The 72,089-nt window shown below is 43.4% G+C and overlaps 3 protein-coding genes across 3 annotated transcripts; all 3 read left to right on the plus strand.

The window, feature by feature from the left end:
* Positions 1–11,921: 11,921 nt before the first annotated feature.
* LOC140355733 (uncharacterized) lies at positions 11,922–43,747 on the plus strand. The gene is given in 14 exon segments (XM_072440392.1): positions 11,922–11,933; positions 13,078–13,267; positions 16,627–18,394; positions 18,709–18,876; positions 19,086–19,223; positions 19,290–19,451; positions 34,885–34,941; positions 37,217–37,271; positions 37,376–37,565; positions 40,812–42,609; positions 42,611–42,661; positions 42,919–43,086; positions 43,153–43,318; positions 43,706–43,747. Coding segments are annotated over 14 exon segments (4,965 nt in total).
* On the plus strand, positions 25,557–26,473 carry LOC140355948 (stonustoxin subunit beta-like). Its single transcript, XM_072440611.1, has one exon. The coding sequence runs from the start codon at positions 25,600–25,602 to the stop codon at positions 26,206–26,208; it is 609 nt and encodes a 202-aa protein (XP_072296712.1). The 5' UTR covers positions 25,557–25,599; the 3' UTR covers positions 26,209–26,473.
* An 8,907-nt stretch (positions 43,748–52,654) lies between the features above and the next one.
* Positions 52,655–53,857, plus strand: LOC140355946 (stonustoxin subunit beta-like). Its single transcript, XM_072440608.1, has one exon. It carries the CDS (start codon positions 52,834–52,836, stop codon positions 53,440–53,442), a length of 609 nt encoding a protein of 202 aa, XP_072296709.1. The 5' UTR covers positions 52,655–52,833; the 3' UTR covers positions 53,443–53,857.
* Positions 53,858–72,089: the final 18,232 nt, after the last annotated feature.

Consider the following 72,089-nt stretch of genomic DNA (forward strand, 5'->3'; position numbering starts at 1 on the left):
AAAATTGTGTTAAAAGTTTGAGTTTGTCTGAATTCTTCAGTCGAATTTGACAGTTACAAAATGGCGGCTGAAACAGAACGTCTGTTACTCACATTGATGAGACTTCAGCAGTGGCGGCTGGTGCTGCTAAATATAGGGGGCGCTATTTGACATGAGCGTGTTTTGGTTTTTTTAAATGTCCAAAAATGAATATTTAACATTTACTTCTTTAAATACATATTTTAAATCCACATTTACATCTGAATTATTTAAATAAACTCACTTTATTTCCACTTTTGGTGATGATACAGTTTTTTACGATTGAATAAACTCTAAAATCTAAAGTTTTGCCCAAATATCAAAACCTTAAACTCAAGGAGCAAAACTGGGCCTCAGATCTGCTCCACTGTAACACAATAAGTCAGTTCACACTTTGTGCTAAACAACACACACAGTGACTTACAACACTCAACACACTTGTGCATTTACACACAGAAGTACATCAAGATGTCACTTCTGCAATTCTAAAGCACTGACTGTCAAATGACCACACCCTTGTGCCAAATGACCACACCCATGTGCCAAATGACCACACCCATGTGCCAAATGACCACACCCATGTGCCAAATGACCACACCCATGTGCCAAATGACCACACCCACGTGCCAAATGACCACACCCATGTGCCAAATGACCACACCCATGTGCCAAATGACCACACCCACGTGTCAAATGACCACACCCACGTGCCAAATGACCACACCCTTGTGCCAAATGACCACACCCATGTGCCAAATGACCACACCCATGTGCCAAATGACCACACCCATGTGCCAAATGACCACACCCACGTGCCAAATGACCACACCCTTGTGCCAAATGACCACACCCATGTGCCAAATGACCACACCCATGTGCCAAATGACCACACCCATGTGCCAAATGACCACACCCACGTGTCAAATGACCACACCCACGTGCCAAATGACCACACCCATGTGCCAAATGACCACACCCACGTGTCAAATGACCACACCCATGTGCCAAATGACCACACCCACGTGTCAAATGACCACACCCACGTGCCAAATGACCACACCCATGTGCCAGCTCATTGAACACTGTCATCAGGCGCGTAAACACAAGATCGCTTAATTGTAGACGCACCAATCAGGTTTAAGCACTATAAAAATGCAGCAGGTGAGTTCATCAAAAGGAAGAGGAAGATGAGGAGGAGGAGGAGGAGGAGGAGGAGGAGGAGGAGGAGGAGGAGGAGGTTCTTTTTTGTACTGGATAAAATGTAATGTTCATGAAAAGTGGTAAATGTTTTTATTCCGTCATGTTGACTTGAGTTTATGGAACAAAATAAATGACGTTGTCAACAGCATGAGTCTTGTGTCCTGTGTGGTGTCTACAGTGATGCACACAAGTGTGTGTAGTGTTCACTGTGTGTGTTGTTGTGCACAAAGTGTGAGCAGACATTGTGTTTACAGTTGTGCAAATCCGAGCCATGTTCACTGTGTTCTTCACCCACACGACTCTGTGCACTTAGAAACTGTAACTGTGTGTAACTGTGTGTAACTGTGTGTAACTGTGTGTAACTGGTGTGTAACTGTGTGTAACTGGTGTGTATCTGGTGTGTAACTGTGTGTAACTGTGTGTAACTGGTGTGTAACTGTGTGTAACTGTGTGTAACTGTGTGTAACTGTGTGTAACTGGTGTAACTGTGTGTAACTGTGTGTAACTGTGTGTAACTGGTGTAACTGTGTGTAACTGTGTGTAACTGTGTGTAACTGTGTGTAACTGGTGTAACTGGTGTGTAACTGTGTGTAACTGGTGTGTAACTGTGTGTAACTGGTGTGTAACTGGTGTGTAACTGGTGTGTAACTGGTGTTTAACTGTGTGTAACTGTGTGTAACTGGTGTGTAACTGTGTGTAACTGTGTGTAACTGGTGTGTAACTGTGTGTAACTGTGTGTAACTGGTGTGTAACTGTGTGTAACTGGTGTGTAACTGGTGTGTAACTGTGTATAACTGTGTGTAACTGTGTGTAACTGGTGTGTAACTGGTGTGTAACTGTGTGTAACTGTGTGTAACTGTGTGTAACTGGTGTGTAACTGGTGTGTAACTGTGTGTAACTGTGTGTAACTGGTGTGTAACTGTGTGTAACTGGTGTGTAACTGTGTGTAACTGTGTGTAACTGGTGTGTAACTGTGTGTAACTGTGTGTAACTGGTGTGTAACTGGTGTAACTGTGTGTAACTGGTGTGTAACTGTGTGTAACTGGTGTGTAACTGGTGTGTAACTGGTGTGTAACTGGTGAGTAACTGGTGTGTAACTGGTGTGTAACTGGTGTGTAACTGGTGTGTAACTGGTGTGTAACTGTGTGTAACTGTGTGTAACTGTGTGTAACTGGTGTGTAACTGTGTGTAACTGGTGTGTAACTGGTGTGTAACTGTGTGTAACTGGTGTGTAACTGTGTGTAACTGGTGTTTAACTGTGTGTAACTGGTGTGTAACTGTGTGTAACTGGTGTGTAACTGGTGAGTAACTGGTGTGTAACTAGTGTGTAACTGGTGTGTAACTGTGTGTAACTGGTGTGTAACTGGTGTGTAACTGGTAAGTAACTGGTGTGTAACTAGTGTGTAACTGGTGTGTAACTGGTGTGTAACTGTGTGTAACTGGTGTGTAACTGTGTGTAACTGGTGTGTAACTGGTGAGTAACTGGTGTGTAACTAGTGTGTAACTGGTGTGTAACTGGTGTGTAACTGTGTGTAACTGGTGTGTAACTGGTGAGTAACTGGTGTGTAACTAGTGTGTAACTGGTGTGTAACTGTGTGTAACTAGTGTGTAACTGGTGTGTAACTGTGTGTAACTGGTGTGTAACTGTGTGTAACTGGTGTGTAACTGGTGTGTAACTGTGTGTAACTGTGTGTAACTGGTGTGTAACTGGTGTGTAACTGGTGTGTAACTGTGTATAACTGTGTGTAACTGGTGTGTAACTGGTGTGTAACTGGTGTGTAACTGTGTGTAACTGGTGTGTAACTGGTGTGTAACTGGTGTGTAACTGTGTGTAACTGTGTGTAACTGGTGTGTAACTGGTGTGTAACTGGTGTGTAACTGGTGCAAACATTATTAAGTCAAATACAACGTGTTTGTTTCATATGGTCAAAAAATATGGTTTTGATAAATTAGTGTAGAGTTTTTACAAGAGTGTTTCATTTTGCAAAGCAGCTCAGGTGTTTTATAATTGTGTTTGTGTTTGTGATAATTGTGTGAAGGATTTTACTAAATAAAACAAAACCATCAAAATTGTGTTTATTCAATCGTAAAAAACTGTAAACCAGGACTATTCAACTTTATTTTACCAAAGGCCAGTTTTTTCAGGGGCCAAGGCCTCTGGGCCCCTGGGCCACTGGGCCTCTGGGCCTCTGGCTCTGGGCCTCTGGGCCTCTGGCTCTCGGCCTCTGGCTCTCGGCCTCTGGCTCTGGGCCCCTGGGCCTCTGGGCCTCTGGGCCACTGGGCCTCTGGGCCACTGCTGTAACACAAGTTTGGGTCACACAAAATATTTCCAACATGTTTTCAATAAATTGAGAGAATACAATAAAATAAAAACTGATATATTAGATTTTTGTGAAAAAATAACATACAAAATGCTTTAGGAACATTGTTTTTTAAAATTGCTCCTCCAGAACTGAACCAGAATTAAACTGAGACGAGACAAGTACAAACAGCTCTGACCATGAATCAAAACAGGTCTAAAGCAGAATTAAACAAGGACTAAACTAAGAACAAACCAGGTCTAAACTAGTGCTCACCAGAAATAAACCAGTCAGATTATTTGTATGTTTGGACGATGGGTTGTCGGCCGCATTATTTCACTTGGAGGAAACAAAAGCTAAAATAAGTCGCACAGAAAAGTAAAATCGATGGACAGAGGCAATAGATTAACTCGATCATTTATTTAGAGCTTCAATAGTCGTTTAAAATGATGTGGCTTCAGTTCCACATGAGTTCAAAGTCTCATTCAGCCCTGTTCAAAACTTGGGCTTTCGATTCACATTAGAGTAAAAAAACAAACAAAGAATGAGTCCCAAAGCGTTGATTCACTCACGCTCCAATTATGTCAATGTGTGATGATCCCTCATATTATAGACTTTTTGACATAAGACACTCATTTTGCAGCAGTGATGAATGAGTCAAGTTCTGATACAGACTTTAAACTAAAGCTCCATCAGGATGATCTGAAGCAGCGTCTGGAGGAGGAGAACAAGCACAAATGAACTGTCTCATAATCCGTGTCAGTGTCTGGCTCTGAGAAAGATCAGAGAGTTGAAATAGATAAATACTAATATGAACCTGAAGATTCCAGAAGTCTGTGTGTCTGACCAGAGCTGCATCCGCCCTGGGACCAGGGGAACATGAGGTCGAGACCTGATCAGGACTTATCGTTGAACCATGTGACACAAGCTGTTGTTATGGAATAAATATGCATCATTGAGTAGATTTTTTATTTTTTTGTGTATTGATGTTATTTTCTCAATAAAATTGGTTATTATTTGGTTTGTGAAAAGAAAACACACTCGTAGCTTCTTTGTTCCAGTTTATTTCCATCAGGTGCAGAGCTCAACAGCAATCAATTTATATCCCGCCAAGACACCAGGAAGTGGTCACAACCGGAAGTGATCAAATATAACAACAAAATAATACATGAACATAAAGTGCACGTAAATAACAATATGTATGAGAAAACAATTCTAACAGTGACGCTTGTACTATCTTACATGCATTACATTTATTTGACCACAAGATGGCGCAGTGGAGCAAGTGAAACACTTTGTGAGGCATCGACTCATGTATCGATACAATTGGCTGAAGCCTCAAATGGTTCATGGGGCTTCATTTGGCGTCACTATTTCTCACAACTTCAACCATTTTGTCTGACTGCGGCCGAGCGCTGCACGGCGGATGTGACGTCAGAGAGGGGCGCGGTCAGGTAAGGGAAAGCGGAGCCGTTTTATAGTACGGCCCCTGCGTGTGTGGCCCCTGCGTGTGGCCCCTGCGTGTGGCTCCTGCGTGTGGTATGGGACACATAATAAAGTAGAAACGCTCCGAGCTAAAGCGAGTGGAGGCCCAAGCCCCGCCCACTTCCGCTAACCTACCTGCGACATAAACTTGAACACCTGACGCAGTTTCTGCTCCGCGTTTATTTCACACTTTAGAGACATTTATAGAATTTTAAAGAGCAGAAAAACCTCCTCAGACTGAGAAGTGAGACCAAGAAGCGACACAACGTGAGTGACTTTAATTCAAAGCCTCTTTTATATCTCTTTTATATCTTTTAATCCGGTTTTAGTCGTGTGCGTGTTTTTGGAGGAAAGTGAAAGTAAGAGAAATGTGAGTCACAAACTGACACTCGACAGATCTCGTGTTCTAAAACACAAATGTAAGAGCTTTAAAGAGCTTTAAAGAGCTTTAAAGAGCTTTAAAGAGTTTTAAAGAGCTTTTGTAACGTGGAAGTTTAACAGAGACAAACTGAGCTTTATCCTGGACTAATGCCACAGTCTGGGTTATTCTTATGGACGTCTCTTGTTCAGTTTGATCATTTTTCTAAAAGCCTCTCCAAATATATTAGAGCGTTTAAATCCATTGAGACGGAATGATCCTCATCAGAGTCAATTTATTCTAGATTTGATGATTATTGATGAGGTCAAACAAGTCATTTATTCACAAATGACTCACTGTGACTCTAGAGAGCAGCTTTATCACATCAAACTTTCTGACTCATAAAGTACATTTAATGTGACACAAACAGCCAGATTAAAGGCACTTTACGTTGTATTTAAATGACTTATTTCTATATGTGACCACTGTGTTTCCCATGAATAAAGGAAACTTTAGTGTGAGTAAAGTGAGCTCAGTCTCAGTCACTGTTTCCTGTGCTTTTCCTCAGGTCCATGATGAGTGACTCTGTGAAGGAGCCGCCTCCAGGGGGCAGCACTGATCCACCGTGAGTCTGACTCTTCACACTTTAGACAGTTACAGTTCAGTGAAGCAGCAGCAGCTTTAACAACAGCTGTGACTGTGTTTTACAGGTCCAGACCCAGGAATCTGTCCTTAAAGAGTGACCGCTCTAAAGATCCACCTCCAGAGTTTAAAGAACCAGGACCAGATTCAGAGTAAGACCCCAGAACCTTCTCATGTGCAGTTCAGAGTTCCTATAACCATAAGAGAGAGTGACACTTTTACTAAAAATGAATGTAATTTATGTCAAACTCTCATTATTGCTGTGTATTTAAGGTCAAAGGAATAAAGGAGGATTTTTCGCATGTGCACTCATCCCCTGCGGAGGCACATCAAAGCCTCGTTGCAACACGTGCGTTTGTTTATTAGCGCGACGGATCACATCGCGTCTCTCGTCTCCGTAGATTTCCGTCTCTTCTGAGCTCAAACTGTCTTTCTCTGTCTTAATGTTGTCCTGTACACAGAGGGAACTATATTATGATAGATCCATGCGCTTAGACACAGCGAAACGTGCTGCTGTCCTGGAGACGAGCCAGAAAGAGGCTGCAGGTGAGCAGTAGGTGCGTTTTATGATTGATACGTGGCAGGACTAATCGGCCGTCCACGCCACGAGGAAATGAGACTCAGATTTGGGCCAAAAAATCGTCCATTACGCCTTTAATTGAGGCATTTATAGTAAAAGTGCATGTGTTTTATTTGATGAGTTTATATTTCTGGAGGCTGTGGGGGGCGTGAACAAGATAAGATAAGATATAACTTTATTGTCCACACATGGGGAAATGTTGGTGTTACAACGCAGTAGATACAGGGGGAAAGGACAGATAACTTATAGGAAGTTTAAAAAACACTCTTAATAGAAGAACTCTTATGTACAAAAACAAAAACTCTTATTAACAAAACTCCTCTCATATCTTAATAGGGAATGGAGAGAAGAAAATAAAGATAAAATATAATAATAATAATACAAATAAAAATAGCTGGCATAAGACAAATAATACTAATAATAATGGTAAAGTAAACACTCTTATTTACATCAGTTATATGCACATGAATGACATTAATTACGTGTGAGTGTGACAGTAATTGCACATGAATATGACGGTATTGCACATGGTTAAGTCAGTATTGCACGTGTTCAGGGCTAGCACGTCTCCTTCACACAGCGAGGGTGGATCAGGCACTGAAGCTTCTCTCCAGAGTGGACAGAGTGTCCTGCTCATGGTCCAGCATAGATGTGAGTTTAGCCAGGACCCTTCTGTCCCCCACCTCCTGCACCGAGTCCAGAGCACAGCCCAGGACGGAGCTGGACTTCTTGATGACTTTGTCCAGCTTCTTCCTCTCCCTCTCTGTGATGCTGCTGCTCCAGCAGGCCACACCTACAGGAGCTGATGCCACCACAGAGTCGTAGAAGGTCTTCAGGAGCGGCCCTGTCACTCCAAAAGACCTGAGTCTCCTCAGGAGGTAGAGCCTGTAATATACTTGTATAGTATGTTTTAAGTTTAGCCGAGCCAGATACGAGGCGAGAGTGTCTTCAGACTTGTTTTATTAACACGTGCGGGAACTCCGGAAGTACCGGTACGGATTGCAGTAGGGACATAATATGCGGTTGCGCAATACATTACATCCCCCTTTCTCAGAATAAAATAAACAGTTTAAAAGAACAGTCATCCGTGTAACATTTTACATAGGACATTGAAATAAACTTTTCTTTCAATATATATACATATATATCAAATTGTTCTTTTCTTTCCATATACACATATTAACAGCAAAAATATAGCATTTCACAAATTCCTTTTTTTTTTTTTTTTTAGATCAATACTAACAATAATAACAATAATACAAACTAACTAGGAAGGAGAGGTTGCCAGCACATCACTTCCACTTTGGCGTTTGTGTACGCCCTGATTATAAGTTCAGTTTATCCGGCGGTTTCACCACTCTGCCCCGTCTGGTTCCATATTGTTCACCTGTTTCAGTTTGTGAGCACTGGGGGCTACACACGGAGGGTGTAGAAGGTAGTTCTGGAAGCGAAGCACACTGCTGCTCCTTCGCTGCTGGTGTTCTCTCCAGTGGTTCACACCAGGGCTCTTCATCAGGTGTGATGTGACGTGACCGGTTTGCAGTTGCGGTGCTGGTACGGAGATGTTGGCTGGTACGACGAAACAACTTGCCTCCACGGTCTACGATGTAGGAGCGTGGAGCACTGTGTGGCTGAACGACGACTGCCGGGGACCATTTCTGGCTGCCAGGATGTGGAGCCATCCTGACCTCATCTCCAGGTCGTAGATCTGGACGGGGACGTGCTGCTCTCCTGTCGTGGTAGAGTTTCTGGCTGCACTTTGTCTTGTCCAGTAGATGTTTTGTTTTGCAGGAATCATAGTTCATGGGTTTCAGTAGTGCACGCATGGTTGGTAATTTGTTGCGAGGTCTCCTGCCCATGAGCAGCTGAGCGGGTGACAGTCCAACTGATTCGAGCGGAGTTGTTCTGTAGTCTAACAGAGCAAGATGTTTATCTGGCGCTTTGCTCCACAGCCTCTTTACTGTTTGAACTGCTCGCTCTGCCTCACCATTGGAGTGCGGTGTGTATGGTGAAGATGTCTTGTGCTGAATACCATAACTTTCACAGAACTCCTTGAACTCCTCTGATGCGTACTGTGGGCCATTGTCCGTTCTCAAAATGGTAGGAATGCCATGCCTGCTGAACTGAGCTTTCAGCGCTTCGATGGTCGTGCGGCTGCGCTGATCTTTCAGCTGGTCAGCTTCAATATATTTTGAATAATAGTCCACTAGTACCACGTACTGCTTTTCCTCAAACTCAAACAAATCCGAAGCTACAACTTCAAATGGTAACTCGGGCGTTTCAGTTTGCATTAGCGGTTGCTTTGGGAGTTTGTTTTGAACTTCAGCACATTTGGAGCAGTTTCTGATCATGCTCTCAATCTCTGCACTCATTCCTGGCCAATATAGCACTTCACGTGCACGCTGTTTGCATTTCACCATCCCCAAATGGGACTGATGTATCAGGCCTAACATGTGTTTCTGCATGGTGGGGGGAACAACAATACACATACCTTTGTACACGATGCTATCTGTAACAGCCAGTTGACTTCTTGAGTCCCAGTAGGGCTGCACAGGGATGGGCACATCTCTTCTGTTGTCCGGCCAGCCTTGTTGAATGATCTGTTGGAGAAGACTCAATTCATTTTTAGTAAGTGTTTGCAGCTCAGCATATTTCTCGTTGCTCACAGACAGAAAGCTGATCATGGAGACACACTCTAAGGAGCCTGCCTCTGGCGTTTTGTCGGACAGTTGTGCTCGTGACAGCGTGTCTGGTAGCTCCATGTCTGGTAGCTCCATGTCTTTGCCTCTCCTGTATTTAACTGTGATGTCATACCACTGGAGCCGCAATCTCATTCTTTGTAAGCGCATTGGGGTCGACAGCAGCGTTTTTTTATAAATGTCCTCAAGTGGTTTGTGGTCGTTGAATACTGTGACATGTTTCCCAAAGATGTAGTGGTGGAACTTAGTGCAGGCATGAACCATGGAGAGCATTTCCTTCTCAATCTGCGCGTAGCGCGTCTCTGCATCAGTCATTGATCTTGATGAGAAGGCCACCGGCTGGTCGTCCTGAACCAGCACAGCTCCCAGTCCAGTGCTGCTTGCGTCACAGTAAATCTCCACAGGTTTTGACACATCATAGAACTTAAGTACAGGGTGATGTGTACAAACATCCTTGAGCTTATCAAACGCTTGCTGTTGCGCTGGCTGCCATGCAAACTCCACATCACTCTTCGTGAGTTGCCTCAGTGGCGCGTCGATTTCGCTGAGGTTTGGAATAAACTTTGACAGATATGTCACAAATCCCAGGAAACGTCGGACACCTTCCTTGTCTGTAGGAGGCGGCATGCACCTAACAGCCTTAGTTTTAGCTGGGTCAGGTTTCAGTCCATCAGCTGTTATCAAATGTCCCACATAAGGCACAGCTGACTTTCGAATGTGGCACTTATTAAAGTTCAGTCTCAAATTGTAGCTTGTGGCTCTCTCCACAACCTTCTTCAGTGACTGTCATGTTCTTTCAGTGTTGATGCTGCGACAAGGATGTCATCCATTATTCCAGTAGCACCATCAATTCCCTCCAGCATCTGGTCCATGATGCGTTGGAATATCTCGGGCGCACATTTGATGCCAAACGGGAGCCTCAGCCATCTGTATCTTCCTATTGGAGTGTTGAACGTTGTCAGGAACGATGACGCCTCGTCCAACTCAATCTGCAGGAAGCCTGACTTTGCATCGAGAACAGAAAACACTTTTGCATTGGGCATTGTGGACACAACTTCTTCTATTGTGCGCATTGGGTAGTGCTCTCGTTTCATTGCTTTATTCAAGTCATTAGGATCTATACAGATTCTGAGTTTGTCTTTGTTTGTGACAACAACCATGGAACTAACCCATTCTGTTGGTTGGTCAACTTTTGCAATGTGGCTGTCTTGCACCATCTCATTTAGTTTTTTGACTATTTTTGGTTTGACTGCTACTGGTTGTCTACGCACAGGATGTACAACAGGTTTTGCATCTGGGTCAATTTTGATTGTGTATTTACCTGGAAGTGTTCCTGTAGTGCGCGTCAGCTCTGGAAAGTTCTCAAGACCAGCAGGTGTGCTTGAAGTTGAGACAGTGTTATTAATTAAGTCCACTTTGTTCACAACACTACTGTCTTGTAAAGAGCCAATTCTCAATATAAGGTCTAGTGCCTCAGCTGTTGTGCCACTTAACACATTCTCTTGTGCAATGTCCACTATTTCAAACTCTGCTTTTGTCTTGCGGTCTTTGTATTTTAATGGGAGGTCCACTGCTGCAACAGGCTTTATTTTGTGGTTTGAGTACATTCTGAGCACTCTTTTGGAAGGTTTCAGCTCGCCTTTGTGCTCCAGGAATTGGTAACAGTTCAGAGTCAGCGTGTTACATTTTGCACCTGTGTCTATTCTAAACTGTACTTCCTGAGCCAAAATGTCAATGTACACCAACCACTTGTCATTTGCCAATGTTGCTACTGGAACTAAATCTGTTGTCAAGTTAATGTCCAGTATTTCTTCTTCATACACGTCATTTGTTGACTCAACATTTACTGCACTCACTGAGCGACTGCGACAGACTGAAGCCCAGTGGTTTAATTTGTGAAGCATGAGCACGTGGAGCCTTTTGCTGGGCATTTACCTTGGTTCCATTTGTGTGTAGGGTCTTTTCCACATTTCGGACAATTCTTTGTTTTGCTTTGCACATTTTGTCTTGGTTGCGTGTGTTTTTTCTGAACGTGACTATATGCTTTTCTGTTCTGTGCATTAAACTTTGGTTTGCTTGACACTGCAGAGACGTGTGTATCCTCCTCTCTCACAATTCTCATTTGCGTTTGTGACATTTCGAACTGTTGGGGGATTTCTATGGCTTTAGCAAGTGTCAGCTCCTCACCTTTGTCAAGCAGCCGCTCTTGGACACGTTTTTCTTTCACGCCAGCGATAATAGCGTCAATTAACATGTCGTCTGAGTCAGCATATTCACAGTCCAATAATAACAGTCTTAAATCCTTCACAAAATGGTCAAATGTTTCGGTTGCACCTTGTTTCCTCTGTTTGAAACGATGCCTGGCGATCCGCTTGTTTTTTCGAGGTCTGATATATCCGGAAAACTTGTCGAGGACTTTGACGGGGTCATCTTTTTCGCCGTCAGCCCACTCGAGCGTTTTGTAGACTTCTCTCCCTTGTTCGCCAATCCACGTACCGATCCAGCCTGCCTTCTGCTTTGCTTCCAGCGCAGACAGAGGACCGTCGAACACGAAGCTAACGTGGCTCCGAAACCTCTGGAACTCTTGATATAAATCCGCTGCGTCCCAGTCTATTTTCGGATGGTCAAACTGCATCGTCATGGCTACGCAGGTACTTTCTGTACTTGACAGTTTTCTGACACCATGTAATATACTTGTATAGTATGTTTTAAGTTTAGCCGAGCCAGATACGAGGCGAGAGTGTCTTCAGACTTGTTTTATTAACACGTGCGGGAACTCCGGAAGTACCGGTACGGATTGCAGTAGGGACATATTACGCGGTTGCGCAATACATTACAGAGCCGACTCTGGCTCTTCCTGTAAAGTGCGTCTGTGTTATGAGTCCAGTCCAGTTTGTGGTTCAGATGAACACCAGGTACTTGTATGAGTCACTCTCTCAATGTCCCGTCCCTGGATGTTCACTGGTGAGGGGGCAGTGGCGTGGCGTCTGCGGAAGTCCACCACCATCTCCTTGGTCTTCCCCGCGTTGATGAGGAGGTGGTTCCGCTGACACCAGTCCACAAAGTCCTGCTCCAGTCCTCTGTACTCCGCATCATCATCGTCCATGATGAGTCCGATGATGGCAGAGTGGTCAGAGAACTTCTGCAGGACACAGCTGTCCATGTCATGTCTGAAGTCTGCAGTGTAGAAGGTGAAGAGAAAGGGCGCGAGGACAGTGCCCTGGGGCGCCCCCACACTGCAGGTCCGAGTGTCAGACACACAGTCCCGGGCTCTCACTAACAATCCCCTAAAGGGATCGCAGCAGAAACAGTTTGAGAAGCTCTGGTGTATGGACTGGATGGTTAGAACCTTCTGCAGTTTATTCTGTGACTGAGCTGATGTTTCCAGGTCCAGACAGAGCCACCTGTCCTTAAAGAGTGACCGCTCCATACATCATCCTCCAGAGTTTAAAGAACCAGGACCAGATTCAGAGTAAGTCCCAGAAGAACCTTCTCCAAATCCTGTTTCTTTAAAGACGTTTTTCTCAACACCTGTCGCTCCCGTCGCTCCTGTCGCTCCTGTCGGGGGTTTGTTGGCTCTGATGTTCTGCAGTGGACAGAGTGTAATGTTGTATCATTGGTTTGTTTGTCCCACAGAGAGGAGAGCGCAGAGGGCCCCAGAGGAGACTGTGACCTGGACTCTGTTTTCAAGGTTTGTACCAAAAGCGTCACATGGTCAGAAACATTTAGAGGAGATTCCACCTGCAGAGTGGATCCCAGGGCCTGACCTGCTCCTCTGTGTTCTCTGTGTTTCAGCGTCTGGAGGAGCAGGTCCTGGATTATGTCAAACAGCAGCTGCAGAGGCTCCACAGGCTCCTGGCCTCAGATTACCCAGAATGCTCTGAGAGTGAGGAGGAGGAGTCGAGCAGAGAGGCGGTTCTGAACATCACCCTGGACTTCCTGAGGAGGATGGACCAGGAGCAGCTGCTCCAGCGTCTGCAGAACAGTAAAGCCACGTTTACACTGATGCTAACTTATATGTGGCGCCTTAGCAACACAAAGCTAGCAAAGCACGTTAGCAACACAAAGCTAGCAAAGCACGTTAGCAACACAAAGCTAGCAAAGCACGTTAGCAACACAAAGGTAGCAAAGCACGTTAGCAACACAAATCTAGGAAAGCAACAGCTGTTTTCTGTTTGTCGCAGCACGGCACTCTGCGTAGAGGCTTTGCACTGAAGTCAAACATTTTGGGGGCTGAGTACCCAAGTACTGAGAGTGGCTTTTGCACTTGGTTTTCAGCTCATTTGTTATTTCGAGCCCTTTTAACATCTTGTCAAAGGTATAATTCAGGTTTTATATTAGATTTTGTATTTCTTATATTTGTGTAACGTCTGCTGCTCAGCGCCCTGAGCATGGAGCAAACCGTTCCAAAGAACTCTAAACCGGTCTGAGGGGCCGGGGCCAGTCCAAACGTGCCTTAAGAACTCTGTGAAGGTGTGAGGGTCTTGGGTCCAGCTACAACAGAGTGTGGCAGCCCCTCACAGTTAAAGCTCCTTTAAAGTGGAGCTAACCTAAATCAAACACTGTTCTAGTCCCTGTGGTGTTTGAAGTGTCTATAATCCCTCAGAGCATGGACTTTACTCACCTGAAAGCAGCACGTGTCGTGAGACAAACTAGCTTTAGATATTAGGTTTTGTCACGGCGGAGCAGCCGAACAGTCCTCCAGAGGCTTCAGGACCCTCTGTGTGATGGACAGTCAGGTGACCAGAGGGGCGGAGCTCCAAATGCACCATTCTTCTGTTATAATACGAATATGAAAACTATTTACCTTTGGTTTCATCAAAACAATTAGAAATATACACGATCTACATGTCACACTCAACATTTCATAATGTATCTAGGGATGTGTACCGCTACGACGGACCGGATCTGGACTTGTAAAAACGTTTCGGTTCAGGTTAAAAAAAACGAAACCCCGGTGATTCGGTTCTGGACTCATAAAAAAATATAGCACTCACATACTATATCCTTTTTGTTCTAGAATCTAAACCATCTTAAACCTTCCATTGATCGCGAAATTTGCGCTGGACGTAAACACTGCCATGCGCCGCCGTCAATAGCGCACACGGACCCTAATTAGTGACGCACGCGTCTTCCGGGCAGAAGTTAAAGCCGGTGAAATAAGTTTAAAGATGCGAGAGACGGGAGCGCCTGGTACGTGTCGAGCTGCAGAACCGTGTGTCCACATGTGAACATTGAAGTGAAGCCGGTGAGATCGCTGGCTTTATCTGAACTGTTTAAGCTGTGGCCGCCGCGTGCGATGTTGTGATGGTTAAAGGGGCGGGGTCAGCTTGGTCTTGTCTGGGTTGTGCTTTGGGCTTTGTGTAAATATGAATGAAATAACTTAAGTGTTATGTTGTGGTGAGATGTATTTGGCATTAAGTAAATACAAAGGAAAGTCAAAGTAATATTGCTTAATTGCTGCATTCATTAATTGGAGTTTATATTTTGTATTTGTATTCTACAGTTGTTAAATCTGGTCTGGTGTTTAATGCTGCTAATATGATGTATTATTTTGATGGGTTGTGTAAAATATTTTCATATTCTACTTTTGATACTGCTAAGTTGATGCTTTATAGTGATTCTAGTTGACTTTTATACTAGTTTTTATAACTCTGTTATTTTACACTGTTATTTAATTATTTACACTGGTGTTTTGTCTGTTTGAAGGTTTTTACCTGACTTTTGATGCCAATGGATCTGTAACATTAAAGATGGAAATGTGTCTAAAGGCAAAACATTGTATCAGATGAAACAGCTGCTTTGACCCTTGACCCAGACTGACTCTGTCAACAATACTCAACATGCTCTTGTTCCTCAAGTAAAACACATGAATGTGTGTTAACTGTTAGTTAAGCTATAGTTTAGCAGCTAGCTCGTAGCTAGTAGCTTGTGATTTGTAAGTTGTAACTTCTGTTAAAAACTGTGAATAAACCAGACAAGTTGAGTTTATTTCAATCTGCAGTTAAGCCTTGTGTTTGATAGTCGTCCTTGTTCAAGTGTCTTCAACATAATTTAGCCAAGTAGCTTGTGTTATGCTGTTATAACATTATGCAAATATGGCATGGTTTAGGTCCGGACCTAATGAGTCCGGACCTAAACCTAAACCTCTGGATTCGAATCCGGACTTGAACCTGAACGTGGGTTTAGGTCTGCATCACTACTGATAGTCCATTAAAGGACTGATTGTAAACAAAGAGGCTAGTTTGATAGAAAACAAAGAGGTTTAGTTTCTGTTGAAACCAATAACACCTTTTCATTGGAAGGTCCCGCCCAGTGGGCAGGGCCTACCCAGAGTAGGATAAATATCTCTTTGGAACGATTGGACATAAAGTCTCTGACCCATTTGATAATGCCTCCATTAACACCGAGGTCCATGAGCCTGTTCAGTCAAATATGTACACGCATAGAACTGAAAGCTGATGTAAAGTCCACAAAGAGGATTCTAGCATAATGGTCAGGGGCCTGAAGGTGCTTTGCTAAGGTGTTATATAGAGTGATAGCTGCATCTTCTGTACTTCTGACTTTCATATGCAAACTGTTAGATGTCCAAACAGTTGGATATAGACGACATGATGTTTTTACTCACAGTTTGCTCCACACTCTTACATAAAGTGAAGGTAAGTGTTATTGGGTGAAAATCATTCAGTTCAGATGCTCATGGTTTTTTAGGTACAGGCACATTTCATGTGATGAGCTACAGCTGGTACTGGCTGAAAAGGACTGATCAGAAAGGATTATCTGGATTCAAATGTTTCTGATGTTTCAAAGTGTGCGTGTTATAACTGCGAGGGTAAAAGAAGTAATAAAACCAAGATGTTCAATGGTGAAATAAAGTTTGTTCAATAAACAGGAACACAAAGGTAAATGAACAAACACAGACACGACTAAGAAAACAAGTTAAGCGTCTCCAAAAGGTACTAGTCACAGGACAAACAAAACAAAGGCCCATGAACAGAATCAAAGTGACAACTTAAAAGGAGACAAATAACAAACGAACAAACTACAAATGTCTCAAAACACAAAGTCAGTCGCTACCACCACAGCCCTGATGAACGAGAAGACGAATGGCCTTGTGCAGCTGCAACAGGTCCTTAAATACTGGAAGTGGCTGCAGGTGAAGACTGTGGATTGGCCCATCAACCAGAGGAAACAGGAACAGGGAACATTAGAGTCAAACACACAACAGGGAGGACGGGGGCCGGAATAGTGGGTTGAATTTCATAAAATCTCCAGAGCTCTCTCTGCTCTAACTGAACCCAGTGTGTCCAGTTACACGTCTGATGCAGATTTCTCTTTTTACAGGTCTGTGTTCTAAGGTTCAGGGAGAAGTGAAGACATGTCTGGTACAGAAGTTCAGCCGTGTGTGTGAGGGCATCGCTAAAGAAGGAAACTCCTCTGAACTGAAGCAGATCTTCACAGAGCTGTACATCACAGAGGGAGAGGCCACAGAGCAACATGAGGTCAGACACATCGAGACCAGGAAACCGGCCTCTGCAGAGACCGCCATCAAGTGTGAAGACATGTTTAAACTCCCAATCGGAGAAGAACCAATGAGAGCACAGACAAAGGGACCAATCAGAGTCGTGCTGACGAAGGGCGTGGCCGGTGTGGGGAAAACAGTGCTGACTCAGAAGTTCAGTCTGGACTGGGCTGAAGGTAGGACCAACCAGGAGCTCCAGCTGCTGTTCCCGTTCACTTTCAGAGAGCTCAATGTGCTCAGAGACACACAGTTCAGCCTGGTGGAGCTGCTGCACCACTTCTTCAGTCCATCCAACGCTCTCTGCAGCTTCCAACAGCTCCAGGTGCTCTTCATCTTTGACGGTCTGGACGAGTGCAGACTTCCTCTGGACTTCAGCCAAACCCGGGTCCTGAGCGACCCCACAGAGTCCGTCTCAGTGGACGTGCTGCTGGTAAACCTCATCAGGGGGAGCCTGCTTCCCTCCGCTCTTCTCTGGATAACCACGCGCCCCGCAGCGGCCAATCAGATCCCTGAGTGGTGCGTCTCCATGGTGACAGAGGTGCGAGGGTTCGCCGACCCGCAGAAGGAGGAGTACTTCAGGAAGAGGTTCAGAGACGAGCGGCAGGTCAAACTTGTTCTCTCCCACATCAAGAGCATCCGCAGCCTCCACATCATGTGTCACATCCCGGTCTTCTGCTGGATCCTCTCCACAGTTATACAGAAGCTTCTGGAACAAACAGAGGAACCAGAGCTGCCCCGGACTCTCACACAGATGTACGTCCACTTCCTGGTGGTGCAGGCCAAAGTAAAGAACATCAAGTATCACCAAGGATCAGGGACAGACCTTCACTGGACTCCAGAGACCAGGGAGATGGTGCAGTCTCTGGGAAAAGTGGCCTTTGAGCAGCTGCAGAAAGGAAACCTGATCTTCTACCAGTGTGACCTGAGCGAGTGTGGGCTGGACGCTGCAGCGGCCTCAGTGTACTCCGGAGTGTTCACACAGGTCTTTAGAGAGGAGCCAGGGCTGTACCAGGATAAGGTCTACTGCTTCATCCATCTGAGTGTGCAGGAGTTTCTGGCTGCTCTTCACGTCCATCAGACCTTCTTCAGCTCTGGAGAGAACCTGCTGTCCTCATCAAACTCTTCTGAAGAAGCCTTCTTTAGCTCTGCTGTGGACCAGGCCTTAAAGAGTCCAAACGGACACCTGGACCTGTTCCTGCGCTTCCTCCTGGGCCTGTCTCTGCCGACCAATCAGAGGCTGCTGCAGGGTCTGCTGACTCACACAGGAAGTGGCTCTCAGACCAATCAAGAGACAGTAAAATACCTTAAACAGAAGCTCAATGATGAGTGTCTGTCTACAGAGAAAAGCCTGAACCTGTTCCACTGTCTGAACGAGCTGAACGACCGCAGTCTGGTGCAGGATATCCAAAACACCCTGAGAGAAGGACGCCTGAAGGCAGATGAACTTTCTCCTGCTCAGTGTTCAGCCTTGGCCTTTCTCTTACTATCCACAGAATCAGACCTGGAGGAGTTTGACCTGAGGAAATACTGTCCCTCAGAGAAGGCTCTGCTGAATCTGCTGCCGGTTATCAAGGCCTCCACCAAAGCCATGTGAGTACAAACTACACTGTGGCAGAGTGGTTCGCACTCTCAACTCAAAGTCTACCCTAAATCCAAATGGCAGAACATTCCAGGGTAATGTGTCCAACAAAAGCAGCTAAAATGTGAAAACACTGGTACATAAACATGTCCTCGAGGCCATATAATCCTAAAGTTCAACTACACACAGACTTTCATAAGGTCCACTTCCTCCAGCAGCATCACTGAAGCACAAATCAGACTGACATCGGCCAAACGGACCTCATAGTTGACACTTTGTTCACGATCAGGTGTGAGTGCGCTCTAATCTCCCTCTCCGTCCTCAGTCTGTCCGGCTGTAACCTGACAAACAGCATCTGTGGTCCTCTGGCCTCAGTCCTCAGCTCCTCCAGTCTCACACACCTCGACCTGAGTCAAAATGACCTCCAGGACTCAGGAGTGGAGCTGCTGTGTGATGGACTGAAGAGCGCCCCCTGCAGACTGGAGACTCTCAGGTTGGATCAACTACATTTTGCTCTTCCAGTGTTTGTTTGTCTATTAGTCTATTGACATTTCTATTCTATTCATCATAATAACTTGCATTTAAAGTTATTTTTAAGTTTGTGTACTGCTTCAATACTATTACTGCAATGACTATTTCGGGGCATAATAAATAAAAATGTATTGTCCCCAGATTGAGTACTTGTGGCCTGTCCTCTCTCAGCTGTGGTCCTCTGGCCTCAGTCCTCAGCTCCTCCAGTCTCACACACTTCGACCTGAGTCAAAATGACCTCCAGGACTCAGGAGTGGAGCTGCTGTGTGATGGACTGAAGAGCGCCCCCTGCAGACTGGAGACTCTCAGGTGAGACACTCCCATCATGCACTCTGCCCCTTGTTTCCACATGAGTGTAATGCTGTGTGTCTTTAGGCTGTCTGGATGTCTGGTCTCAGAAAGGGGCGGGGCCTATCTGGCCTCAGCTCTAAGCTCCACCCACTGCCATCTAAGAGAGTTAGACCTGAGCTACAACCATCCAGGACCCTCAGCAGAGAGACTGACCGCTCTACGGGACGATCCACACTGCCCCCTGCAGTCTGTCAGGTGAGACAACATTGCCCCCTGCAGTCTGTCAGGTGAGACCACACTGCCCCCTGCAGTCTGTCAGGTGAGACCACACTGCCCCCTACAGTCTGTCAGGTGAGACCACACTGCCCCCTGCAGTCTGTCAGGTGAGACCACACTGCCCCCTACAGTTTGTCAGGTGAGACCACACTGCCCCCTACAGACTGTCAGGTGAGACCACACCGCCCCCTACAGTCTGTCAGGTGAGACCACACTGCCCCCTGCAGTCTGTCAGGTGAGACTACACTGCCCCCTGTGTCTGTCAGGTGAGACCACACTGCCCCCTGCAGTCTGTCAGGTGAGACCACACTGCCCCCTACAGTTTGTCAGGTGAGACCACACTGCCCCCTACAGACTGTCAGGTGAGACCACACTGCCCCCTACAGACTGTCAGGTGAGACCACACTGCCCCCTACAGTCTGTCAGGTGAGACCACACCGCCCCCTACAGTCTGTCAGGTGAGACCACACTGCCCCCTGCAGTCTGTCAGGTGAGACCACACTGCCCCCTGCAGTCTGTCAGGTGAGACCACACTGCCCCCTACAGTCTGTCAGGTGAGACCACACTGCCCCCTACAGTCTGTCAGGTGAGACCACACTGCCCCCTACAGTCTGTCAGGTGAGACCACACTGCCCCCTGCAGTCTGTCAGGTGAGACCACACTGCCCCCTACAGTCTGTCAGGTGAGACCACACTGCCCCCTACAGTCTGTCAGGTGAGACCGCACTGCCCCCTACAGTCTGTCAGGTGAGACCACACTGCCCCCTACAGTCTGTCAGGTGAGACCACACTGCCCCCTACAGTCTGTCAGGTGAGACCACACTGCCCCCTACAGTCTGTCAGGTGAGACCACACTGCCCCCTACAGTCTGTCAGGTGAGACCACACTGCCCCCTACAGTCTGTCAGGTGAGACTACACCGCCCCCTACAGTCTGTCAGGTGAGACCACACCGCCCCCTACAGTCTGTCAGGTGAGACCACACTGCCCCCTACAGTCTGTCAGGTGAGACCACACTGCCCCCTACAGTCTGTCAGGTGAGACCACACTGCCCCCTACAGTCTGTCAGGTGAGACCACACTGCCCCCTACAGTCTGTCAGGTGAGAACACACTGCCCCCTACAGTCTGTCAGGTGTGGGCTCTGGTTCAGGGGTTGGTCCAGGTTCTGGTCTAAACTAGACTTGTGTTTTCCAGGTTGGATCCTTCTGGAAAGCGCTGGATGGTTCCAGGTCTTAGAAAATGTGAGTAGTATTTTATTTGGTACAACTTCACATGTAGAAGACTCACAGCTGTAGATCTGATGTTTTTATTTGAACTTATCGACACATTTAGAGGTTTGACAAGCAGCAACTTCCACAAACATCAGACTGAAACTGTTTCACTGGAGGAACTGTCCAACTTTACATTTGAACTAGGGCGATCTTTACATTCATCTTTATTCTCCTAATCTTACAGGTAAATATGAAAATACCTTATTATTATAAGACAGATTTATGATGGCGTCTTCTTTATCCTGAGCTTTCGCTCTCGTACTCGTCTGTCGTCATGAATTGGACTTGGAAACATATTGTCCTGCTCCGACGCCTCGGCCGCCGCTCACACTTTGCCCGTCTGTTTGTGCTGCAGTTTGTGGCATCTGTAGTCAAGGGGTAAATGCAAAAGAAGAAGTCAGAATCAGAATTAGAATCAGAAAAGGTTTATTGTCACTGAACATAATTCACAAAATAGGAACTTGCTTTGGTGATTCGGTGCAACATCAAACGATGAACAATGATAAAACAACATATATAAGATGAAAAAGCCCCTGAAGGCTTGGGCCCTGGACACGGCAGACGGGACAAACAATGTCTTAAAAGGTCGTGTTCTTGGTGGCAGTGAGAGGAGGCTGTTGCTGCGGTTACTCCTGAGCCCACATTGTTGAGTTACTCCTGATGCCCTGGTCCTCCTCCACCACAGCTCCCACAGACTCCACCCTTTCCCCCGTCACACAGACACATGTATGTTTGAGTATGGGATCAGAACCTGTGACTAGATGGGCTCCATACAAGTGCATATGGTCCTCACGTGGTCCACACGCAGCGGTCACTGCTAATGTTAAGGCTGAAGTCCAGAGCAGCAGAAACACTGAGGAGCTGTGAGTACAATGTGCCTGGGCACCATCGGCTCAGCTCTGCAGACGTCACATGATCTATGCTCTTTTTCTCTTCAAAACTACACGTTTATTACTGTTTATTGTGTTTTTAGGCCAATTAAAGCTGAAAATAAAGAAGAAATAAATAAGTAGGAGTCACTTTTGAATAAGGCTGATTTCACCACTAGATGGCGCACTCAGAGGACATGTCATGTATTAATGTAAGAAATGTCTTTGACTTGTTTTTGTTCATCCTTTCTACAAATAATAATGGATTCATATCACAAAGAGATATTGACGTGTCTCAATCATTATTTAATATGACACAGTCACGTTTGGACCTTTGACTTTTTTAATTGAATGTAAGACACAAAGACATATTGTATCAGACACAAATAAACACTGATATGTTTATGTCTGAGACACAATTAGGCTGCGTTTTACATATTAACTGTTACTCAAGATGTATTAATATATCATTTAATATGAATTAAAGCGCTCCGTGAGGACTCGGGAAATGCGTGTGCCTTGGCGCTTCAGTCTAAAACAAGTCTTAAAAACTAAAGTAAAAAGGGCCTAAAGAGTCTTTTAGTTGGAGCAAAATCTGATCCTAAATCAATAAAGTTGTGTATTTTCCAATCCAACCCAATCCACTTTATTTATACAGCACGATTTACACAACCAGAGGGTTCCAAAGTGCTTCACAGCAGGTAAAAGACTACAGAGGCATAAATAGGATAAAAGTAATGAAATAAGATATAAAAACAAAATCAAATAGAAAATTAAATCAAACAAACACACTAAAATCAATGGAATAAAAATAAACAAAAATATAGCCGCAAGCGGCAATGATCGGCCCTCGCCACGCCGCCGCCACACCGCCGCCACGCCGCAAGAGGAGGGGGCGCTAACGCGCCCCAATTGTCCTTTTATCACGCCTACTGCTGTTCTCCCCTTTGTTTTACCATCAAAAAGCAATTTTATTTTGAATTCTTGGCAAAATGTGCGGCTTTGCCGCACAGACACCGTGACTCTTTGAATGAAAATGTGGATAACTTTTGATGGTCCTGAAGATGAGTCTCACCAAATTTCAGGTTAATAGGGCTGACGCCCTGGGAGGAGTTTGTGAAAGTCTAAAGTGTAAACATGTTCTGGCCCCATTGGAATAACATGGGAGGTTTCGGTCATCGTTACGGCAACGCCATAACAATTATGACATGGGTCTCATTGACTTTTTTGATGGGGATGCTAAAATTGAGTTGTGTGTCAAATTTCATATAATTTCGCAAAACTAAACATTTAACCCCCATATAAAATCTGTAGGGGGCGCTGTGGCGCCAAATGAATTTATTTCACTTCAAGTAGGTTTAGGGCAAAGAGTTTAACAACTGATTCTAATTTGACGCAATTCGGACTTTATCTGCGCAAACGGCAGAAATTTTAAATATGGGAGATTTCTGAAATTTTAGTTACAGTTTGCGGCTTCGCCGCACAGAGACCGTGAGAGGTATCAATGTAATTTGGATAACTTTTGATGTCCCACTCCTCAGTAGCATTTTCACCAAATTTCAGCTTTTTAGGGCCAACGCCCTGGGAGGAGTTTGTAAAAGTACGACGTTTGGAAAAACTCCGAAGTCATGTTTAGCCATTTTTGAAGTAATATGGCCGACATTTGGTTCGGGGGACGGCGTTGCCGTAATAATATTTTTTACTTCTCTTGTCACCATCTACCTCTGCGCCAAATTTCATGATTCTACGATCAGATTTTTTTTGGGTCATTTCCCATCTCTCAATGCATTTTTGGTACATTTGGTGGCGCTGACGCGCCAATTTTTTTTATTTTAGAAAAGGGAAATAGCCAGAATGTAGAGAGGCACGATTTTTAGAGGTGTGCAAATTTTTGTGACTTTTCGTCAATGTTCACTGGGTGAAAAATAGGGGGGTTGGTCCCGAGAAGAAGAAGAAGAAGAAGAAAGAAAGAAAGAAAGAAAGAATAATATTCCGATGCGAAAACAATGTTTCCCATTTTTCAAATATCATAAACTATACATTTTCGGAAAGCGCTCGCGCTTTCCTACCTCATGGTGTGGGTCCCTGGTCACTGACGGGTACTTTCGATAATTTTGAGTGGGCTCCGCCCACTTTGTGTTTTTGGCCCTCTATACAGTAATAATGTTCAATTTTTGCATTACATGCTTATATGCACGGAACATGCAAGAGATGGGGAACGTATTCGTGAGCTACTTAGCGCAAATGAGTGCTTTATATGGGGATGACGACCGCTTCGCGGTCGTCATCCCAATGTAAAGTGCTCGTTTAGTGCGCACTTTTGCACGGGCTTCGCCCGTTTACAACGGTAATGTTCCATTTTCCTACAACTAATTAGTATGCACGGGGCGTGCATGAGTGGAGGAGTGCGTTAGTGAGTGTTTGGAAGTGGGCGAGCGCTTCGCGCTCGATTTCGTGCGCACTGCGTGCGCACTTTCGCAGCCGTGCTTCGCACGGCCTTACGAGATTAATAGGCCTCTCGCAGCTTGTGGCGCTCGGGCCTAATAAAATAGATAAAAAGGTGCTGCCCTCCCAACACATATAAAACATACAATCAACACACTACATGGAGTTAAAAGCCAGAGAAAACAGATGTTTTTAGAAGCGATTTCAAAAGAGGCTTTTCTTATGGGGAGTGGCACTTTGTTCCACTGGAGCTGCCACTGCAAAGGCTCGTTCACCTCTGACCTTTAGCCCGTGGCACTGCCAGGAGCTGGTCAGCTGACCTGAGGGAACGGCTGGGAGTGTAGGGGTGTAGCAGCTCGGAGAGGTCAGGAGGGGCAGGACCATTTAATGCTTTAAAAGTAAATAAAAGAGTTTTAAAATGAATCCTAAAATGGACGGGCAGCCAGTGGAGTGAAGCTAAAATAGGAGAAATGTGCTCATATTTTCTTGTTCCAGTTAAAAATGTTGCTTGTTCTTCTACAATCCATGTGTGTGAGAGACTTAAGAGGCAGTAGACGAGTCAAAGGAGTCAAAAGTCACTTATTGGTGAAAGAAGAAGGCTAAAGTTCAACAATCTGGTGTCTCCACAACATAGTAAATGTGCTGTACTTTGACTTGATAGAATCTTGTGTTTTTACAGCCGTGTGTCACGACCGGCTCGTCTCGCTCCGTGAGGACTCGGGAAATGCGTGTGCCTTGGCGCTCCGGTCTAAAACAAGTCTAAAAACTAAAGTAAAAAGGGCCTAAAGAGTCTTTTAGTTGGAGCAAATATCCACACTGTGTCCACGGACATCTCCCCTGAACACCACGCCCACTTTTAAACTGTCAATCATGTCATCTCAACGTTCATGTTTATAAATGAGAATTGATGAGAACAAATCTGTCTTTGAATAAATGTGGATTTTGAGAGGCTCCAAAGCAGAATGTGGAACGTCTGAAAAACATCCACATTCACAGGTGAAGAAAGCACAGTTTAGGTCGTCCACCAATGATTTATTCACAAATATATAAATGCACATCTCATTTGACCTGCATCAATCCATCAATGTGTCTGTCACAGTGAGTGTGATGCTCTGAAGCTGTGGACCACTTTAAAACACTATTCTGTAATATTCATATTGAAACTGTCGTCATGGAATTAAACTGGAGCCAAATTCAGCTTTGTGTTCTTCATGTTTTATAAAGGCTCAAGATCAGACTAAACTAAGGGTCAAAAACATGAAACATAAGAAGATCAGATCGGTATCAGATCGGTATCGGATCAGTATCGTAAAGAACAAACATTAAAGATCAGTATTGGATCTGGAGCCGCACAAACTGAACGTCCCAGTTCAAAACACTGATGAGGTTTTGAGCCAAACTAAACATGCTGAAGCTGATCACACATGAGCTGAGCCTCCAACCACCTCATTATCATTGATTTACCTTTGAGAAGAAACAGGACTTTCACACTTCATATTTACTCTCACTAACCTGTTTAAATCATCACATTTTAAATGTGTCTTTGTGTTTCAGATCACTGTGAGCTCACTCTGGATCCAAACACGGCAAACAGAAGACTCCATCTGTCTGAGGACAAACGGACTGTGGAACTCTCTTTGTCAGAACAAGTTCCAGATCATGAGGACAGATTCACACACTGGTGTCAGGTCCTGGCCTCCTCCGGCCTGAGGGGGCGCTGTTACTGGGAGGTGAAGTGCAGGGGGAACGTTGATGTAGCAGTGAGTTACAGAGGAATCAGACGGAGAGGAAAGAGTGAGAAGTGTGGGTTTGGACTCAATGATCAGTCCTGGAGTCTGAGGTTCTTGAGAGGAAAATATTATTTCATGCACAATGTGAAAGAAAGACCTGAGTTTATGTCAAGTTTGAGAAGATATAAGCTGTCATCTCAGTTATCTCCAAACACCTCCAGAGTGGGCGTGTTGCTGGACTCTGAGGCTGGAGCTCTGTCCTTCTATCAGGTCCTCTCTGGTGGAGAACTGTCCCACCTCCACACCTTCAGCTCCTCCTTCACTGAGCCTCTGTTTCCTGGGTTTAGACTGAGGAGGTTAAACAGTTCAGTGTCTCTGGTGAAGCTGAGCACACAGCGCCCCCTGGAGGACTGACACTTCAGGTCCTGTTAGTCTGGTCTCACCCCAAACACAAACACATTTAGAAAAAACATTTAACTTCAATGAGCATTTTATTATTCATATTATTTTGTCAAGATTATTTTAGTGTTCGACGAATCAAACAATTATTTCTGTTTTACATTGGAACGCTTCAAAAAGGAATTTGTCAAATCTGACTAAACTCTCATGGAGTCAGAAACTGTCACTCATTCTCAAACATTTTATCATTATTATTATTATAGTTTTATGTTTTCAAAAGTCCCAGGACAAAATGGTATTTACTCCCTGAACATTTGTGATGAAATGTTTTGCTTCATGTTTAATAAATGTATTTAATATTTCTTTGATTTTCAGGATGAATTGACTGATGATGGTTGACATTTTGCTGATGATGTGATTTATAATAAAAGAGGGTTTCATAATAATCACTGGATATTGTCTCTTTTTCCGACCATTCTCTGTGAACCCTAGAGATGTGTGAAAATCCCAGTAGATCAACAGTTTGTGAAATACTCAGACCAGCCCGTCTGGCACCAACAACCACGCCACCTTCAAAGTCACTTCAATCACCTTTCTTCCCCGTCCTGATGCTGCTTTGAACTGCAGCAGATCCTCTTGACCAAGTCTACAGCCTAAATGCATTGAGCTGCTGCCGTGTGATTGGCTGATGAGACATTTGCGTTAACGAGCAGTTGGACAGGTGTACCTAATAAAGTGGCCGATAACTCAGCAGCGTCCACACAAAGAGCCCTCATTACAGGGGTCACCTTAGACTGTATTAGATCCTGTTTAACCGTGTTGGTCAGAGATCCTGGGAGAGACTGGACACTCTGTTTAGATCTTCTTTGGCTACAGCAGATCTGATATTTGGCACAGAATTCACACACAATGTTCTTCTTTCTCCACGAACAGCGTTAGAAAAGCTCTGGTGGAGAAAGGTCCATCTCCTGTTCACAAGTACATATCTGTTATTCCACGTGGGAGAGTTGTGCGCTTGAACTTGTGTTTGAAGAGGAGTTTTTCATCAAGAAGGACCTGCAGATGAAAATGTCCCACTCACGTCTCAAGAGGAAGTCAAGACCACACAACTTTATCAATATTAAACTGTGAATATAGTAGCAGAGAGAGCGCACTGGACTTTAGTCGCTCCAGGTCCATTTATTTTTAGTTCTTTTCTTTATTTCTGAGTTTGGATTTGTGAATATGACATTTTTCCAGAATGACCAGAAGGTTTATAATGTAACGTTTGTTCAGATTGTTGTAAAAAACCAAAGAGCTCGTCTCGAAACGGAAAAGTCAAGTTTGGGTGTTAGATTTATGAATGAACCTGACACGACATTTCCAGAAGGTGGCAGTGTTGGGACATGAGCAGAAGAGTTACTGTTTCAGACTTTGACTGACAGAATGTACCACGTGTGTATTTATATACCTGTGTGAGTATTTGGGGGCGTGGCCTCTGACCTCACAGTCCAACAGTCCACTCGTTTTCATGGTCTATGGGTGTGACACAGATTCTGCTCAGCTTTGATTTCACATTTTAGAGACGTTTATGGAGTTTTAAGGAGCAGAAAAACCAAGAAGCGACACAACGTGAGTGACTTTAATCCACCGCCTCTTTTATACCTCTTTTATACCTCTTTTATATCTCTTTTATACCTCTTTTATATCTCTTTTATATCTCTTTTATACCTCTTTTGTATCTCTTTTGTATTTCTTTTATATCTCTTTTATATCTCTTTTATATCTCTTTTATATCTCTTTTATACCTCTTTTATATCTCTTTTATACCTCTTTTATATCTCTTTTATATCTCTTTTATACCTCTTTTGTATCTCTTTTGTATTTCTTTTATATCTCTTTTATATCTCTTTTATACCTCTTTTATACCTCTTTTATATCTCTTTTATATCTCTTTTATACCTCTTTTATATCTCTTTTATATCTCTTTTATACCTCTTTTATACCTCTTTTATACCTCTTTTATACCTATTTTGCCATCACAAGACTTAAAGACTGAATCTCTCTGAACATAAATGAGATGGTGGAGCAAAGGTCAGAGTCTCTTCTTAAAGAATTCCAAAGGTGCAAAAGGAGGTTCTGAGCTCACAAAAAGCCTGAAGAAGATGATTGTGGACACGTGTGAGTCTGTGGATCCAGAGACCAGCAGTCTCTCCACTTACTGGGGGACGTTTGACACAGAGTTGGACAGAAGAGCGATAAGACCCCAAATAAAAACCATGAGACGGCTCGTGTGGAAATCAGCTCTTTTATGTGTGTTTCTTTATTAAACATTTGGTCATTTGAACTGTTTTGGTGAATAAATGACGGACTTTAGATCTTTGAAAAGATGAAGTTACTGATTGTTCATTTGCTGAGGTTCAATAGGGCGGAGCACGCCTCAACCGCCGCTATCGCACTGAACACAAGGAACTGTTCAAAATCATATTCATCCCAAAGAGATGGATCATTCTCAATATTGAGGAGGAGAAATGTACTTTCATTATTTGCAACATCTATAACGTGTGAATAAATGATCAGAATTGAGAAAGGAATCCCAGGGGGCGTGTCTAATCGTAGCAGGTGATTTCAAACATGCACCAAATGATTTAGTGGATCAAATACCTCCCAGAAGAGTTTTGACCTCCACATTTAAAAGCACAGAAGGAACGAGCGACTAAATGTGACGGACATTTGGCACTTTCTAAATCTGATATCAAGGAATATTCTGGGCATAATTCCAATCGATCAAAGTGTGTCATAATTATGCCCCATTCTCTGACCGTCAGCTGACCTCAGGCTGGTGCAGAAGAGAACCAGATATTAGAGGCTTCTGGAAGTTGAATGTGAATCTATTGAACCATGATGTGTTTTGTCAAATGGTTGAAGATTATTCCAGAATATTCCCAGTGTAAAAGTTGCGGTGAAGAGGAGGAAGTAGAAATGAAAGGCTTAAAAGACGAGACGGCTGAAGGTGCTTTTGTGACATCGACGTGTAAATGGAGAGAATATGGGGAAAACTCAAGCTTCTTCTACAGAAAAAAGGAACCAAAAAAGAAATGGCGTGAATGACCTAAAAGTAACTGACAAAGTGTTATTATCTAAGTCTCTAGATATTCTGAAATATGTTGAATCCTTTTGTCAAAAAGTCAAATCAGTCAGATTCTCAACCAGATGTTTCACGATAACGATCGTGGAATGACAGGAAGTGGAAAAAAGCCCTAAAAAAAGGCCAATTGCCCGGTGTGATGGGTCTCCAGGGGGTTTTAATGCTCCATTCTGGGACATGATTGAAAAGCCATTGTTTAAAGCGCTTAATCAATGTGTCACCTTGGGAGAAATGTCAGCTTCAGTGAAACAAGGCGTGATCTGCCTGATCCCTGAACCCCAAAAGGATCCGCTGATGATTGAAAACTGGCGTCCAATCACACGCTTCAATACAGAGTGTAAAATACTGGCCTCAGTTTATGCCAAACGTCTTAAATCTGGCCTTTCGGACATAAACGAGGCACAAACTGGCTTCATGAAAAACCCTCACATTAGTTCCAATACCAGACTGTGTTAGATGGACCTGATGATGCAACGCTGACTCCCAAGACTTGATCCTGTTTTTAGGTCTTTACCAGGCTTTTGACACCAGAAAACATGACTTTCAACCGACAAATTGCGATTCTGGGATAAAACGTTATAATGTTGAGCAAAACTTCAAATATATTCATCTTAACTGCATTTATTTTATTTTATTTATTGTGGTTTGGTCAAAAACAAAACAAAAGGTGCTCAACATTCAAGCACAAAACTAAATTCGAGATACATTCATGTTTTTGGACCAGGTGTAGCAGAAGCCAAGGCTTATTGTGCCGACCCTTCTCTCAAACACTCAACATTGGTGGACATTTTATAGTTCACAAGCCACAGTTCATCAACACAAACAACACCACATAAAACTGGACAGTCTGCTCACAGTTTCCTCCACAAACATTCAAGGTTTTAGAACAAAGCTGCAGTTTCATTCTGCTAAATATTTATCAATGATTGTTTCCTTAAAGATCCTTTTCAACAGAAATAAAGAAGTGGCATTTTTTAATTCATCGCAACAATTGTTCCATAATTGAACTGCTTTACTTGACAAACAATGACCCTCGGCGTGGTTCTCACATAAGCTCTGTCAAATATACACGTTCCCCTTAAACTATATTTACTTTCCCTCTGGGTAAACTTTATCCTCAATGATGTAGGGACTTGATTATATTGAACTAAATACATAAATATAGCAGTAAACAGGTCTTACCAAATCATAACATTTTAAAAGCTTAGATTGAATGAACAAAGGGACTCGGCGAGTTATAAGATGCAGGATTGATCAGTCTAATGGCCTTTTTTGTAGAATGAAAATTGGTTTAGTTCTAGTTTTGTTTGTGTTTCCCCAGATCTCAATACCATATGTTAAATATGGAGTAATGAGAGAACAGTAAAGTAAATATAAAGCATTTTTGTTCAAAATATACTGCAATTTGTATAAAATTGCAATAGTTTTTGAATATGTGTTTTCCATGTAATTTATCTATGATCACTCCAAGAAACTTAATATAATTAACTCTTTCAATTTCATAACTATTTATTTTAATTTTGATATCATTATCTACATGTGTGTTACTGAATACCATCAATTTTGTTTTATTTCAGTTCAATGATAATTGATTGAATGCAAACCAGTTGTTTAGTTGATGCACTTCTCTCTCCATCACCTTCACCAACTCACTAAGATTATGACCCGAGCAGTAAACTGTGGCATCGTCTGCAAACAACATCAAATTAAGAACATCAGACACTTTTTGGATATCATTAATATATAATACAAATAATTTTGGGCCTAAAACAGAGCCTTGTGGCACACCCACAACTAATTCTCTGACAACTAGACTCTGCTCCCTTCAGATGAACTTATCAGAATCGATCCGATAAGTCATTATTTAACCAAGAATTTGCTTTTCCCCTAAAGCCACATTTTTCCAATTTTTGTAATAAAATTGTGTGGTCAATTGTATCAAATGCTTTCTGTAAATCCAAAAATAAACCTATTGTATGGAGTTTTTGATCTAATGATTGGGAAATATGTTCAACCAGATGAACAACTGCCATCGTTGTGGACCTGTGCGCTCTAAAACCAAACTGATGCTCATTTAATATATGCTTCACTTCAACATAGTTATCTCATCTTTTAACAAACTATTTCTCTCATCTTTTTGAAAATTGTGAAAGTAAAGAAATGGGTCGATAATTACAAGTCAAATGTTAGTCACGGCCTTTGTACAAGGGAATAACCTGCTATTTTCATTTGATTAGGAACAATTCCTGTTTGAAAAGATCAGTTACAGATGTGAGTAAATGGATTGACAATATGTTCCATGATTTTTTGGACTAAAAACATATCGAACCCATTATTATCTGTTGATTGTTTGTTTTTACAGCTCTTCACAATTTTCAATATTTCATTTTCATTTGTTGGGTTTAGAAAAAACACCCTCATACGTGACCCCAGTCTCCATGTCATTGTTTTGAGGGCCACAATTTGTGTTGCCAATTTATGGACAATGTTTACAAAGTAATCATTAAACTCATGAACAATTCCCTTAATATGACTTATTTTGTCATTGTCTTTGTTCAAATAATTAGGATAATTATTATAATTATTATTATTATTATTATTATTATGTCTCTTGTGTATTAAATCATTAATTATTTTCCATGTTCCCTGGATTTTCTGTCTATGTTGCATTAATAATTGTGTATAATATTCTTTCTTACAATTTCTGATTATATTAACTCATTTATTCTCGTATGCTTTATATTTATTTTCACAAACCTGCGTTCTGGATTTTAGGAATTGTAAAAAACTGTAAACCAGGACTATTCAACTTTATTTTCCCAAAGGCCAGTTTTTTCAGGGGCCAAGGCCTCTGGGCCTCTGGGCCTCTGGGCCACTGACTCTGGGCCTCTGCCTCTGGGCCTCTGGGCCTCTGGACCACTGGGCCTCTGGCTCTGGCTCTCTGGGCCTCTGGGCCTCTGGCTCTGGGCCTCTGGCTCTGGGCCTCTGGCTCTGGCTCTGGGCCTCTGGGCCCCTGGGCCTCTGGGCCTCTGGGCCACTGGGCCCCTGGGCCTCTGGCTCTGGGCCTCTGGGCCTCTGGGCCCCTGGGAATCTGGGCCTCTGGGCCTCTGGCTCTGGGCCTCTGGGCCCCTGGGCCTCTGGCTCTGGGCCTCTGGGCCTCTGGGCCACTGCTGTAACACAAGTTTGGGTCACACAAAATATTTCCAACATGTTTTCAATAAATTGAGAGAATACAATAAAATAAAAACTGATAGATTAGATTTTTGTGAAAAAATAACATACAAAATGCTTTAGGAACATTGTTTTTTAAAATTGCTCCTCCAGAACTGAACCAGAATTAAACTGAGACGAGACAAGTACAAACAGCTCTGACCATGAATCAAAACAGGTCTAAAGCAGAATTAAACAAGGACTAAACGTTGAACAAACCAGGTCTAAACTAGTGCTCACCAGAAATAAACCAGTCAGATTATTTGTATGTTTGGACGATGGGTTGTCAGCCGCATTATTTCACTTGGAGGAAACAAAAGCTAAAATAAGTCGCACAGAAAAGTAAAATCGATTGACAGAGGCAATAGATTTACTCGATCATTTATTTAGAGCTTCAATAGTCGTTTAAAATGATGTGGCTTCAGTTCCACATGAGTTCAAAGTCTCATTCAGCCCTGTTCAAAACTTGGGCTTTCGAGTCACATTAGAGTAAAAAAACAAACAAAGAATGAGTCCCAAAGCGTTGATTCACTCACGCTCCAATTATGTCAATGTGTGATGATCCCTCATATTATAGACTTTTTGACATAAGACACTCATTTTGCAGCAGTGATGAATGAGTCAAGTTCTGATACAGACTTTAAACTAAAGCTCCATCAGGATGATCTGAAGCAGCGTCTGGAGGAGGAGAACAAGCACAAATGAACTGTCTCATAATCCGTGTCAGTGTCTGGCTCTGAGAAAGATCAGAGAGTTGAAATAGATAAATACTAATATGAACCTGAAGATTCCAGAAGTCTGTGTGTCTGACCAGAGCTGCATCCGCCCTGGGACCAGGGGAACATGAGGTCGAGACCTGATCAGGACTTATCGTTGAACCATGTGACACAAGCTGTTGTTATGGAATAAATATGCATCATTGAGTAGATCTTTTATTTTTTTGTGTATTGATGTTATTTTCTCAATAAAATTGGTTATTATTTGGTTTGTGAAAAGAAAACACACTCGTAGCTTCTTTGTTCCAGTTTATTTCCATCAGGTGCAGAGCTCAACAGCAATCAATTTATATCCCGCCAAGACACCAGGAAGTGGTCACAAAATAATACATGAACATAAAGTGCACGTAAATAACAATATGTATGAGAAAACAATTCTAACAGTGACGCTTGTACTATCTTACATGCATTACATGTATTTGACCACAAGATGGCGCAGTGGAGCAAGTGAAATACTTTGTGAGGCATCGACTCATGTATCGATACAATTGGCTGAAGCCTCAAATGGTTCATGGGGCTTCATTTGGCGTCACTATTTCTCACAACTTCAACCATTTTGTCTGACTGCGGCCGAGCGCTGCACGGCGGATGTGACGTCAGAGAGGGGCGAGGTCAGGTAAGGGAAAGCGGAGCCGTTTTATAGTACGGCCCCTGCGTGTGTGGCCCCTGCGTGTGTGGCCCCTGCGTGTGGCCCCTGCGTGTGGCCCCTGCGTGTGGTATGGGACACATAATAAAGTAAAAACGCTCCGAGCTAAAGCGAGTGGAGGCCCAAGCCCCGCCCACTTCCGCTAACCTACCTGCGACATAAACTTGAACACCTGACGCAGTTTCTGCTCCGCGTTTATTTCACACTTTAGAGACATTTATAGAGTTTTAAGGAGCAAAAAAACCTCCTCAGACTGAGAAGTGAGACCAAGAAGCGACACAACGTGAGTGACTTTAATTCAAAGCCTCTTTTATATCTATTTTATATCTTTTAATCCGGTTTTAGTCGTGTGCGTGTTTTTGGAGGAAAGTGAAAGTAAGAGAAATGTGAGTGACAAACTGACACTCGACAGATCTCGTGTTCTAAAACACAAATGTAAGAGCTTTAAAGAGTTTTAAAGAGCTTTAAAGAGCTTTAAAGAGCTTTTGTAACGTGGAAGTTTAACAGAGACAAACTGAGCTTTATCCTGGACTAATGCCACAGTCTGGGTTATTCTTATGGACGTCTCTTGTTCAGTTTGATCATTTTTCTAAAAGCCTCTCCAAATATATTAGAGCGTTTAAATCCATTGAGACGGAATGATCCTCATCAGAGTCAATTTATTCTAGATTTGATGATTATTGATGAGGTCAAACAAGTCATTTATTCACAAATGAGTCACTGTGACTCTAGAGAGCAGCTTTATCACATCAAACTTTCTGACTCATAAAGTACATTTAATGTGACACAAACAGCCAGATGAAAGGCACTTTACGTTGTATTTAAATGACTTATTTCTATATGTGACCACTGTGTTTCCCATGAATAAAGGAAACTTTAGTGTGAGTAAAGTGAGCTCAGTCTCAGTCACTGTTTCCTGTGCTTTTCCTCAGGTCCATGATGAGTGACTCTGTGAAGGAGCCGCCTCCAGGGGGCAGCACTGATCCACCGTGAGTCTGACTCTTCACACTTTAGACAGTTACAGTTCAGTGAAGCAGCAGCAGCTTTAACAACAGCTGTGACTGTGTTTTACAGGTCCAGACCCAGGAATCTGTCCTTAAAGAGTGACCGCTCTAAAGATCAACCTCCAGCGTTTAAAGAACCAGGACCAGATTCAGAGTAAGACCCCAGAACCTTCTCATGTGCAGTTCAGAGTTCCTATAACCATAAGAGAGAGTGACACTTTTACTAAAAATGAATGTAATTTATGTCAAACTCTCATTATTGCTGTGTATTTAAGGTCAAAGGAATAAAGGAGGATTTTTCGCATGTGCACTCATCCCCTGCGGAGGCACATCAAAGCCTCGTTGCAACACGTGCGTTTGTTTATTAGCGCGACGGATCACATCGCGTCTCTCGTCTCCGTAGATTTCCGTCTCTTCTGAGCTCAAACTGTCTTTCTCTGTCTTAATGTTGTCCTGTACACGGAGGGAACTATATTATGATAGATCCATGCGCTTAGACACAGCGAAACGTGCTGCTGTCCTGGAGACGAGCCAGAAAGAGGCTGCAGGTGAGCAGTAGGTGCGTTTTATGATTGATACGTGGCAGGACTAATCGGCCGTCCACGCCACGAGGAAATGAGACTCAGATTTGGGCCAAAAAATCGTCCATTACGCCTTTAATTGAGGCATTTATAGTAAAAGTGCATGTGTTTTATTTGATGAGTTTATATTTCTGGAGGCTGTGGGGGGCGTGAACAAGATAAGATAAGATATAACTTTATTGTCCACACATGGGGAAATGTTGGTGTTACAACGCAGTAGATACAGGGGGAAAGGACAGATAACTTATAGGAAGTTTAAAAAACACTCTTAATAGAAGAACTCTTATGTACAAAAACAAAAACTCTTATTAACAAAACTCCTCTCATATCTTAATAGGGAATGGAGAGAAGAAAATAAAGATAAAATATAATAATACAAATAAAAATAGCTGGCATAAGACAAATAATACTAATAATAATAAACACTCTTATTTACATCAGTTATATGCACATGAATGACATTAATAACGTGTGAGTGTGACAGTAATTGCACATGAATATGACGGTATTGCACATGGTTAAGTCAGTATTGCACGTGTTCAGGGCTAGCACGTCTCCTTCACACAGCGAGGGTGGATCAGGCACTGAAGCTGCTCTCCAGAGTGGACAGAGTGTCCTGCAGGGGGCGACACTCATGTTCAAGCATAGATGTGAATCTAGCCAGGACCCTTCTGTCCCCCACCTCCTGCACCGAGTCCAGAGCACAGCCCAGGACGGAGCTGGACGTCTTGATGACTTTGTCCAGCTTCTTCCTCTCCCTCTCTGTGATGCTGCTGCTCCAGCAGGCCACGCCTACAGGAGCTGATGCCACCACAGAGTCGTAGAAGGTCTTCAGGAGTGGCCCTGTCACTCCAAAAGACCTGAGTCTCCTCAGGAGGTAGAGCCGACTCTGGCTCTTCCTGTACAGTGCGTCTGTGTTATGAGTCCAGTCCAGTTTGTGGTTCAGATGAACACCAGGTACTTGTATGAGTCACTCTCTCAATGTCCCGTCCCTGGATGTTCACTGGTGAGGGGGGCAGTGGGGTGGCGTCTGCGGAAGTCCACCACCATCTCCTTGGTCTTCCCCGCGTTGATGAGGAGGTGGTTCCGCTGACACCAGTCCACAAAGTCCTGCTCCAGTCCTCTGTACTCCGCATCATCGTCGTCCGTGATGAGTCCGATGATGGCAGAGTGGTCAGAGAACTTCTGCAGGACACAGCTGTCCGTGTCGTGTCTGAAGTCTGCAGTGTCAAGGGTGAAGAGAAAGGGCGCGAGGACAGTGCCCTGGGGCGCCCCCACACTGCAGGTCCGAGTGTCAGACACACAGTCCCGGGCTCTCACTAACAATCCCCTAAAGGGATCGCAGCAGAAACAGTTTGAGAAGCTCTGGTGTATGGACTGGATGGTTAGAACCTTCTGCAGTTTATTCTGTGACTGAGCTGATGTTTCCAGGTCCAGACAGAGCCACCTGTCCTTAAAGAGTGACCGCTCCAGACATGAACCTCCATCGTTTAAAGAACCAGGACCAGATTCAGAGTAAGTCCCTCAAGAACCTTCTCCAAATCCTGTTTCTTTAAAGACGTTTTTCTCAACACCTGTCGCTCCTGTCGCTCCTGTTGCTCCCGTCGGGGGTTTGTTGGCTCTGATGTTCTGCAGTGGACAGAGTGTAATGTTGTATCATTGGTTTGTTTGTCCCACAGAGAGGAGAGCGCAGAGGGCCCCAGAGGAGACTGTGACCTGGACTCTGTTTTCAAGGTTTGTACCAAAAGCGTCACATGGTCAGAAACATTTAGAGGAGATTCCACCTGCAGAGTGGATCCCAGGGCCTGACCTGCTCCTCTGTGTTCTCTGTGTTTCAGCGTCTGGAGGAGCAGGTCCTGGATTATGTCAAACAGCAGCTGCAGAGGCTCCACAGGCTCCTGGCCTCAGATTACCCAGAATGCTCTGAGAGTGAGGAGGAGGAGTCGAGCAGAGAGGCGGTTCTGAACATCACCCTGGACTTCCTGAGGAGGATGGACCAGGAGCAGCTGGTCCAGCGGCTGCAGAACAGTAAAGCCACGTTTACACTGATGCTAACTTATATGTCGAGCCTTAGCGACACAAAGCTAGCAAAGCACGTTAGCCACACAAAGCAGGCAAAGCACGTTAGCAACATCTGTTTTCTGTTTGTCGCAGCACGGCACTCTGCGTAGAGGCTTTGCACTGAAGTCAAACATTTTGGGGGCTGAGTACCCAAGTACTGAGAGTGGCTTTTGCACTTGGTTTTCAGCTCATTTGTTATTTCGAGCCTTTAAACATCTTGTCAAAGGTATAATTCAGGTTTTAGATTAGATTTTGTATTTCTTATATTTGTGTAACGTCTGCTGCTCAGCGCCCTGAGCATGGAGCAAACCGTTCCAAAGAACTCTAAACCGGTCTGAGGGGCCGGGGCCAGTCCAAACGTGGCTTAAGAACTCTGTGAAGGTGTGAGGGTCTTGGGTCCAGCTACAACAGAGTGTGGCAGCCCCTCACAGTTAAAGCTCCTTTAAAGTGGAGCTAACCTAAATCAAACACTGTTCTAGTCCCTGTGGTGTTTGAAGTGTCTATAATCCCTCAGAGCGGGGACTTTACTCACCTGAAAGCAGCACGTGTCGTGAGACAAACTAGCTTTAGATATTAGGTTTTGTCACGGCGGAGCAGCCGAACAGTCCTCCAGAGGCTTCAGGACCCTCTGTGTGATGGACAGTCAGGTGACCAGAGGGGCGGAGCTCCAAATGCACCATTCTTCTGTTGTAATACGAATATGAAAACTATTTACCTTTGGTTTCATCAAAACAATTAGAAATATACACGATCTGCATGTCACACTCAACATTTCATAATGTATCTAGGGATGTGTACCGCTACGACGGACCGGATCTGGACTTGTAAAAACGTTTCGGTTCAGGTTAAAAAAAAAACGAAACCCCGGTGATTCGGTTCTGGACTCATAAAAAAATATAGCACTCACATACTATATCCTTTTCGTTCTAGAATCTAAACCATCTTAAACCTTCCATTGATCGCGAAATTTGCGCTGGACGTAAACATTGCCATGCGCCGCCGTCAATAGCGCACACGGACCCTAATTAGTGACGCACGCGTCTTCCGGGCAGAAGTTAAAGCCGGCGAAATAAGTTTAAAGATGCGAGAGACGGGAGCGCCTGGTACGTGTCGAGCTGCAGAACCGTGTGTCCACATGTGAACATTGAAGTGAAGCCGGTGAGATCGCTGGCTTTATCTGAACTGTTTAAGCTGTGGCCGCCGCGTGCCATGTTGTGATGGTTAAAGGGGCGGGGTCAGCTTGGTCTTGTCTGGGTTGTGCTTTGGTCTTTGTGTAAATATGAATGAAATAACTTAAGTGTTATGTTGTGGTGTGATGTGTTTGGCATTAAGTAAATACAAAGGAAAGTCAAAGTAATATTGCTTAATTGCTGCATTCATTAATTGGAGTTTATATTTTGTATTTGTATTCTACAGTTGTTAAATCTGGTCTGGTGTTTAATGCTGCTAATATGATGTATTATTTTGATGTGTTGTGTAAAATATTTTCATATTCTACTTTTGATACTGCTAAGTTGATGCTTTATAGTGATTCTAGTTGACTTTTATACTAGTTTTTATAACTCTGTTATTTTACACTGTTATTTAATTATTTACACTGGTGTTTTGTCTGTTTGAAGGTTTTTACCTGACTTTTGATGCCAATGGATCTGTAACATTAAAGATGGAAATGTGTCTAAAGGCAAAACATTGTATCAGATGAAACAGCTGCTTTGACCCTTGACCCCGACTGACCCTGTCAACAATACTCAACATGCTCTTGTTCCTCAAGTAAAACACATGAATGTGTGTTAACTGTTAGTTAAGCTATAGTTTAGCAGCTAGCTCGTAGCTAGTAGCTTGTGATTTGTAAGTTGTAACTTCTGTTAAAAACTGTGAACAAACCAGACAAGTTGAGTTTATTTCAATCTGCAGTTAAGCCTTGTGTTTGATAGTCGTCCTTGTTCAAGTGTCTTCAACATAATTAAGCCAAGTAGCTTGTGTTATGCTGTTATAACATTATGCAAATATTGGATGGTTTAGGTCCGGACCTAATGAGTCCGGACCTCTGGATTCGAATCCGGACTTGAACCTGAACATGGGTTTAGGTCTGCATCACTACTGATAGTCCATTAAAGGACTGATTGTAAACAAAGAGGCTAGTTTGATAGAAAACAAAGAGGTTTAGTTTCTGTTGAAACCAATAACACCTTTTCATTGGAAGGTCCCGCCCAGTGGGCAGGGCCTACCCAGAGTAGGATAAATATCTCTTTGGAACGATTGGACAAAAAGTCTCTGACCCATTTGATAATGCCTCCATTAACACCGAGGTCCATGAGCCTGTTCAGTCAAATATGTACACGCATAGAACTGAAAGCTGATGTAAAGTCCACAAAGAGGATTCTAGCATAATGGTCAGGGGCCTGAAGGTGCTTTGCTAAGGTGTTATATAGAGTGATGGCTGCATCTTCTGTACTTCTGACTTTCATATGCAAACTGTTAGATGTCCAAACAGTTGGATATAGACGACATGATGTTTTTACTCACAGTTTGCTCCACACTCTTACATCAAATGAAGGTCAGTGCTATTGGGTGAAAATCATTCAGTTCAGATGCTCCAGGTTTTTTAGGTACAGGCACATTTCATGTGATGAGCTACAGCTGTTATTGGCTGAAAAGGACTGATCAGAAAGGATTATCTGGATTCAAATGTTTCTGATGTTTCAAAGTGTGCGTGTTATAACTGCGAGGGTAAAAGAAGTAATAAAACCAAGATGTTCAATGGTGAAATAAAGTTTGTTCAATAAACAGGAACACAAAGGTAAATGAACAAACACAGACACGACTAAGAAAACAAGTTAAGCGTCTCCAAAAGGTACTAGTCACACAGGACAAACTAAACAAAGGCCCATGAACAGAATCAAAGTGACAACTTAAAAGGAGACACATAACAAACAAACAAACAAACTACAAATGTCTCAACTCAAAGTCAGTCGCTACCACCACAGCCCTGATGAACGAGAAGACAAATGGCCTTGTGCAGCTGCAACAGGTCCTTAAATACTGGGAGTGGCTGCAGGTGAAGACTGTGGATTGGCCCATCAACCAGAGGAAACAGGAACAGGGAACATTACAGTCAAACACACAACAGGGAGGACGGGGGCCGTAACAGTGGGTTGAATTTCATAAAATCTCCAGAGCTCTCTCTGCTCTAACTGAATCCAGTGTGTCCAGTTACACGTCTGATGCAGATTTCTCTTTTTACAGGTCTGTGTTCTAAGGTTCAGGGAGAAGTGAAGACTTGTCTGTTACAGAAGTTCAGCTGTGTGTGTGAGGGCATCGCTAAAGAAGGAAACTCCTCTGAACTGAAGCAGATCTTCACAGAGCTGTACATCACAGAGGGAGAAGCCACAGAGCAACATGAGGTCAGACACATCGAGACCAGAAAACCGGCCTCTGCAGAGACCGCCATCAAGTGTGAAGACATGTTTAAACTCCCAATCAGAGAAGAACCAATGAGAGCACAGACAAAGGGACCAATCAGAGTCGTGCTGACGAAGGGCGTGGCTGGCGTGGGGAAAACGGTGCTGACTCAGAAGTTCAGTCTGGACTGGGCTGAAGGTAGGACCAACCAGGAGCTCCAGCTGCTGTTCCCGTTCACTTTCAGAGAGCTCAATGTGTTCAGAGACACACAGTTCAGCCTGGTGGAGCTGCTGCACCACTTCTTCAGTCCATCCAACGCTCTCTGCAGCTTCCAACAGCTCCAGGTGCTCTTCATCTTTGACGGTCTGGACGAGTGCAGACTTCCTCTGGACTTCAGCCAAACCCGGGTCCTGAGCGACCCCACAGAGTCCGTCTCAGTGGACGTGCTGCTGGTAAACCTCATCAGGGGGAGCCTGCTTCCCTCCGCTCTTCTCTGGATAACCACGCGCCCCGCAGCGGCCAATCAGATCCCTGCTGAGTGCATCTCCATGGTGACAGAGGTGCGAGGGTTCGCCGACCCGCAGAAGGAGGAGTACTTCAGGAAGAGGTTCAGAGACGAGCGGCAGGTCACACTTGTTCTCTCCCACATCAAGAGCTTCCGCAGCCTCCACATCATGTGTCACATCCCGGTCTTCTGCTGGATCCTCTCCACAGTTATACAGAAGCTTCTGGAACAAACAGAGGAACCAGAGCTGCCACGGACTCTCACACAGATGTACGTCCACTTCCTGGTGGTGCAGGCCAAAGTAAAGAACATCAAGTATCACCAAGAATCAGGGACAGACCTTCACTGGACTCCAGAGACCAGGGAGATGGTGAAGTCTCTGGGAAAAGTGGCCTTTGAGCAGCTACAGAAAGGAAACCTGATCTTCTACCAGTGTGACCTGAGCGAGTGTGGGCTGGACGCTGCAGCGGCCTCAGTGTACTCCGGAGTGTTCACACAGGTCTTTAGAGAGGAGCCAGGGCTGTACCAGGATAAGGTCTACTGCTTCATCCATCTGAGTGTGCAGGAGTTTCTGGCTGCTCTTCACGTCCATCAGACCTTGCTCAGCTCTGGAGAGAACCTGCTGTCCCCATCAAACTCTTCTGAAGAAGCCTTCTTTAGCTCTGCTGTGGACCAGGCCTTAAAGAGTCCAAACGGACACCTGGACCTGTTCCTGCGCTTCCTCCTGGGCCTTTCTCTGCCGACCAATCAGAGGCTGCTGCAGGGTCTGCTGACTCACACAGGAAGTGGCTCTCAGACCAATCAAGAGACAGTAAAATACCTTAAACAGAAGCTCAATGATGAGGGTCTGTCTACAGAGAAAAGCCTGAACCTGTTTCACTGTCTGAACGAGCTGAACGACCGCAGTCTGGTGCAGGACATCCAAAACACCCTGAGAGAAGGACGCCTGAAGGCAGATAAACTTTCTCCTGCTCGGTGGTCAGCCTTGGCCTTTCTCTTATTGTCTACAGACTCAGACCTGGAGGAGTTTGACCTGAGGAAATACTGTCCCTCAGAGAAGGCTCTGCTGAATCTGCTGCCGGTTATCAAGGCCTCCACCAAAGCCATGTGAGTACAAACTACACTGTGGCAGAGTGGTTAACACTCTCAACTCTAAGTCTACCCTAAATACAAACGGCAGAACATTCCAGGGTAATGTGTCCAACAAAAGCAGCTAAAATGTGAAAACACTGGTACATAAACATGTCCTTGAGGCCATATAATCCTAAAGTTCAACTACACACAGACTTTCATAAGGTCCACTTCCTCCAGCAGCATCACTGAAGCACAAATCAGACTGACATCGGACCTCATAGTTGACACTTTGTTCACGATCAGGTGTGAGTGCGCTCTAATCTCCCTCTCTGTCCTCAGTCTGTCCGGCTGTAACTTGACAAACAGCATCTGTGGTCCTCTGGCCTCAGTCCTCAGCTCCTCCAGTCTCACACACCTCGACCTGAGTCAAAATGACCTCCAGGACTCAGGAGTGGAGCTGCTGTGTGATGGACTGAAGAGCGCCCCCTGCAGACTGGAGACTCTCAGGTGAGACACTCCCATCATGCACTCTGCCCCTTGTTTCCACATGAGTGTAATGCTGTGTGTCTTTAGGCTGTCTGGATGTCTGGTCTCAGAAAGGGGCGCGGCCTATCTGGCCTCAGCTCTAAGCTCCACCCACTGCCATCTAAGAGATTTAAACCTGAGCTACAACCATCCAGGACCCTCAGCAGAGAGACTGACCGCTCTACGGGACGATCCACACTGCCCCCTGCAGTCTGTCAGGTGAGACCACACTGCCCCCTACAGTCTGTCAGGTGAGACCACACTGCCCCCTACAGTCTGTCAGATGAGACCACACTGCCCCCTGCAGTCTGTCAGGTGAGACCACACTGCCCCCTACAGTCTGTCAGATGAGACCACACTGCCCCCTACAGTCTGTCAGGTGAGACCACACTGCCCCCTGCAGTCTGTCAGGTGAGACCACACTGCCCCCTACAGTCTGTCAGGTGAGACCACACTGCCCCCTACAGTCTGTCAGGTGAGACCACACTGCCCCCTACAGTCTGTCAGGTGAGACCACACTGCCCCCTACAGTCTGTCAGGTGTGGGTCCTGGTTCAGGGGTTGGTCCAGGTTCTGGTCTAAACTAGACTTGTGTTTTCCAGGTTGGATCCTTCTGGAAAGCGCTGGATGGTTCCAGGTCTTAGAAAATGTGAGTAGTATTTTATTTGGTACAACTTCACATGTAGAAGACTCACAGCTGTAGATCTGATGTTTTTATTTGAACTTATCGACACATTTAGAGGTTTGACAAGCAGCAACTTCCACAAACATCAGACTGAAACTGTTTCACTGGAGGAACTGTCCAACTTTACATTTGAACTAGGGCGATCTTTACATTCATCTTTATTCTCCTAATCTTACAGGTAAACATGATAATACCTTATTATTATAAGACAGATTTATGATGGCGTCTTCTTTATCCTGAGCTTTCGCTCTCGTACTCGTCTGTCGTCATGAATTGGACTTGGAAACATATTGTCCTGCTCCGACGCCTCGGCCGCCGCTCACACTTTGCCCGTCTGTTTGTGCAGCAGTTTGTGGCATCTGTAGTCAAGGGGTAAATGCAAAAGAAGAAGTCAGAATCAGAATTAGAATCAGAAAAGGTTTATTGTCAATGAACATAATTCACAAAATAGGAACTTGCTTTGGTGATTCGGTGCAACATCAAACGATGAACAATGATAAAACAACATATATAAGATGAAAAAGCCCCTGAAGGCTTGGGCCCTGGACACGGCAGACGGGACAAACGATGTCTTAAAAGGCCGTGTTCTTGGTGGCAGTGAGAGGAGGCTGTTGCTGCGGTTACTCCTGAGCCCACATTGTTGAGTTACTCCTGATGCCCTGGTCCTCCTCCACCACAGCTCCCACAGACTCCACCCTTTTCCCCGTCACACAGACACATGTATGTTTGAGTATGGGATCAGAACCTGTGACTAGATGGGCTCCATACAAGTGCATATGGTCCTCACGTGGTCCACACGCAGCGGTCACTGCTAATGTTAAGGCTGAAGTCCAGAGCAGCAGAAACACTGAGGAGCTGTGAGTACAATGTGCCTGGGCACCATCGGCTCAGCTCTGCAGACGTCACATGATCTATGCTCTTTTTCTCTTCAAAACTACACGTTTATTACTGTTTATTGTGTTTTTATGCCAATTAAAGCTGAAAATACAGAAGAAATAAATAAGTAGGAGTCACTTTTGAATAAGGCTGATTTCACCACTAGATGGCGCACTCAGAGGACATGTCATGTATTAATGTAAGAAATGTCTTTGACTTGTTTTTGTTCATCCTTTCTACAAATAATAATGGATTCATATCACAAAGAGATATTGACGTGTCTCAATCATTATTTAATATGACACAGTCACGTTTGGACCTTTGACTTTTTTAATTGAATGTAAGACACAAAGACATATTGTATCAGACACAAATAAACACTGATATGTTTATGTCTGAGACACAATTAGGCTGCGTTTTACATATTAACTGTTACTCAAGATATATTAATATATCATTTAATATGAATTAAAGCGCTCCGTGAGGACTCGGGAAATGCGTGTGCCTTGGCGCTTCAGTCTAAAACAAGTCTTAAAAACTAAAGTAAAAAGGGCCTAAAGAGTCTTTTAGTTGGAGCAAAATCTGATCCTAAATCAATAAAGTTGTGTATTTTCCAATCCAACCCAATCCACTTTATTTATACAGCACGATTTACACAACCAGAGTGTTCCAAAGTGCTTCACAGCAGGTAAAAGACTACAGAGGCATAAATAGGATAAAAGTAATAAAATAAGATATAAAAACTAAATCAAATAGAAAATTAAATCAAACAAACACACTAAAATCAATGGAATAAAAATAAACAAAATAAAATAGATAAAAAGGTGCTGCCCTCCCAACACATATAAAACATACAATCAACACACTACATGGAGTTAAAAGCCAGAGAAAACAGATGTTTTTAGAAGCGATTTAAAAAGAGGCTTTTCTTATGGGGAGTGGCACTTTGTTCCACAGTTCTAATAATAATAACTTTTATTTATATAGCGCTTTATAGTGACCCAAAGACGCTGAACATAATAAAAAAGGGGGGGGGTATTTACAGACAGGGGGGACAACACGTACAATACACATTAATATACAGATAAAATGAACAAGACAGAAGAAGTAGAGAGAAAAAGATGGGGATGTAACAGGGGGTAGAAGAGTAGGCAATGGGGTAGAGGAGGCTAGGGGTAGGGGAGGTCATAGGCTTGGGTGAAGAGGTCATGTTTTTAGGCGGGATTTGAATGTTGTGAGTGAGGGAGAGTGGCGGACAGGTTGGGGGAGGGAGTTCCAGAGTCGGGGTGCTGTTCGGGAGAATGCTCTGTCGCCAAAAGTTTTGAGTCGGGATGTTGGTGCAGCCAGGGTGAGAGAGGAGGAGGATCGGAGAGCTCGGGTGGGGCGGTGGGGGATGAGGAGGTCAGACAGGTAGGGGGGGGCAAGGTGGTGAAGAGCTTTGAAGGTGAGGAGGAGTATTTTAAAGTTTATGCGCTGCTTGATGGGGAGAGAGTGGAGAGAGCGGAGAACGGGAGTGATGTGATCACGGGACCGGGTGTGGGTGAGGAGGCGGGTGTGGGTGAGGAGGCGAGTGTGGGTGAGGAGGAGGGTGTGGGTGAGGAGGAGGGTGTGGGTGAGGAGGCGGGTGTGGGTGAGGAGGCGGGTGTGGGTGAGGAGGCGGGTGTGGGCGAGGAGGCGGGTGTGGGCGAGGAGGCGGGTGTGGGTGAGGAGGGTGTGGGTGAGGAGGGTGTGGGTGAGGAGGGTGTGGGCGAGGAGGCGGGTGTGGGTGAGGAGGGTGTGGGTGAGGAGGGTGTGGGTGAGGAGGAGGGTGTGGGTGAGGAGGGTGTGGGTGAGGAGGAGGGTGTGGGTGAGGAGGAGGGTGTGGGTGAGGAGGCGGGTGTGGGTGAGGAGGCGGGTGTGGGTGAGGAGGCGGGTGTGGGTGAGGAGGCGGGTGTGGGTGAGGAGGCGGGTGTGGGCGAGGAGGCGGGTGTGGGTGAGGAGGGTGTGGGTGAGGAGGGTGTGGGCGAGGAGGCGGGTGTGGGCGAGGAGGCGGGTGTGGGTGAGGAGGGTGTGGGTGAGGAGGAGGGTGTGGGTGAGGAGGGTGTGGGTGAGGAGGGTGTGGGTGAGGAGGCGGGTGTGGGTGAGGAGAGTGTGGGTGAGGAGGGTGTGGGTGAGGAGGCGGGTGTGGGTGAGGAGGCGGGTGTGGGTGAGGAGGCGGGTGTGGGTGAGGAGGAGGGTGTGGGTGAGGAGGCGGGTGTGGGTGAGGAGGGTGTGGGTGAGGAGGAGGGTGTGGGTGAGGAGGAGGGTGTGGGTGAGGAGGAGGGTGTGGGTGAGGAGGCGGGTGTGGGTGAGGAGGGTGTGGGTGAGGAGGCGGGTGTGGGTGAGGAGGGTGTGGGTGAGGAGGCGGGTGTGGGTGAGGAGGCGGGTGTGGGTGAGGAGGAGGGTGTGGGTGAGGAGGAGGGTGTGGGTGAGGAGGAGGGTGTGGGTGAGGAGGCGGGCAGCAGAGTTTTGGACCATTTTGAGTCTATGGAGGGAATGGGAGGAGGTGCCAGTGAGGAGGGAGGTGCAGTAGTGGAGGCGGGAGGAGGTGAAGGCCTGGATGAGGGATTCAGCAGCGGGGAGGGGGAGGGGGAGGGGGAGGGTGAGGCAGTGTCTGATTTTGGCGATGCTGCGGAGGTGGAAGTATGAGGTCTAGAAGAGGTTTTGGAGCTGCCACTGCAAAGGCTCGTTCACCTCTGACCTTTAGCCCGTGGCACTGCCAGGAGCTGGTCAGCTGACCTGAGGGAACGGCTGGGAGTGTAGGGGTGTAGCAGCTCGGAGAGGTCAGGAGGGGCAGGACCATTTAAGGCTTTAAAAGTAAATAAAAGAGTTTTAAAATGAATCCTAAAATGGACGGGCAGCCAGTGGAGTGAAGCTAAAATAGGAGAAATGTGCTCATATTTTCTTGTTCCAGTTAAAAATGTTGCTTGTTCTTCTACAATCCATGTGTGTGAGAGACTTAAGAGGCAGTAGACGAGTCAAAGGAGTCAAAAGTCACTTATTGGTGAAAGAAGAAGGCTTAAGTTCAACAATCTGGTGTCTCCACAACATAGTAAATGTGCTGTACTTTGACTTGATAGAATCTTGTGTTTTTACAGCCGTGTGTCACGACCGGCTCGTCTCGCTCCGTGAGGACTCGGGAAATGCGTGTGCCTTGGCGCTCCGGTCTAAAACAAGTCTAAAAACTAAAGTAAAAAGGGCCTAAAGAGTCTTTTAGTTGGAGCAAATATCCACACTGTGTCCACGGACATCTCCCCTGAACACCACGCCCACTTTTAAACTGTCAATCATGTCATCTCAACGTTCATGTTTATAAATGAGAATTGATGAGAACAAATCTGTCTTTGAATAAATGTGGATTTTGAGAGGCTCCAAAGCAGAATGTGGAACGTCTGAAAAACATCCACATTCACAGGTGAAGAAAGCACAGTTTAGGTCGTCCACCAATGATTTATTCACAAATATATAAATGCACATCTCATTTGACCTGCATCAATCCATCAATGTGTCTGTCACAGTGAGTGTGATGCTCTGAAGCTGTGGACCACTTTAAAACACTATTCTGTAATTAGGCCCGAGCCCCAGCAGGGCGGAGGGCCTATTGCTCCCGCAACGCTGCCGAAGGCAGCGTTGCAACTGTCTGACCAAACATGCGGGCGCAGCCCGCATGTTTGGTGCCCCGTCGCCCCTGGCAAGTACAGTGAACTAGCCCATGCCGAAGGCATGGATCATGCATACTTACTCCTGCTATGACAGAAATAGTCAACAATTTGTGAATGGGCGTAGCCCATTCACAAATTGTTGACAACAGCAGCGCGAAGCGCTGCATTCCTCCAAAAACCCTCCTGGCATCGTCCTGTACGCGAGAATCCATGCCGCAGGCAATGGGCCATGCTTGTATCTGCTCAAATCAATGGAAGTCTATGGGGAGTGGGCGGGGCATCCCGACGGAATGGGGAGTGACGAGCGCGTAAGCGCTCGTAATGATGATTCCACCCCATGGCGGCATGGGGAAGGCTTAGAGCTTTCAAACGATGTATAATTTGTTGTTATAGTGGAAACGGCTATATTGTTTTTGCTAAAAATATTATTATTTTTATTTTTCTTGTTCTTCTGCTTTTTGAGCTCTAATTTGACCCCCTGAACATGCTCAAAAACTCACCAAACTTTGCCCAAAATTCAGAATCGGCGAAAAATTTGATTTTTTCTGGGCCATTTTTTTTTTCGTTAAAAAATGGCGCGACAGCGCCACCGACAAAAGTCAAAATACATTGCGCCTATGGGAGACGCCCCGAGGTCAACTTTGTCGTAAAGCTACGAAATTCGGGACACGCATTCCTCTCGTGAGGACAAAAAAAAAATATTATTGTGGCCACGCCCCCAGACTTACCCTATGGCCGCCATCTTCCTTTGAAAATGAAAACAAGCTGAGTTAGCCATTTTGTTTACGTCAAACTTTGACGAACTCCTCCTAGGGCGTTTTGCCCACCGACTTCAAAATCGGCGTACGTCCTCTGGACAAGTGGGCCATCTAAAGTTATCCAATTTTTTGAGATACCTTTTACGGTCTGTGTGCGGCGCAGCCGCAAAGTTGGACAACTTATTTTGGAATATTGCAGATCTAAAAATTGTTCCCATTTGATCAAAACCAGTCCGATTAGGACCAAATTTGAATCAGTTGTTAAACTTTCTAGTTTGGACCAGTTTAGGCTGACAAAATTGAAATGGGCGCGATAGCGCCCCCTACAGAGTGACCTTTAAATTAACATTGAAGGTCAAAAATTAGTTTTACCAAAATTGTCTAAACTTTACCCAAAATTCTACTTTGCCGTCCCAATCACAAAAGCCAATCACAAAAATGCCTAATTTTTTACGGCGTAGTCGTAGCGATGACAGAAACCTCCCATGTTATCCCTATGGGAAAACCACAAAATCTCTCAAATTACCACATTTTTATGTTTTACACTTTAACGAACTCCTCCTAGTGCGTTTTGCCCACCAACCTCAAAATTGGTGTACGTCCTCTAGACAAGTGGGGCATCTAAAGTTATCCAAATTTTAAGGATAACTTTTACGGTCTCTGTGCGACGGAGCCGCAAACGTTTCCCAGAATTCTGACTATTTGGCCTTCAGAGTGGTCTATAAACAATAGAGTTTTTCCAAATGACATGATATTTTGAACAAAATTCTAATTTGCCATCCTGATCATAAAAGTATGAGAGCCAAAGTCATATTTTGTACGGCGTAACCGTAGCGTTGACAGAAACATCCCATGTTATCCTTATGGGAAAATCGTAGAATCGCTCAAATCACCACATTTTTACGCTTCACACTTTAATGAACTCCTCCTAGGGCGATTGTCCGATCAAGTTCATATTTGGAGAATATCATCTACACAAGCGGGGCATCAAAACTTATCCATATTTTGATTCTAAGTGCTACGGTCTCTGTGTGGCGGACCCGCAAATATATGTCAGAAATGGGAAAACAGCGAAATCTCTAAAATGACCACATTTTTACGCTTCACACTTTAAGGAACTCCTCCTAGGGCGATTGCCCGATCAAGCTCATATTTGGGGAAAATCATCTACACAAACGGGGCATCAAAAGTTAGTCATATTTTGATTTTAAGTGCTACGGTCTCTGTGCCGTGGAGCTGCAAATATACTGTCACAAATGGGAAAAACGCCAAATCCTTGAAATGTTCACATTTACGCTTCACACTTTAACAAACTCCTCCGTGGGCAATAGCTCGATCAAGCTTTACTTTGGGAAATATCATTTACACAAGCGCGGCATCAAAAGTTATCCATATTTTTATTCCAAGTGCTACGGTCTCTGTGCGGCGGCGCAGCAAATTTGACTGACACTTGTGTTGATTTGCACTGGATTGGCCATGTCCAATGTGTCCCCGTCTGTCAAGTTCTTTTTTAATTCAACACACAATAAGGGCGCCATCTTTATCAAGTCGAAAGCGCAGAGTCGGAAGGCCGGCGGCCCGCGAGGGCCGTTGGATGCCGCTTGCGGCTTTAATTTTTATTATTTTTCTTGTTCTTCTGCTTTTTGAGCTCTAATTTGACCCCCTGAACATGCTCAAAAACTCACCAAACTTTACCCAAAATTCAAAATCGGCGAAAAATTTTGTTTTTTCTGGGCCATTTTTTTTTTCGTAAAAAAATGGCGCGACAGCGCCACCGACAAAAGTCAAAATACATTGCGCCTATGGGAGACGCCCCGAGGTCAACTTTGTCGTAGAGCTACGAAATTCGGAACACGCATTCCTCTTGTGAGGACAAAAAAAAAATATTATTGTGGCCACGCCCCCAGACTTACCCTATGGCCGCCATCTTCCTTTGAAAATGAAAACACGCTGTGTTAGCCATTTTGTTCACGTCAAACTTTGACGAACTCCTCCTAGGGCGTTTTGCCCACCGACTTTAAAATCGGCGGACGTCCTCTGGACAAGTGGGGCATCTAAAGTTATCCAATTTTTTGAGATACCTTTTACGGTCTGTGTGCGGCGCAGCCGCAAAGTTGGACAACTTATTTTGGAATATTGCAGATCTAAAAATTTCTCCCATTTGATCAAAACAAGTCCGATTAGGACCAAATTTGAATCAGTTGTTAAACTTTCTAGTTTGGACCAGTTTAGGCTGACAAAATTGAAATGGCCGCGATAGCGCCCCCTACAGAGTGACCTTTAAATTAACATTGAAGGTCAAAAATTAGTTTTACCAAAATTGTCTAAACTTTACCCAAATTTCTATTTTGCCATTCCGATCACAAAAGCCAATCAGACAAATGCCTTAATTTTTACGGCGTAGTCGTAGCGATGACAGAAACCTCCCATGTTATCCCTATGGGAAAACCACAAAATCTCTCAAATCACCACATTTTTATGTTTCACACTTTAACGAACTCCTCCTAGTGCGTTTTGCCCACCAACCTCAAAATCGGTGTACGTCCTCTAGACAAGTGGGGCATCTAAAGTTATCCAAATTTTAAGGATAACTTTTACGGTCTCTGTGCGACGGAGCCGCAAACGTTTCCCAGAATTCTGACTATTTGGCCTTCAGAGTAGCCTATAAACAATAGAGTTTTTCCAAATGACATGATATTTTGCACAAAATTCTAATTTGCCATCCTGATCATACAAGTATGAGAGCCAAAGTCATATTTTGTACGGCGTAACCGTAGCGATGACAGAAACATCCCATGTTATCCTTATGGGAAATTCGCAACATCGCTCAAATCACCACATTTTTACGCTTCACACTTTAACAAACTCCTCCTAGGGCGATTGTCCGATCAAACTCATATTTGGGGAAAATCATCTACACAAGCGGGGCATCAAAAGTTATCCATATTTTGATTCTAAGTGCTACGGTCTTTGTGTGGCGGACCCGCAAATATATGTCACAAATGGGAAAAACGCCAAATCCTTGAAATGTTCACATTTATGCTTCACACTTTAATGAACTCCTCTGTGGGCAATAGCTCGATCAAGCTCATATTTGGGGAAAATAATCTACACAAGCAGAGCATCAAAAGTTATCCATATTTTTATTCCAAGTGTCACGGTCTCTGCACATTTGACCGACATTTGTGTTCATTTGCACTGGTTAAGCACAGCATTGTACATGTCCAATGTGTCACTGTCTTAGTTCTTAGACAATTGCGTTAGCGCCATCTCTGTAAAATGCAGAGAGCAGAGTCGGAAGGCCGGCGGCCCGCGAGGGCCGTTGGATGCCGCTTGCGGCTTTAATATTCATATTGAAACTGTCGTCATGGAATTAAACTGGAGCCAAATTCAGCTTTGTGTTCTTCATGTTTTATAAAGGCTCAAGATCAGACTAAACTAAGGGTCAAAAACATGAAATATAAGAAGATCAGATCGGTATTGGATCGGTATCGGATCAGTATTGTAAAGAACAAACATTAAAGATCAGTATTGGATCTGGAGCCGCACAAACTGAACGTCCCAGTTCAAAACACTGATGAGGTTTTGAGCCAAACTAAACATGTTGAAGCTGATCACACATGAGCTGAGCCTCCAACCACCTCATTATCATTGATTTACCTTTGAGAAGAAACAGGACTTTCACACTTCATATTTACTCTCACTAACCTGTTTAAATCATCACATTTTAAATGTGTCTTTGTGTTTCAGATCACTGTGAGCTCACTCTGGATCCAAACACGGCACACGGAAGACTCCATCTGTCTGAGGACAAACGGACTGTGAGATTCTCTGAGTCAGAACAAGTTCCAGATCATGAGGACAGATTCACAGACTGTCCTCAGGTCCTGGCCTCCTCCGGCCTGAGGGGGCGCTGTTACTGGGAGGTGCAGTGCTGGGGGGAGGTTGATGTAGCAGTGAGTTACAGAGGAATCAGACGGAGAGGAAAGAGTGAGGAGAGTGAGTTTGGACTCAATGATCAGTCCTGGAATCTGAGGATCCAGAGAGGAAAATATTATTTTATGCACAATGAGAAAGAAAGACCTGAGATTATGTCAAGTTTGAGAAAATATGCGCTTTCAAATCAGTTTCCTTCATACACCTCCAGAGTGGGCGTGTTCCTGGACTCTGAGGCTGGAGCTCTGTCCTTCTATCAGGTCCTCTCTGGTGGAGAACTGTCCCACCTCCACACCTTCAGCTCCTCCTTCACTGAGCCTCTGTTTCCTGGGTTTAGACTGAGGAGGTTAAACAGTTCAGTGTCTCTGGTGGAGCTGAGCACACAGCGCCCCCTGGAGGACTGACACTTCAGGTCCTGTTAGTCTGGTCTCACCCCAAACACAAACACATTTAGAAAAAACATTTAACTTCAATGAGCATTTTATTATTCATATTATTTTGTCGAGATTATTTTAGTGTTCGACGAATCAAACAATTATTTCTGTTTTACATTGGAACGCTTCAAAAAGGAATTTGTCAAATCTGACTAAACTCTCATGGAGTCAGAAACTGTCACTCATTCTCAAACATTTTATCATTATCATCATTATTATAGTTTTATGTTTTCAAAAGTCCCAGGACAAAATGGTATTTACTCCCTGAACATTTGTGATGAAATGTTTTGCTTCATGTTTAATAAATGTATTTAATATTTCTTTGATTTTCAGGATGAATTGACTGATGATGGTTGACATTTTGCTGATGATGTGATTTATAATAAAAGAGGGTTTCATAATAATCACTGGATATTGTCTCTTTTTCCGACCATTCTCTGTGAACCCTAGAGATGTGTGAAAATCCCAGTAGATCAACAGTTTGTGAAATACTCAGACCAGCCCGTCTGGCACCAACAACCACGCCACCTTCAAAGTCACTTCAATCACCTTTCTTCCCCGTCCTGATGCTGCTTTGAACTGCAGCAGATCCTCTTGACCAAGTCTACAGCCTAAATGCATTGAGCTGCTGCCGTGTGATTGGCTGATGAGACATTTGCGTTAACGAGCAGTTGGACAGGTGTACCTAATAAAGTGGCCGATAACTCAGCAGCGTCCACACAAAGAGCCCTCATTACAGGGGTCACCTTAGACTGTATTAGATCCTGTTTAACCGTGTTGGTCAGAGATCCTGGGAGAGACTGGACACTCTGTTTAGATCTTCTTTGGCTACAGCAGATCTGATATTTGGCACAGAATTCACACACAATGTTCTTCTTTCTCCACGAACAGCGTTAGAAAAGCTCTGGTGGAGAAAGGTCCATCTCCTGTTCACAAGTACATATCTGTTATTCCACGTGGGAGAGTTGTGCGCTTGAACTTGTGTTTGAAGAGGAGTTTTTCATCAAGAAGGACCTGCAGATGAAAATGTCCCACTCACGTCTCAAGAGGAAGTCAAGACCACACAACTTTATCAATATTAAACTGTGAATATAGTAGCAGAGAGAGCACACTGGACTTTAGTCGCTCCAGGTCCATTTCTTTTTAGTTCTTTTCTTTATTTCTGAGTTTGGATTTGTGAATATGACATTTTTCCAGAATGACCAGAAGGTTTATAATGTAACGTTTGTTCAGATTGTTGTAAAAAAGCAAAGAGCTCGTCTCGAAACGGAAAAGTCAAGTTTGGGCGTTAGATTTATGAATGAACCTGACACGACATTTCCAGAAGGTGGCAGTGTTGGGACATGAGCAGAAGAGTTACTGTTTCAGACTTTGACTGACAGAATGTACCACGTGTGTATTTATATACCTGTGTGAGTATTTGGGGGCGTGGCCTCTGACCTCACAGTCCAACAGTCCACTCGTTTTCATGGTCTATGGGTGTGACACAGATTCTGCTCAGCTTTGATTTCACATTTTAGAGACGTTTATGGAGTTTTAAGGAGCAGAAAAACCTCCTCGGACTGAGAAGTGAGACCAAGAAGCGACACAACGTGAGTGACTTTAATCCACTTTTATACCTCTTTTATATCTCTTTTATACCTCTTTTATATCTCTTTTGCCATCACAAGACTTAAAGACTTAATCTCTCTGAACATAAATGAGATGGTGGAGCAAAGGTCAGAGTCTCTTCTTAAAGAATTCAAAAAGGTGCAAAAGGAGGTTCTGAGCTCACAAAAAGCCTGAAGAAGATGATTGTGGACACGTGTGAGTCTGTGGATCCAGAGACCAGCAGTGTCTCCACTTACTGGGGGACTGTGGTGGCTGGATCAATGCTCGTTTGGGGCGTAGGGTGTAGACAAAGGATTCACGCTGACAAAGCTCTGCAACTTTTCAAGTTAGTTTATTTACAGAGTCAAATACAGGACAGCAGAAAACAGCGCCCTGGGTCCGCTGGTGATCAGGAAGACGAACCCCGTCTCTGGGCGCACCTCGCCTTATATACTGAAACCGCACAAAGACCGATAAACAATATCTGACAGGTATGACCCTATCCATGTACCAACGGATTAGCCAATGAGAGAACAAGATGTAAAAGTATCCTTATTTGGGTAGCACCAGGGGAGAAGTTACAGAAATGAGATCATGAGAAAACACAGATGTATACGAGGCATCTCAAGGCCTCGCAGCCGATGGAGACATCTCTCATTCGGTAGTTAATCAGATGTGGGCCCCTTACATTCCGTGGAATAGACATTTTGGTAGAAACACACATATTCCTAAAAGCCAGTCTCAGAATGAGGCCTAACTTTGCATGGACCTAGTTTTAATACACTTCATATTCCTCCCTTTCTGAGTGATTAAGCTCAGATCAATTAATTAATTAGACACGATCAGCGACAAGCGAGAGCTAAAACCTGCTTGTCGATGCTTACTTTTGTTTAGCCGGAAAATTCTCTCGCGGCACCAACCGTCAGTTGTTCTGACCGATCTTGGCTACCACCCCTTCTGGCTGTCCTTGATCGTGTTACCTAGCGACCTAAACAGCCTCACTTCTTTGATTATCATTAACTTTAAGAGTAAATTTGTATTTAGTCTTAAGTTATTATCCAATTAAATCAATCCTTAATCGCTGCTGTGTGAGGATATTTGTGTCGCCGCACAACCTAAACATCAGCACTGGATTATCAACAACACCTCAACACATCAACACATGAGTATTATTTATTTCATCAACCCTTTACTTATTTACCCCAATCATTTATTTAACCCTTTTAACATTCTATTATAACTCTTTTCACCACTCCTCAGCGATGATTATGTTGTCTTCAAAGGTGTTGGTCTTGTTGTGATGTTTGGCTCCAGCGTTCTCCTCTGATATTCTCAATGTCCACTCCAGTTATTGTCCATGTCCATTGTCCCTTTTAACAGCCTTTCAGCATCGTCCTGGGAACAAAAATAACTGAACAGTATCTTGTAGCTTGCGATCTTTTCATGTAAAAACATCCTCTAAAAAGTATTTTTATTTTTTATGTGAACAGAATATAGATATGTATATATATATAAGTGTGATAATATAATGGTTAACCAAATTTAATAAGTAAAACAAATCATGGAATATATAAAACAAAAACAATAGAAAATAAATGTTAAAAATGTATGTAATGGAATGTAATGTACTGTAATGTAATGTACTGTACTCCTCCCTTAAACCAGAACACTCCTTCTATGTGATTGCTAGGCTAACCATCATTCATGATCATGTGCATGCATCCCCTTTAAGGAACCATCACCATGAATGATAACTCCTGTTGAGTTAAGCTAATTTACTGTTAACTAATTCTAAACCCGATTTCCATTTTATCTGTTGATGTAATAGTCAATGTTCTTGCTGTTATAACAGACAGACATCTTTGCTGTTGTCCTAGTTAATGTTGATGTCAACGTTGACTCTCACTCACAGAGTCATCTTGTACTTAATCATTAATGTCATCATTAATGCAAATATTTCTAAACAGCACCAATCTATAATTTTGTCTTCACCAATAATTTTCTAATGCAAAACGCCATTCCTAATTTCTTCTAATCTAGATATTTCTCCCATTATTATAGAGAATATATCTTCTCTGATTATTTCCTCTTCCGTATTTTCCCTTAATTCAAGATTTCCCCTTTTTAGTCACTACTAAATTTTAGCTTCCTATTTGGTTTTGAACCCAGTTATCAAATCAACTTCGTCAGTGGAAATTGCTTAAACCCTTAGTATAGAGATTAATTTCTGTTGTAATGTCACCACTGTTTTCCCCATTTCAGACCGATTTGTCTGCAATGTCTGTAGAAAATTCTCATCAAATGTACCATCATATCTTAACATCTGTTTGCATCTTGTTCTCTAATAGCTTTAAACTATGGTTCTTACCACTAGTGCAAACGCTGCGTTATCATATGTGCACCCGTCACCACTCATGTGGTTTCATTTGAAATTGTAACTCACTTGAACGTTGTCAATGTCAGTGGAAGCTCTTCTTCCAGTTCAAACCTCTATTTTGCTAGATTATTTTCCAAAACTCCATTTCTAATTTGTTTCCTACATTAATCTAGTCTTTAATCTAGTTTAATCTCCTTAAATCCTATTGAACCCCAATTTGATCTAATTGTATTATATTTCTAAATTTATTCAGTTTTTTATTATTCACAAATTCTGTCTTTCTCCAGAAAGACTGTTTGACAGTCTCCACCTCCTTATGATTGTCTACACAAAACTTCACTACACACAAACTTGGCAACAGATTATGCATCTCTTCTGTTCAAGTTTTGAAAGTAGTTCAAAGTAAATATTGTCTCTGGTTGGTGTCTAATTGTCTCTTAACCTCCTCCTTGCACCATGCGCTAAGCCATGTGCTTCAAGAATAATTAGAACCAACAGTCTAACATCAAATCTTTAACATCTTTAAATCAAAATCATCTTTAATGTAATATTTTCTTTCAAATTCACCTAATATGTGACTTAAAGAACTTCTCCTCACTGCATTTTCACCGGTCACAAGGTTTGCAGCTTCTTCGGCTGTTCTGTTTACTTTGTGAGACTTTTAGCACTTGATTTATGTAGTACATTTAGCTATTGCTATGTATTTATTTATTATTATTATATAATCCAATTCTTCTTGCAGTATGGTAACTTCTTTTGAGACTTTGTCTCCCTCTTTCCAATAGTTTCTGTAACACTTGATAGAGTCTTTATGACACATTTCTTTATTCAGTGAATAATTATCATGTCATCCATGTCTTTGAATAATCGTCCTTTTCAGATTCTTGTTCAATTTCAGCCAAATTTTCTTAAAAAAATTTAGACTCCGTTTTAGTCCCATGGGAAGTCTTTCCTCAATTGTAATCTTCATGAATCGTTGTTCTTCCTCCTCCAACTTTTACTTGATTCAGTTTTCGAAGCACTTCTTGATCTTGCTCTCTTTGATCTTCTTTCTTTTTCCGATATAGCTCCACTTGGTGAGCTATGTGGTCTGTGTAAATCTTATTTGTCATGCTTCCAAGGCCAACAACTTCTGCCAGTTTATTTTTTACTGGTATCGGCAAGCCTTTTTGAATTTTAGCTCGCAGAATTGATTTCTCCATTTGATTCAACTCTGGATTGTTGCCAGTGACATTTCTCCACACTTGATAAGCTTTTGATACGTATACTCTCGGGTTTTCCTCCTCTCCGAGCGGTTGAAGAATGATATTGTCTGGATGCACGTTTGTTGGAAACATCTCACACATTGCTCTACAAATGGCTCCCTTACAAGCAACGAACAGCTCTGCGTCGTACACTGCTGTCTTCCCATATTGGTTCAGTCCTGCTTTTGTCAAGACTTCTTGCATCCCTGCCATGCCAAGAATAGTTGCTAGTAGTCTCTTCATATCTCCCATTGCTGCTTGTGTCCCCACTAGCATCTCCTCCAGTTTAGCTATCCAGGGGTGTGCGCCATCTTGGAGTATGGGCAACTTTTCCATCAAATCCGACATATCGACATTTTGCCATGGCTTGTATTCCAAACGTTGTCCTTTTATTATTATTGGGCACATCTTCTGGTTTATTCCCTTTGTCACTGTCTTGTCGCGCAAGTGAAGGCTCTGAGAACGAAAGTCGATGCTTCGGTCTGTTCTCTGCATCTCTCGAGGATGTTGAATCAGAATCATCACTCTGATCTTGAGTCTCTTCATTTGAATCCGATCCATCTTCTGACTCTTCATCGCTGTCTTCTGTTTCAGTGTCATTGTTCTCCTTTTGTGTTTTGCATGTCACCTTTAATGACTTCTTTCCTTTCTTCTCCGCGGCAGCCAAAACTCTCTTCACAGCTGGATCGTATCCATTCGCTGCTCCTTCTTCTTCATCACTTTTGTCATTTTTGGAGGACAATTTTCTGAGTCTTTGTCCCACGGTTTTTGAGCTTGTCTTTTTCTTCTTCTTTTTGTTTTTGAGTTTTGGATACATTGTTACAGTTGTTGTAGCTTTACCAGTCTCTATTACTTGTTCATTTTCATCTTCAATTTTGTATCTTCCATCTTGAGTCATCACTGGGAGCTGTGGATATTCTTTTGCAATATCCTGTAATTTCTCGTAAGGTGGCGGCGTCTTTTTCAGTGTCGCCTGCATGTGTGAGTATGGTCTATTAACCTCTTCCATCAGCTTGTCCACTTTTGGTTTATTGTTTTCCATTTCTGTCTTTATTTTCTCCCGTTTCTCTTTGTTGTTCTTTAGCCATTTCTCTCCTTCGTTTTCAAACAATTGCATCACTCCCAATTCGATTCTTCTCTTCTCTTTGCGTCTTCGTCCAGTTCTTCCTTTCTTTTGGTCGACTCTGTATGTTGTAATCAATACTTGTAGTGTTTTGATTACATCCACATTCAGAGTTCCTTCAGTTGGCCAGGGTTGTTCAATGTCCGGCCAGCGACGGCTCCATTTTTTGGAAATCTTCGGTACATTTTCAACAAGAGGGTTTTTTTTTCTGCACCAATCCCACTGGAGTTATCAGTCTTGGTGTTGCCATTTTGCTATATTTTAAAGTATTTTATTTAGATTTATTTTGTTTCCTTTTATTAAATGAATTTACCTCAACGTAGTGTTTTCTCTAACACGTCCCAAGTTATTTAGCTCCTTGGTAAAAACTCCAAAGATCGTTTGCCAATCTCAGCGGATGGGAAGAAATTGTTGTCCAATGTCAACCAAAATTCAAAATTATAACTAAAGAGTACAAATAAATCCAATGTCTATCAAAAATCAAAGTTATTTTTATCTAACTAAAGAGTAACAATAAACAAATTCAAAATGATATCTTATCCAATTAACCTTAAGATGTGAGAAAATCAAAGCTATATTTTATTCAATTGAAGTTAAATTTCAGCAAAATCTCAGGATACGCAGTGGACCAACTAAAAATGTAAAATTCTTAATTGTAGAAATATGTCTTATCGTATGGACAACATCAACAATCTGAAATTGGTGACCAATATAAATCAGGTCAAAGTTATTTTCTATCTGACTTAACAATACACAATTCCAAAATGTACCTTATTCGACTCAAATTAGGATATTGTACCACTGGTTATTCAACTTAGGCTATAATAGGACCAACTTAATTTTTATCCGATTAAGTAGCATAAAAACAATTCTCTTAACTCACAATGGACCACACCAATGCAACAGTTCTCGATTGTAAAGATACGCCTTATCTTATGTAATTATGTGTAACCCCAACAATCAGTCATTGCCAAGTTTTTGTATAACAGAAGTATGTGATTATAACTGTGTAATTACACAGTGTTTTTTAATGCAAGAGTTTGTGAATAGAAACAAACTGGCCTTTTCCAAGGTCTTCTCCTCCAGTTGACTGCTTGGTTTCGTCAAACTGTTCCGCTCCGTTTCCTGTCTCCTTCTGTCACTCCGATCTCGTATGTTGTCGCAATAACAGAAAAGAGAAAACAGTGATTAGTTCACGTTAATCCTTTGCCAATTCAGGTTATTTCAAACAATTATCATAACATAATTTTCATCATGAATAATTTTCTTAATCATCCAATAAAGTATCTTATTTTTGTAATACCATCATTTGTCCTTCACTTATCTATTTATTTATGTATTAATTAATTCATTTCTTTCTATTTTCTCGTTAATTAACCTCTTTATCTCCAAACTTCCTCCCTTTTATTATTACTCCTATAATAATAAATCGAGTACAGCCTGTGGTAACAAACGGTTGAGAAACTGCTTTTCTTTCTCTCCCCTGTTTTGCCCTGTTCTGCCTCACACACATGTGGGAGGAGCCAATAGCTCCGCCCCCCAATAGAGTTCTCTCTTCTCAGTCTTCTTCCGGTCCGCTGTCTGAGCACTTCCTACGCTCTCTCTCCGCTCTGTCTTTCTTCACACCCTGTAGGAGGAGCTAAACTCCGCCCCCAACTTCTAAAAACTATCTCAAACGCGGTCCAGTTGTCCCCCTTGAAACATCTCTTAACAGACTCCACAGAGCGAAGAAAATGATATAAAAATGATCAACAAAAATGACTCCACACTCCGGATCAGCACTCACACAAAGACAACATCTGCTGCTCAACTTAAAGTAAATTTCTTTTTTACTTAAAGTTAAACTTCACGTTTCTTCAAACTTAGAAAGACTATCTGTGTCCTCTCTCAGACCGCACCCTGAAAACACAATTTTACTCTGCAAACAACGAAACACGCACAAAGACAAAATAACCTTCGAGTTCCAGCCTCAAAGATAACTAACAACGCTCTCTGGATTCACACACACAAAGACAAACAAGGTAACTATATCTTATAACCAAAAACCGCAAAATCCCACATAAAAACCAACAAACAAACAACAAACTCGAGTAACGTGAAAGGTTTTTGCATGCTTTTTAATCTCGACTTTGAGCTTCCATGTTTCTTCACACCTGAAAACTATCTCGATTCTCTTCCATACCGCATTCTGAAAACACTTTTTTCACGCACTTTGTAAACACAGGTAAACGCACAAAGACAAACGCCACACATGTTTGGAGTTTCAATCTCCAGGGTAATCAACAAAAACGCACTGGATCCACATACACCAAGACAAACACTTTGCTAGCCATAAACACTCAAAAACTGTCCTAGGAACCGATAATGCATTTCCGTTACTCTCAACTTCAGACTTCAACGTTTCTTCGAACTTGAAGAAACTATTCCCAGGTACTTTTTATTCTCTTTTCAACACAACCACCTTAGGAACGATAATGCATTTCTTTCTTTTTTTTCTCTCTCTCCTGGCCAGGGTTAACATCTATTAACGTAAGGACTTTACATCACGTCTTCCTCTCTCTCTTCCCCTCTCTTCTCCCCTTCTCTCTCTGCTCGGCGCACACAGACACACAGAACTGCAGGACGGCAGGGCTAGATCTCACCTCTCTGCCGTTTTATTTCTGACAGGTTCTTTCCGTTATCCGTCTATATTTTCAGTTTTAGTTCAAAATACATTTTTGGACACGTATATCATCACTTAGATACTAGTCTGACTCTTCACCGAGGCCTACGGTAAATAATGCTAAATCTAGGGTCTTTGATCACTACGTCTCCTCAGTATTTAGACAAAAACAATTTATCTTTCCAAATTCAACTAACACATTTTTAGACGTGTCCCCCTTTCCCACACACGCGCCTCACCGAGCATCACCCGCACCAGTGTTTTTTACGGAAACAGGCATTTAAGAACCCCCAGCATCCAAACAGCACCGGACCAAAGCCAATAAGATAACAACTCGCCGTTCAGATACCGGAACTCCTGCCTGCCGGTCCATCCTGTTCGTGACGCCATTTTGTGGTGGCTGGATCAATGCTCGTTTGGGGCGTAGGGTGTAGACAAAGGATTCACGCTGACAAAGCTCTGCAACTTTTCAAGTTAGTTTATTTACAGAGAAAGCAGTGTCAAATACAGGACAGCAGAAAACAGCGCCCTGGGTCCGCTGGTGATCAGGAAGACGAACCCCGTCTCTGGGCGCACCTCGCCTTATATACTGAAACCGCACAAAGACCGATAAACAATATCTGACAGGTATGACCCTATCCATGTACCAACGGATTAGCCAATGAGAGAACAAGATGTAAAAGTATCCTTATTTGGGTAGCACCAGGGGAGAAGTTACAGAAATGAGATCATGAGAAAACACAGATGTATACGAGGCATCTCAAGGCCTCGCAGCCGATGGAGACATCTCTCATTCGGTAGTTAATCAGATGTGGGCCCCTTACATTCCGTGGAATAGACATTTTGGTAGAAACACACATATTCCTAAAAGCCAGTCTCAGAATGAGGCCTAACTTTGCATGGACCTAGTTTTAATACACTTCAGGACGTTTGACACAGAGTTGGACAGAAGAGCGATAAGACCCCAAATAAAAACCATGAGACGGCTCGTGTGGAAATCAGCTCTTTTATGTGTGTTTCTTTACTAAACATTTGGTCATTTGAACTGTTTTGGTGAATAAATGACGGACTTTAGATCTTTTAAAAGATGAAGTTACTGATTGTTCATTTGCTGAGGTTCAATAGGGCGGAGCACGCCTCAACCGCCGCTATCGCACTGAACACAAGGAACTGTTCAAAATCATATTCATCCCAAAGAGATGGATCATTCTCAATATTGAGGAGGAGAAATGTACTTTCATTATTTGCAACATCTATAACGTGTGAATAAATGATCAGAATTGAGAAAGGAATCCCAGGGGGCGTGTCTAATCGTAGCAGGTGATTTCAAACATGCACCAAATGATTTAGTGGATCAAATACCTCCCAGAAGAGTTTTGACCTCCACATTTAAAAGCACAGAACGAACGAGCGACTAAATGTGACGGACATTTGGCACTTTCTAAATCTGATATCAAGGAATATTCTGGGCATAATTCCAATCGATCAAAGTGTGTCATAATTATGCCCCATTCTCTGACCGTCAGCTGACCTCAGGCTGGTGCAGAAGAGAACCAGATATTAGAGGCTTCTGGAAGTTGAATGTGAATCTATTGAACCATGATGTGTTTTGTCAAATGGATGAAGATTATTCCAGAATATTCCCAGTGTAAAAGTTGCGGTGAAGAGGAGGAAGTAGAAATGAAAGGCTTAAAAGACGAGACGGCTGAAGGTGCTTTTGTGACATCGACGTGTAAATGGAGAGAATATGGGGAAAACTCAAGCTTCTTCTACAGAAAAAAGGAACCAAAAAAGAAATGGTGTGAATGACCTAAAAGTAACTGACAAAGTGTTATTATCTAAGTCTCTAGATATTCTGAAATATGTTGAATCCTTTTGTCAAAAAAGTCAAATCAGTCAGATTCTCAACCAGATGTTTCACGATAACGATCGTGGAATGACAGGAAGTGGAAAAAAGCCCTAAAAAAAGGCCAATTGCCCGGTGTGATGGGTCTCCAGGGGGTTTTAATGCTCCATTCTGGGACATGATTGAAAAGCCATTGTTTAAAGCGCTTAATCAATGTGTCACCTTGGGAGAAATGTCAGCTTCAGTGAAACAAGGCGTGATCTGCCTGATCCCTGAACCCCAAAAGGATCCGCTGATGATTGAAAACTGGCGTCCAATCACACGCTTCAATACAGAGTGTAAAATACTGGCCTCAGTTTATGCCAAACGTCTTAAATCTGGCCTTTCGGACATAAACGAGGCACAAACTGGCTTCATGAAAAACCCTCACATTAGTTCCAATACCAGACTGTGTTAGATGGACCTGATGATGCAACGCTGACTCCCAAGACTTGATCCTGTTTTTAGGTCTTTACCAGGCTTTTGACACCAGAAAACATGACTTTCAACCTACAAATTGCAATTCTGGGATAAAACGTTATAATGTTGAGCAAAACTTCAAATATATTCATCTTAACTGCATTTTTTTTATTTATTTATTGTGGTTTGGTCAAAAACAAAACAAAAGGTGCTCAACATTCAAGCACAAAACTAAATTCGAGATACATTCATGTTTTTGGACCAGGTGTAGCAGAAGCAGAGGCTTATTGTGCCGACCCTTCTCTCAAACGCTCAACATTGGTGGACATTTTATAGTTCACAAGCCACAGTTCATCAACACAAACAACACCACATAAAACTGGACAGTCTGCTCACAGTTTCCTCCACAAACATTCAAGGTTTTAGAACAAAGCTGCAGTTTCATTCTGCTAAATATTTATCAATGATTGTTTTCTTAAAGATCCTTTTCAACAGAAATAAAGAAGTGGCATTTTTTAATTCATCGCAACAATTGTTCCATAATTGAACTGCTTTACTTGACAAACAATGACCCTCGGCGTGGTTCTCACATAAGCTCTGTCAAATATACACGTTCCCCTTAAACTATATTTACTTTCCCTCTGGGTAAACTTTATCCTCAATGATGTAGGGACTTGATTATATTGAACTAAATACATAAATATAGCAGTAAACAGGTCTTACCAAATCATAACATTTTAAAAGCTTAGATTGAATGAACAAAGGGACTCGGCGAGTTATAAGATGCAGGATTGATCAGTCTAATGGCCTTTTTTGTAGAATGAAAATTGGTTTAGTTCTAGTTTTGTTTGTGTTTCCCCAGATCTCCATACCATATGTTAAATATGGAGTAATGAGAGAACAGTAAAGTAAATATAAAGCATTTTTGTTCAAAATATACTGCAATTTGTATAAAATTGCAATAGTTTTTGAATATGTGTTTTCCATGTAATTTATCTATGATCACTCCAAGAAACTTAATATAATTAACTCTTTCAATTTCATAACTATTCATTTTAATTTTGATATCATTATCTACATGTGTGTTACTGAATACCATCAATTTTGTTTTATTTCAGTTCAATGATAATTGATTGAATGCAAACCAGTTGTTTAGTTGATGCACTTCTCTCTCCATCACCTTCACCAACTCACTAAGATTATGACCCGAGCAGTAAACTGTGGTATCGTCTGCAAACAACATCAAATTAAGAACATCAGACACTTTTTGGATATCATTAATATATAATACAAATAATTTTGGGCCTAAAACAGAGCCTTGTGGCACACCCACAACTAATTCTCTGACAACTAGACTCTGCTCCCTTCAGATGAACTTATCAGAATCGATCCGATAAGTCATTATTTAACCAAGAATTTGCTTTTCCCCTAAAGCCACAAAAAAAAAATATATATATATATAAGTAATAATAGTATCAATAACAAAAATAATGGCAAAATGTCTGGAAAAGTCCACTAGTCCAAACACAAGTTGTTCCATAATCCAAACGAAAGGTTCATCTTCATAGAGTTCATAGTCCATTAAATAAGAAAGTCTCATCCCTATAATCCAAAACAAACCATCATCTTCATGAAGTTCATAAGTCATTTCAGTCAAAGAAAAGTCATATTTGAATAGTATTTGCCTCATTTGTACTGGTCCAAGTCTTTGATGTCCCTGTGATCACTCGTGCTTGTTCAGTTCCATTTAGACCAATAAAAACACCAGCATTCCTGGTCCATGTCGCTTGTATTTTCTTTTGTTTCCACAGAATTCGTGCATGTCTTGTGATATCTGCGTTCTTGCTGCTGAGGTGTTCATGAATGTACACCATGCTCCCCTTTAGCTTGTGTGCCTGGAGCAGCAGATCCACTTTGTGTTTTCTGTTCACAAAGTGAACCACTATCGCAGGTTTGGCATGGCTACACTTCCGGGGAAGCAGGTGGCACTTTGATGTCTTTAGTTGAGAGAAATGTAACTACTTGTTGCTCCAGTGTTAGCAACTCCTCCACCGGTGCGTCCGGTCCCACCATGGCACCGGCGCCAGCAGCTGCTCCTGCGTAATTGCCATGTTTTGTTTCTAGCCCATTAATAATCACGTCCTCCATTCGTGTGTATTGTTCAAGGTCATCGATACGTCTTTCCAATCCATTTATGACCCGATCTTTTTCCTCTAGACGTTGCCGTAGCTCTTTAACTTCATCCACCAGTGCCACTAGCTTCACTTGCTGCTGCCTCACGGTGGCGATATCTTTAGACAAGCCGTTTAGCGCTGCCTTGATTTCCTCCAAGTCTTGGACAACTTCCATCAGAGGATCTGATTTCTTTGGTGGCGTTATGGTTTTGATGATGTTTCATTAAATGTCGTTAAATGCCACATATACAACCTGGAGCGCCAGGTTCTCCGACGCTCGTCCAATTATCAAAGTATTTCAGATAAAATTGTGTTAAAAGTTTGAGTTTGTCTGAATTCTTCGGTCGAATTTGACAGTTACAAAATGGCGGCTGAAACAGAACGTCTGTTACTCACATTGATGAGACTTCAGCAGTGGCGGCTGGTGCTGCTAAATATAGGGGGCGCTATTTGACATGAGCGTGTTTTGGTTTTCTTAAATGTCTAAAAATGAATATTTAACATTGACTTCTTTAAATACATATTTTAAATCCACATTATAACTGAATTAATTCAATAAACTCACTTTATTTCCACTTTTGATGATGATACAGTTTTTTACGATTTAATAAACTCTAAAATCTAAAGTTTTGCCCAATTATCAAAACCTTAAACTCAAGGAGCAAAACTCTGCCTCAGATCTGCTCCACTGTAACACAATAAGTCAGTTCACACTTTGTGCTAAACAACACACACAGTGATTTACAACACTCAACACACTTGTGCATTTACACACAGAAGTACATCAAGATGTCACTTCTGCAATTCTAAAGCACTGACTGTCAAATGACCACACCCATGTGCCAAATGACCACACCCATGTGCCAAATGACCACACCCACGTGCCAAATGACCACACCCATGTGCCAAATGACCACACCCATGTGGCAAATGACCACACCCATGTGCCAAATGACCACACCCATGTGCCACATGACCACACCCATGTGCCAAATGACCACACCCACGTGTCAAATGACCACACCCACGTGGCAAATGACCACACCCACGTGGCAAATGACCACACCCATGTGCCAAATGACCACACCCATGTGCCAAATGACCACACCCATGTGCCAAATGACCACACCCTTGTGCCAAATGACCACACCCATGTGCCAAATGACCACACCCATGTGCCAAATGACCACACCCACGTGTCAAATGACCACACCCACGTGTCAAATGACCACACCCACGTGCCAAATGACCACACCCACGTGCCAAATGACAACACCCATGTGCCAAATGACCACACCCAGGAGGAGTTTGGGAGGTTCTTTTTTGTACTGGATAAAATGTAATGTTCATGAAAAGTGGTAAATGTTTTTATTCCGTCATGTTGACTTGAGTTTATGGAACAAAATAAATGACGTTGTCAACAGCATGAGTCTTGTGTCCTGTGTGGTGTCTACAGTGACGCACACAAGTGTGTGTAGTGTTCACTGTGTGTGTTGTTGTGCACAAAGTGTGAGCAGACATTGTGTTTACAGTTGTGCAAATCCGAGCCATGTTCACTGTGTTCTTCACCCACACGACTCTGTGCACTTAGAAACTGTAACTGTGTGTAACTGTGTGTAACTGGTGTGTAACTGGTGCAAACATTATTAAGTCAAATACAACGTGTTTGTTTCATCCATCCATCCATTTTCTACCGCTTGTTCCCTTTCGGGGTCGCGGGTGACTGGAGCCTATCCCAGTGACTTCGGGCCTTAGGCGGGGTGCACCCTGGACAGTGGCCAACTCGTCACAGACATTACAGACAGTTCACGCTCACATTCATTCACTAGGGCCAATTTAGAGTCACCAATTTTTGCCTAACACATGCATGTCTTTGGACGGTGGGAGGAAGCCGGAGAACCCAGGGAGAACCCACGGTAACACGGGGAGAACATGCAGACTCCACCCAGAGAGATCATGTGATGTTGGTCTGGTCCGGGAATCGAACCCACGATCTCCTTCTTGGGAGGCAAGAGCGCTAACCACCTTTGCCACCGTGCACCCCATGCACCACCGTGTTTGTTTCATATGGTCAAAAAATATGGTTTTGATAAATTAGTGTAGAGTTTTTACAAGAGTGTTTCATTTTGCAAAGCAGCTCAGGTGTTTTATAATTGTGTTTGTGTTTGTGATAATTGTGTGAAGGATTTTACTAAATAAAACAAAACCATCAAAATTGTGTTTATTCAATCGTAAAAAACTGTAAACCAGGACTATTCAACTTTATTTTCCCAAAGGCCAGTTTTTTTCAGGGGCCAAGGCCTCTGGGCCCCTGGGCCACTGGGCCTCTGGGCCTCTGGCTCTGGGCCTCTGGGCCACTGGGCCTCTGGCTCTGGGCCTCTGGGCCTCTGGGCCTCTGGGCCTCTGGGCCACTGGGCCTCTGGCTCTGGGCCTCTGGGCCTCTGGGCCCCTGGGCCTCTGGGCCTCTGGGCCACTGGGCCTCTAGCTCTGGGCCTCTGGCTCTGGGCCTCTGGGCCTCTGGGCCTCTAGCTCTGGGCCTCTGGCTCTGGGCCTCTGGGCCTCTGGCTCTGGGCCCCTGGGCCTCTGGGCCCCTGGCTCGGGCCCCTGGGCCCCTGGGCCTCTGGGCCACTGCTGTAACACAAGTTTGGGTCACACAAAATATTTCCAACATGTTTTCAATAAATTGAGAGAATACAATAAAATAAAAACTGATAGATTAGATTTTTGTGAAAAAATAACATACAAAATGCTTTAGGAACATTGTTTTTTAAAATTGCTCCTCCAGAACTGAACCAGAATTAAACTGAGACGAGACAAGTACAAACAGCTCTGACCATGAATCAAAACAGGTCTAAAGCAGAATTAAACAAGGACTAAACGTTGAACAAACCAGGTCTAAACTAGTGCTCACCAGAAATAAACCAGTCAGATTATTTGTATGTTTGGACGATGGGTTGTCGGCCGCATTATTTCACTTGGAGGAAACAAAAGCTAAAATAAGTCGCACAGAAAAGTAAAATCGATGGACAGAGGCAATAGATTAACTCGATCATTTATTTAGAGCTTCAATAGTCGTTTAAAATGATGTGGCTTCAGTTCCACATGAGTTCAAAGTCTCATTCAGCCCTGTTCAAAACTTGGGCTTTCGAGTCACATTAGAGTAAAAAAACAAACAAAGAATGAGTCCCAAAGCGTTGATTCACTCACGCTCCAATTATGTCAATGTGTGATGATCCCTCATATTATAGACTTTTTGACATAAGACACTCATTTTGCAGCAGTGATGAATGAGTCAAGTTCTGATACAGACTTTAAACTAAAGCTCCATCAGGATGATCTGAAGCAGCGTCTGGAGGAGGAGAACAAGCACAAATGAACTGTCTCATAATCCGTGTCAGTGTCTGGCTCTGAGAAAGATCAGAGAGTTGAAATAGATAAATACTAATATGAACCTGAAGATTCCAGAAGTCTGTGTGTCTGACCAGAGCTGCATCCGCCCTGGGACCAGGGGAACATGAGGTCGAGACCTGATCAGGACTTATCGTTGAACCATGTGACACAAGCTGTTGTTATGGAATAAATATGCATCATTGAGTAGATCTTTTATTTTTTTGTGTATTGATGTTATTTTCTCAATAAAATCGGTTATTATTTGGTTTGTTAAAAGAAAACACACTCGTAGTGTCTTTGTTCCAGTTTATTTCCATCAGGTGCAGAGCTCAACAGCAATCAATTTATATCCCGCCAAGACACCAGGAAGTGGTCACAACCGGAAGTGATCAAATATAACAACAAAATAATACATGAACATAAAGTGCACGTAAATAACAATATGTATGAGAAAACAATTCTAACAGTGACGCTTGTACTATCTTACATGCATTACATTCATTTGACCACAAGATGGCGCAGTGGAGCAAGTGAAACACTTTGTGAGGCATCGACTCATGTATCGATACAATTGGCTGAAGCCTCAAATGGTTCATGGGGCTTCATTTGGCGTCACTATTTCTCACAACTTCAACCATTTTGTCTGACTGCGGCCGAGCGCTGCACGGCGGATGTGACGTCAGAGAGGGGCGAGGTCAGGTAACGGAAAGCGGAGCCGTTTTATAGGGCGGCCCCTGCGTTTTGTGGCCCCTGCGTGTGCGGCCCCTGCGTGTGTGGCCCCTGCGTGTGGTATGGGACACATAATAAAGTACAAATGCTCCGAGCTAAAGCGAGTGGAAGCCCAAGCCCCGCCCACTTCCGCTAACCTACCTGCGACATAAACTTGAACACCTGACGCAGTTTCTGCTCCGCTTTTATTTCACACTTTAGAGACATTTATAGAGTTTTAAGGAGCAAAAAAACCTCCTCAGACTGAGAAGTGAGACCAAGAAGCGACACAACGTGAGTGACTTTAATTCACAGCCTCTTTTATATCTCTTTTATATCTTTTAATCCGGTTTTAGTCGTGTGCGTGTTTTTGGAGGAAAGTGAAAGTAAGAGAAATGTGAGTCACAAACTGACACTCGACGGATCTCGTGTTATAAAACACAAATGTAAGAGCTTTAAAGAGCTTTAAAGAGCTTTAAAGAGCTTTAAAGAGTTTTAAAGAGCTTTTGTAACGTGGAAGTTTAACAGAGACAAACTGAGCTTTATCCTGGACTAATGCCACAGTCTGGGTTATTCTTATGGACGTCTCTTGTTCAGTTTGATCATTTTTCTAAAAGCCTCTCCAAATATATTAGAGCGTTTAAATCCATTGAGACGGAATGATCCTCATCAGAGTCAATTTATTCTAGATTTGATGATTATTGATGAGGTCAAACAAGTCATTTATTCACAAATGACTCACTGACTCTAGAGAGCAGCTTTATCACATCAAACTTTCTGACTCATAAAGTACATTTAATGTGACACAAACAGCCAGATGAAAGGCACTTTACGTTGTATTTAAATGACTTATTTCTATATGTGACCACTGTGTTTCCCATGAATAAAGGAAACTTTAGTGTGAGTAAAGTGAGCTCAGTCTCAGTCACTGTTTCCTGTGCTTTTCCTCAGGTCCATGATGAGTGACTCTGTGAAGGAGCCGCCTCCAGGGGGCAGCACTGATCCACCGTGAGTCTGACTCTTCACACTTTAGACAGTTACAGT

This window comes from Eucyclogobius newberryi, unplaced genomic scaffold (assembly GCF_026437365.1).
Source record: "Eucyclogobius newberryi isolate DKJ021-1_F unplaced genomic scaffold, fEucNew1.0.hap1 SCAF_12, whole genome shotgun sequence".
NCBI lineage: Eukaryota > Metazoa > Chordata > Actinopteri > Gobiiformes > Gobiidae > Eucyclogobius > Eucyclogobius newberryi.

Excerpts from the sequence above, each read along its gene's own strand:
- LOC140355948 (XM_072440611.1), top strand. The coding sequence starts at position 25,600 with ATGTGTCTTTGTGTTTCAGATCACTGTGAGCTCACTCTGGATCCAAAC.
- LOC140355946 (XM_072440608.1), top strand. The coding sequence starts at position 52,834 with ATGTGTCTTTGTGTTTCAGATCACTGTGAGCTCACTCTGGATCCAAAC.